General features: G+C 34.5%; 1 protein-coding gene across 1 annotated transcript; it reads right to left on the bottom strand.

The window, feature by feature from the left end:
- Positions 1 to 39,176: 39,176 nt before the first annotated feature.
- Positions 39,177 to 60,243, bottom strand: LOC128239080 (multiple epidermal growth factor-like domains protein 10). The gene is made up of 18 exons (XM_052955532.1): positions 60,092 to 60,243; positions 58,661 to 58,783; positions 56,098 to 56,229; positions 54,396 to 54,524; positions 52,912 to 53,046; positions 51,630 to 51,764; positions 50,977 to 51,105; positions 49,699 to 49,824; positions 49,304 to 49,432; positions 47,930 to 48,064; positions 47,553 to 47,687; positions 46,677 to 46,802; positions 44,544 to 44,669; positions 43,978 to 44,115; positions 43,735 to 43,749; positions 43,432 to 43,538; positions 40,646 to 40,912; positions 39,177 to 40,457 (listed from the first exon to the last, which is right to left on the bottom strand). The coding sequence occupies exons 1-18, from the start codon at positions 60,141 to 60,143 to the stop codon at positions 39,834 to 39,836; spliced, it is 2,763 nt and encodes a 920-aa protein (XP_052811492.1). The 5' UTR covers positions 60,144 to 60,243; the 3' UTR covers positions 39,177 to 39,833.
- Positions 60,244 to 72,089: the final 11,846 nt, after the last annotated feature.

Genomic DNA, 72,089 nt, shown 5'->3' with positions numbered 1-72,089 from the left:
GAGGTAAGTACGTTCTTTGCGACAAACAATACGGTTAAGTACTCATTAACACACGTGAACTGCAGGCGGTGATTTCTGTTGGAGCTAACTAATGATAATTCCTGGTGTGTACGGAATGAATAGGGCGCTTGGCTATAGATCAATGCACTAAATTGAGAAGCGATTTAGAATGACCAGAATGAGAAGTTTTAAATAGGAAACACATGTTATCTCTTGACCGGAAAATAAGACGTCCAATAAATCACACCTATAGTGCTCTGGCTTGATTAACTATCATTTCTAAAGTAGTTTAGGAAAGTGAGAGAAATTACCTTTCCTGACTTAGCGATCACTTGACGTATATTTCCCGCTGTTTTAATAAGTAAATGGAAATGCTAGATGAATGGGTGTGGTTCGGCACACGCATCATTGATCAGAGTCGCAGAACATGATGAACAGTTTTTCGTGTATTTACATTCAAGTTGTGGGATTATATTTAGAGATGACTATGATTTGAAATGTTCATTTCCATCCAAAGGTTCATCCGAAAGTCAGAATATTAAAGTCCATTTACAATTATTTTTTATGTATATATATATATTGAGAGAGAGAGGGGGGGAGAGAGAGAGAGAGAGAGAGAGAGAGAGAGAGAGAGAGAGAGAAAGAGAGAGAGAGAGAGAGAGAGCATTTCTATAACTTACCTTATGTAACAAACAATACATTATATATACTATATTTTGGTACTGGGTATCATTGTTGGACACGTTTTTGTTGTTTTTGTTGCAACTTTATAAAGCTGACAGTTTTAATTCGGAGGAGGTTTAGGTTTTTTGCATTTAATAATTAAATTTTCTATCATTTCACTTACTATCATTCGACCATATTCAGTTATCGCCCTCTATCTAAAAACATATTTAATCAACGTAGCTTTACTTATTGTTGGGGAAGTCCATACAATAAATGCAGTACAAAATGTTTATCATTGTTGCCTAACGGACGGATGGAAAACTGTAATTCCAAACACCTCAATTATAGCTAGACGAATGACGTTTTTGAACTGCAATAAACACACCCCTTCCTTGCCGACTTATCAAAGAACAGAAGCCAGGTAACTGCAAGCAAACATATTTAACAAACATGGATTTTCAATAAGTAAGTATTTGAGATAACGTCTAAAGCATTTCTTAATGAAATGATGAGGACAGTTATTCGTTCACATCAAGTATTTAATTCTTTGCTGTATTGAGGTTAAATATTTGTTGCATGATATAGACAGCAACATTAAGTCAACTTTTCGAAATGAATTTAAGGGAAAAATACAAAGTGATTTAAACTATTGGCTGAAATGTCATTGTTCATAAGCTTTTGAATACATCTTGCGGTTAAGACAATGCAAGAAATTCTCAAGGGTTCTCATCGCTTTTCTTTAAATGTCACATTTGTTCCTATGTAAAGAATTTGTTATTTTGCACTTTGAATAACTCTTTAACTGCCAAAGTAAAAAACAACAGAGTTTGTAGTTTCTTATACTCTAAATAGCCTCAGTCATTGGTTCTATATGAACAGCGATATAGTCGGGAAAGTATTTAAATACCATACATAAAAAAGTTTTGTTCACATTAGAGCACTTTTAAAAGAACCAATTTTGCTGGTGTATTAATATGATAAGTTGCATATTTATCCAATAAGTGTAAGATGTACGTCATCAATTTAGTCATGTACAGTAAAAAGCCTAAGGGAAGGAAATTCAATTCACAGATAATAGATATTTGTTTAAGTGTATGATTGTTTAATATTTCACCAAGTGAATACCACAATTTAGATATTACCACAATAAGAAAATAATCACATTTGGTGTTAACGGTTTAAATGTATTGCAATCTTAAACTGAAACAAACAGTATTGCTATTTGTTATTTGCCGAAAATAAAGAAAATTAATTGCATTTGATCAGAAGAACGCGTCATACTGTATGCGCACGTATCGTCAGTAGGAAACATTGTCGTTGTGTCTAAGCCATATGCGCTTTTACGTTTGATTTGGAACTAGTAGAGGGCAAAACAGCGAAGCGAACAATATCTAATTGTTATTTCAATGTTTGACTTATGTTTTGATAATAAATCTCTGTCAACCACCGGAAAACATATATTTATCAAAATGTCTTAACGTACAACCATATCCGTGTAACTTTTCATATTTTTATATTTAAAAATAAAATCTGTTTTACGAGAGGGATGCCAGTCAACAGGTTACGCCCCTATTTTGCGCACCCCTCTAGTGCATATATTTCGATAGGAATTGAGACATATAATTTGTACCTATCATCATTTGTTTTTCACCTTAAACATCAGAATTGTTATTTGTGCACACACTTAAGAGTTCGAGTCAATTAAGAGCTTTCATTTTATTTGAAAGTAGCTGCATAACTGCTGAAAGTAGGCCTTTGTTTCGAGGAACTCCACAATGAGGTTTTAACTTTCATTTTTAAGTTTCTTTTGTCATGTAATTAATGATAAAACATAACACCAAACATATGCGAATGTTTTGTCGGGGCATATGAAAGAAAATTGAAACAATTTCCAACAAGTCATATACAAATTAAACAATGTTACAAAGCTGCAACCGATCGTGTTTTATTTGTTCAAGAATTACTCGACGAGGAGAAGAAGATCGGTAACTGCACATTTATCACCGAAATAATTTCTCATAAATTCTACAAAATAATTATCTCTACCATCAATCAACAACCTACCTTGTTACATCTTCGATGTCATTTACTGACAGTGTTTAATTATTTTAATAAGGTATCGCCAATCCTATTACATTCTCATTCGACTATGTTCCTACAATTACTAGAATCCCTAAAGGCCGATCTCTTTCCGATGCTTCTAAGTCCATCCTTGATATATTATTTCGCTTCCAGCAGTCGTCCAAAATTGGTTAACCATAAATGCATTCTCACAATGTCTCACGGTTTCGGGCAAAGGATATTCCTCAATTGTTATTAGAGTAATAATACAATTGCAATTACAGAGTCAAGCCCAGTAGCCAAACAATTAGTGGTAATCCTGAATAGAGGCACATCGTTCAAAGCCCTACTAAACATAAGGAATAATTAGTTCATTAATACTTTTGTAAATGTCAATAATGTTGATTACTATCCTACAAATAAGATCCATTGGATGCAGTATCATTCCAAACAGTTCAATTTTGTTGCAACATATTCCTTTTCTTTTGACAAAATTATACACATGTTACAGGAAAATGTACTGGTTGAGTACCTAGATCGGAACAGTACCTAAATATGGAACACCCGTTATAAAAGCATTTTTCCGATCATGATCGGTTTATTTACGATTTTAATAAATGTAGACGCTTGCCTTAGATACAAGTTCCAAAGAACACGATAATCTGATAAGTATTTCAAATGCTGCTATCATTCAAAGTTTTTCATCTTCAAATGTCAATACATGGCACGCGGGGGAATTACTTCATGTTTGCCACAATCGCAGCATACTGGTACACTCTGTGTTTTTTACTCTAATCATCAAATTTTACTGACAAAAATAACAAAAAAAACAAGCTTGAAATAAAATAAATTATTAATTTACTAAAACAGAACATGTAGCAATAATTTTAAAAGAATACATAAAAATAAATAACAAATAAAACTGTCCCATATTTAGGTACTCCGAGGACAAAAATGGCAGTCCTTGACTGTGCGGTTAATAAAGTACTTTTCTTGCAGATTGGTAATATCTTGAAGAAAAATACCATTTATATCGACCAATTGGTCTTGAATCCTAGTATGCTGATGGAAAATTTTGTAGTGGTGGTGCAAGTCAAACTAAAAATACTTCAAAAATAGTGCCGAAAGTGTTCCAATTTAGGTACTCACCCAGTAAAGATATGCCACTCGCATGTGTCGCATATTTGTTTGTTAAAAAACATATATAATTGCAAGGGTTCCGGGTATTAAAGAATTTTGACAAAATTAGGTTCTGTGGTATAACCTCCTTGGCCATGGTATTACAAGTTTGCTTAACTTACTCTAAGTTGAATAATTAACAAAAAATCAAAAAACAACAACTTTCAAGTATGATTCAAATCTGTTATAGAATTTAGTATCTTTGGCACTGTCAAAAAGACATGAAACGAAAATCCAGACTAATGGGCTGAGTGAGTGTTTTCAACATTTACAATGAATCATAAAATTGTATGCATTTAATAGAAAAGTAACGACATATATATAAATACAGTACAATAATGAATAATTAAATATCTTCCAGGCAGATTAAAATCTTTCAATTTCCGCCCTACAAGAGTAGTTTTAGTTTATCCAAGCTCACTTGATTGTGTAATAACTGTTGAGGGGCATACTTCTACAAATATTTAAGGAATAAATTGCGTGATTTATGTTCTTATTAAGGTATGAGCGCAGTTGGGCTTGTTAAAATGCATGGTGTCTGAAGGACTCCACGTGTACTTCAACCAACCAAACTGCGGTCATATTCCCTATAATAATATTAGTCACGCCATTCATTTCTTGTATTTACACCAAAAGTTCATTTTTTTTTTATTTCCAGGAATTTCGACAATTACTTAATTCCATTTAATAAGAAAATCCTACAGTAATTCTTTCTCATATATCCTGTAAAAATAACAACCTGACTATAACCAGAAACAGTTGATCATATGACGTCACAATAACAGAGGAAAAGTAATCACTACAGAACACTTGTTGATGGGAAATTAAAACGCTAACGACAATAATCCATGTAACAAATCATAAATTTAGACTTTTCAACACGTTGAAAGTTTTTCGAGGCCTACTGACACACAATAAAAAGATAAACAATTTTTAATTTATATGACACGCGATGATTCGCGATCCGAATACGTTGCTCTTCTTTGGAAAATATTCATAATCAAATTATTGTCGAAAGGCTGTTCCTTTTTAGGAATGGAAGTTGAGTTGTAAATATAAATAACTGAACTTCAAAATTTCAATAAATAAATTAAAATTTATGACAATTAAAAAACATATAAATGCAAAACATATTGAATATTAAAATTAAAAAAATAAAAGAATTTGGATATATGAAACACAATGTACAAGAACTCAGGACATAAACTGCTCATTCATGTCAGGAATAGAATGCTCTTTGTATTTGATTCACTTAAAAAAAAAGTTATTTTATCCCTTTTATGCTATTTTTAGACCTGAAATGGTACAAGAAAAAGGCTCAAAACAATTGAAATGCAAAGAAACTCAAGTCTTAAATTTAGTTTGAATGCCGAATTGCAGTAGTCTGTGTCGCACAAGCAGTATTCGGCAATTGTACGAGAGTAGAATGGGTGTGCCGTGCTCTCACATTTGTCTACTAGCCTTCCGCCTAGCATGGAAGAACAATCCCGCATCACACCTGAAAACAGAAGGGAACTCATTGTGCCAGAAAATATTGTTTTTGGTGTTACACTTAAAAATATTGATTTATCGTATTATTGGAGAATTGATGATCTGAAACAGCGATATCTAATAGGAACGGGAAAAACCAACAAGCCCATCCCACCTAATTCTAGTTCTACACAGATAAATTCTACACTTAAAGAAGCAGAAACAATTGTTCGTGAAGGCTCGCACACTACTGGTTGGAGAGAGAAAGCTATGCTTTCGTTTTAATCTGGTATAATAGCAGGACATACAATGTTTGATATATATGTTGAATACAATATATTTTAACTAACTACTGCATAATGTGGTCTAAACAACGTTTATCTTTAGCCTTCTGATCCCTGATTCTTTAAGGTACATCTACTGGGCAGCCTATAAGTGAAATGCCATGGGTCTAGATCGATTGAGGGTGGATATATTTCTTGCACAAAACATGGTCAACCAATATTTCAAACGTTTATGTCGCCTTTCTCTTATGGGAATTAAAAGTGAAAATCAATATTTACCTGTTCGTTTGTCTTTGTATTCTGTGAATGTTGTTTTTACACAATAAATACAAGGAAGGCCTGGGAAATAGTAGCGACTAATTGGAGAAATAAACCTTTCCGTCACATTGTTGTATAGGAATGGGTCGCTGCAGTTGAAGTCACCGTTGTTGTATGTGCCTATCAGGTCGCCTTGGTGACAAGAATAACACAGTATGGCGGTACCACCTTCTGTTAATAAACACAAGGAATATTCGAAAATGAGACAATGTTGTAAATTGCATATAAGAATATGCCTTGAAAGTGTTTTTTGATATCGGTGAATGAAATTGCATGGTATGGTTTACACTATTGTTCTTTGCATTAAGTTGAATAAGTTGACAAGTCAACTCACTCAGCAGCGCACCTAGCTAATTACCTGATGCGGGCATAATGCCTGGCGCATTTCATCCTGAGAGGTTAACTCATATAATATATGAAACAAAACTTGTATTTCTCATTATTCTTGTAAAAAAAATGGTTCACGACCGGAGAGAACATTTAAAACTATACTTATAAATATTATTTCTTCGAATTAATATAAAAGATAATAAAGTTGTTAAGAAATATTATTGATTACCGTTTATTACCATATTTCAAGATGTGTAATGGCATATTTGCAAAAGACATCAATATATTAAAATCTGACCAATAATCTGCATACCAAACGAAGAATAATTAATTGAACTCTTTTATTACCAAACTTTGTGAAGTATATACAAATTTCTGCAAAAGTAGGCTTTTTATTGTCATAAATTGTTATACCGATTGTTGACAGATAATTTTAACTACTACATAAATAAATACTCAATGAGTATGATGTTCTTATAAGTAAAGGCAATTTATACGAGAAGTTTGGCAAATTATAATAATTTCTCCAGACATGCGTCAAACGTTTAGCCTCTCTTCCATAGATATATTTCTAAACAACGAGCAACCTTAACCTTATAAAGCACTGAATATTCAGGGCCAAAACAGTTATTGGAAACGTTCGCTTGAAATATAATCAACCAAACAGTACCTTTACTGTTATTTTGAGAATCTGTACAAGGGTATACCATAAATTGTATGTGTGAAAGTTAATTTCTGCTTATAATAAGTATGTTTGATATGTATGTCACGTATATGGAGTAAGGTTAATATAAAATAACCAAACAAATAGTCAGTACCATTATAACAAGTGTAAATGTAAACAAGACATCAAAGCTTAAAACCTTTTCTGCAGCGACTTTTAAGATATTCGAATACTTGTGAAAATCTAAAGAAACAAGCTCAGTAGCCAAAGGTTTAAACATACGATTAGCCACCTCGTTTATAGAAACGTTCTAGAACATTGCCAAAAAGCTATATCAGGGACCACCTAAAATCAACGTAACAAACTTGAGAGTAGGATTCTGGAAAATTAAATGCGGTCTAAAAACTTATAAGTGATTACTTATTCAGACATACAGATTCTGTGAATGAAATCAACATTGAGTGACTAGAAAAATGTACTAAAAACTTTGTATAAAAAAGGTCTTCAACATGGCTAAGATTATGTAAACTAGAGACCACCGTTCTCAGTCTCTGAATACACATTTTTCGCACGTTGTTCCGAAAGTAGATAAATACATTGATTTAAAAAAACGTGTAATAATTTTTATAAATTTCTATTCAATTACAATCTGTATACGTAAATTCAACAGCAACACTTCTATTAAATGCTTACCTATAAATAGAAACGGCATAAGCCAAACTAACAAAGAAGCCCCCATTTGTGTTAGTCCTTCACTTAAGCCCGACAAAAACGAAATTGCACAACAGCCAGTTCAATGTACCACGTGACTTGGTAAGTCATATACCAAAAGTAATCACATTACTGTATCACTTAAAACCTTATTTTATTGGTTTCTCCATTTTGTGCAATTAAAGTCAATGATGCTTTGTAATTTCGGAATTTAATTCTTGTGAAATATTAGCATCATTAATGATGCGTTTTAATTAAATCATCAAGGAACCATTAATTATACTTTGAAACACAATTTTATTTGTGTTATGAAGTGTGCTGAAAAGTCATTGTTCAATTGTGCAATTACTGTTAAGCATCGCAATATTTTATCTCGTCATATTCTTTTACTGGCAAATGACATGCTCAGAGCAGTTCATTTTCGTTAAGGCAGTAGATATTAATCCTTTATTTACAGAAACAACACTGCCAATTGTCTTTAACTATCAACAATATGGTAAAAGTTCTTCTTTGATTATTTGTATGTTGTTTATTTGTCTTTGCATGTGGGTTTGTATGAGCTTTCAGAACACAATGCATTTACAAAATGTCTCTTTCCGATTGAGTGATAATTTTAATGTGCATAATGGAACATTATAATGCATTGCAAAAACCTCGTATTAAGTTATGTTTCCCTAAATTAAGAATTGTACTGCATTTTATTTATTTTTATCATTGTATCGAATACCATTGTATCCATATTTCGAAATACTATTGTATCGCAGTTAATTCATTCATATAGACATTCCTTTCTGATTATCGTTTTTTTCTGTCTGAAAAATTACTTTCTTTGCAAATGACTAAACCTTCATTCAAGTTGAGAAGTAGACCAAAATTAATTATCCTGCCACGCCATGTTAATGTTCTTAAAGCTAAAATATGTATTATGATATCTTAGATATGGTGGTCTCAATCAATGTGGTGAACAAAGGATTTCCACTCTTGCTAGGTCGGATGCCAATGTAGCGGGCACGGTTAAGGCAGGGAAATTGGATTATTATTTTCTGATATTTTCTTTAAAGTCTAGGCATGTCATGGGGCTGCCAATACAACATAACTGAACACCTGCTATGTTTTTAAGTTGGGGATAATCTTAACGTCTTATGAGAAATCAAAGCCTTAAAGGCGTTGAAATGCTGTCGACCTGCTGAGTTTTGTGAGTGTAATCATGTAATGTCGAATGGAACGAATAGTGTGTGGAGATTTCTCAGTACTTTCAGCCCAGAGTCTTGAGTAAGTTCCATACTATGCATATTTATAAACAACTGATATAACTTATTCTGTCTTCAAGTGAAATAGGTCGAGGGCAATATTCAGATACAACAATACATATCGGAAATAAAAAAGTACGTGGGTGATTCGATCCCGTGGAATTTCGAACAAGGATCCTATCATTGTAAAAAGGAACCTTAACATAAACTTAATTAACTTGTCCAATGTTAAAAGTGCAGAGTAAATTTATTTCTGTATTGTTATACCAGAAAATGTCTAAATGCTTTATCAGTGGCAGTGTATTGTTCATGACACTACCGCGCAAAACTAGATTTACATAAACCATTTATATTTGAGAACTGTTTTTATAACTTTTTTATGTAAGCATATAAACATTGCATAAAAAATAGAAATAACGTACACCTCGTACTATCTTTAATGCTCAACATTTGAATATACATTACAGCACTACTGTTGCAGCTATTTATGCATAATGCAGCTCCGTATCGACATTTATCATTTTTAATTCAAAGCAAGCATTAACCTTGTAGTTTTCGACGATTTGAACATTGATAGTGTCTTTCTTATAAAATAAGAAATAACAACTTTGAAGAAAACTATTCTTAATATAAATATTATAAAAGGAACTTCTTGTTGATAATTGACCTTATTTGTGACCTGTCAATTTATGTGCGTTTGCAAAGAAACAAATTAAGAGATCACCAAAATGCAAACATGAATTCGATCAGTCAAAGAAAAACGATTGTGTCTTTGTAGATTTCATTTTTAGCGAGTCTAATTTACGAATCGTTTTGTATGATGTATGTGTTTTTGACAGCTGAGATGATTTTTACTGAATTGATATGAGAAAAAGCTAGCATTCAAACGGAGATATGCTACAAGAATATGATTTTTAATATAAAAGAAATAGTTTTCCTTGCAAATATCGTACCTTAACAACAAACGATACTGACAAGACTATGTAAGTGGGACCATGCCGTGAGCTGCTGAACCCTTAATTCATTGTGTTAAAGAGGTCCGACTTTAGGTGTCCGACACTTAGTCCCGTAGTTCACACTGTTCAATGAGATTGAAGCAATATTTATATTTATTTTATATTAGATTGCTATTAACATACCACGTCTGGTGTTTGGTGTACCGTGATGTTCCCGTCTAAGCAACTCCTGATCAAACCATAGCTACCATCTCGAGCTTGCGTTCCAATTGCAACCCTTGACCGTTCTGTCGATACCAATGCCCAAAGCGTCTCGATGTCTCAAGTAGAGGATCCCTCCGTAAGTTTTTGGAGTGGCTCTAACTCGCTGACAGATACATTAGCTATCTGAACACACACAACACGACTTGCTTCACCGCCGCTTGTTCCCTTAGGGTTCAAACTTAGGGTGCAACAGTCAGACTATAGCAATAGCCAGATGTTTCTATTTGCTCGAGCAGCCAATCAGCAACCAAACAAGCTTTGTCAATAAAAAAAACCTTTGTCCTTATAGTATGGCGCGTGAAATACATTTTCTAGTATACACCATAATGCAAAAAAACAAACAATTAAATTATAGAACATGCAATAATCACCTCATATAAAGCTAAAGCATTCACTTTTAACTACATGTCTATATAGAGAACAAAGAGAATTACTTAGAAAAATGCAATTTAAAAAAAAGAAATTCTAGACAGTATATCCATATATTAAAAAAACTAGTAACTACTGACTTATATATACGCTGAAGAGATGTTCTTGACAGATGCTACTTTCAAAATGTTCACATCCGCAGCAAGTACCGCACCGATAACCTATTAATATACCACACATATTTCACATAAGATAACTACAATTACACCAGGAAACGGATTCGGTCATTGTTTTCCGGTAGTGTCATATGTCTTTTCGAAAATATATTAGTTGTTTTTGGATAGGAGTGGAGAGGTGAGGATTTGAACAGTGAATTTGTCCTGTGTCTGTTGTTGTTGTTTTTTAATGATCTGAGACAACTAAAATCTCGTTTTGGAAACGCAATTGAAAGTAAATAATTGCCCATGTCATGTGCACGAATGTCTTCAACGAACTACCTTAAACAAATGGATGCTCAGTTACACTTTCGAGAATGTCAACGCCAGTAGCTTAAAGGAGTGAGCTAATTAGCCAACACTTCATTAGGAAACATTGAACTGACATTGGGAAAAGTATCACACGTAAGTTACTTCCTGTGGTATAATACACATCTGTTGATGAATGACGCTAGCTTATGCCGCTTAGTAAAAATAACATGTCTATTCCAAGTGTTTGCTTCATTCCATGATCACGATTTTACTCATCACATAGATAGATTTATAGTACAGTATTTGAAGGGAGTGCGATATGACACAATCAGGACAACATGTAAACACGATTGGCCAATTGGATATAATTGTTTTACGAAGACAATACTAAATTTTATTGTAAGTAGCTTTGTCAGGCAATACTTATTCTGTTACCTACCTGGTAACATGGCTGAATGAAAAGTTACAGAAACTCCTTGATCCTTAAACATTTCCTTTAAATTGTTTCTATCAAGTGTAAAAAACATAATAATAACCTTAATAGATTATAAGTATCTTCCATGGCCGAGAGTGTAAGATATGTTCATTCCGACCCGAGCGTAGGGTGTTTTGCGGAAACGAGGTTTACCGAGTTTCCTCAAAACACCCTGCGCGAGAGTCGGGATGAACCTATCTTACACGAGCGGCTATGGTAGATGCTTTTTCTCCCACCTCAGTTAAACAAAATTAAGTAAAAATGTATTTTTTTTACTGGAACTCTTTTGTGCTTAGTGAAAAAAATTGCGTATGGATATGCGATAATTCGTGGTTGTCATGGATATGCGCGCAGTGATTCAGATTATATTAATAGTCAAATCGGTCTTTAAATAGTTCTAAGGAGAGTGATGCATTATTTCTTGAAATGTGCGTGCAAACTGTTTTATGGTGACGTTAGAAGCGAGCGTTCTAAAAATTGCCACAAGACAAGGTTTCCATGATGCTACAGTCGACAGTCTTCAACAAGGGAGGTAATTACAATGTGGCGCCCATTAAAAAGGAGTTCCATACGGGCATTTTATCTTCGCCCGTGGGCAAGATAAGAATTTCTAGCATGGTTAAATTATTGGATCTACTTATCTAAGGTGGGAGAAAAGGAAATCTTGCTATAAATGTTTGTTGTGTTGGTGTGTGAATAGCTTAATAGCTATTTAAGGTTTTGTTAAGAACGGGCCTTGTGTCATTTTATGTAAATCTTTAATATGACAGCTCCTCAGTATAATCAGAGTCTATAGAAATGTGTGTGTGTGTGTGTGTGTGTGTGTGTGTGTGTGTGTGTGTGTGTGTGTGTGTGTGCGTGTGTGCGTGCGTGCGTGCGTGCGTGTGTGTGTCTGTGTGTTGCGCATGTTGTTGTATCAGTCTAAATTGCACACTGTTGTGGTGTTTTACTATTTGTCAAATGGGCGCAGTGTAAGGGCGTTATCAATTACACAGCCTACCTACACTAGCCACATCTTGCCTACTGCAGCCAGGATGGGATTGTTGGACCAACACAAAAATAAGCTCTTAGTCATTCGGATTTTTCAAATAAACAAGTTAAGCTTATGTTTAGCAGCGACGGACGGAGGGTTGTTAATCTGTATGACCCTGGCCATCGGGTTACACTCACTCGTGAACAGCGAATGATTATAAACTGATTTTTGTTTTTCAAAATTAGTCAAAGTAACACAAAATGTTCATTTATGAGTCAGAAATCCAATAAATACTATTATCCAATTACATCATTTTAATATAGATTCCAGCCTTAAATACCTAGTGGACAACTTATCGAAGTTATTTTAATTGATTGCAAAACAATGCGCTGAAATTAAGTGCATGAATAAGAGAAATTCTACTTTGTTGTTAATGATTCGAAGGTAATAGGAAATAGTTTCTTGAGAATGCACCCGGGGTATATAAGTAACATTTCCAGCAATCTGAACTTTTATACTGAAACAAAATATTTTTATGTCACGCTGTTATTTCACTAAAAGTGAAATGTTGTTCACAAGCATATTTTCAAAACTTATGCAAAAAGCTGCAGAAACAATCTCAGTAGCTAAACGTTTAAACATAAACCCGGTTAAATGGCACTGGGTAAACGCCAAAGACATAGAACATAGAATCACAAACAAGAAACATAGAAGAACAGCACCAAACTCCACAAACAGCACAGTGCATACATACAATATATATAAAAAAACTAGGTATGTTTATCAAGAAGTGTTAGGTACCGCCTTGGAACGGTCAGTAAAATGTAAATTTACTGGGGGTTTAAACCAGTTTATGTGCACAAACCTCACTCTTATCCCAACAATCCTAAATAAAGATAAAACGCAAAAGTTAAATCTTATCAAGTATGCATTAACTTGAGGAAACTTATCAATAAAACAAATAATAATAAGCGTATAGGTAAACCCCAAGTACTTCTATGATAAGAGATCCCAACTCTATCTGCAGACGGAGGAATACAATTCAGAGCACCTAATGCAAAAACTTTTCAAAGATACGATGCAGTTATTGTTTGAAACTAATAACATCACACACATTCTGCCTTATAAAATAAAAGGTTTAAAACTGTGTGATCATAGAGTTTCATAATAAAAACCAAAAAAACTTAATAGATAGGTGCTTTACCTTTATAATAAATCCGATTATAAACGTTCCTTAATTGGGTCATAGCTGTGTTCAAATTTAATCACATGATAACACGACTTTCAGAAAATACCCACGTGACCTTCATTTGACCTCACAAATGTTAAGTTTATTTTGCTGTCATTTTTCTATTTTGAATTATTAGAAATCTAATAGAAAACGAATTTGGTATATATGAATTATTTTTATTTATCAAAATTTATTTTAAACCTAATTGTAATTGGTTTTAACAAAATAAACAATGTGAAGTCGATGCTTAAATTAGAATCAATCGTCGTCATCACGGTTATGTGATTGCCGAGTCTTTTAATTGGATGATCGTAGTCAGTTGATTCTGGTTGACTTTGGTATGGGGGTTACGCCATATCTTTATTGCGTAGTAAACATCAAACGATAAATATCTACATCAATGTTAAGGAAGCCAGAACTTAAATTGCGTATGACTTGTAGCAAATACAATCTTCACCGCTGAAATTGGTTGTTAGCAGCAATGCACATATTGCTTAATCCGTGCCAAGGTGATGTTGGCCCTCGGGGTCATTGCGTACGAGTTTAATTGTTCGCGAAAATACCGCTTATTGCCAAGCCGTTTGCAATGAATATTGGCGGTGTTACCCTGGGGACTATTGCATATAATCTAATTGTTAATAAAAATACTGCTTAAACCGTTTCTAAGGAATGTTTGCATTGCTGCATTCGGAATCACTGCAAATGACTTGTTTGAAAATACTGCGTTATTTTTCAGTATAGAAGGTTTATAAACAATTTTAATAACCCAATAAAGATGTATAATGAAACTCAACATTATTTTATCTAGCGTTTCTAAGCGTGATATATTGCGTTTGGGCGGCTAATCCGGATACAATTTTTAATACATTAACTGAATAGTGGAATTTAAATGAACGCAATGTTTTGGAATATTTCTGAAACTTTCAGGCCATTGTCAACTAACCGCTATTCATAGGTCAACAGAGAACTTGTTTTCGAAGAAGTCAAACATTTTCACAGGCTATGTCGAGTTCGGATATAAGTCTCGCAAACTTGAGTCTAATGACACATGGAACAAAATCCAGCAGACACTGAACGAGACACACATTACCACAGGCCAACACACCCCAACATTATTATAAGCATTACAAAGCTGTTAAAATGTATCTTAAGTATTAAATTACAGAAGCTTTCACAGTCATTGGAGACGAGCCATCTAAATTCACAGACGATCAAGCTATGACTGCACTGCTTGGCACCGGCTTCTGTGAATTTATCAGACAGTGTCAGACTTAAACCACTTATTGCCTGAATTCCGCTACGGCAGATAGCAGTTTAAATCGCCATATAACACATTAAAATTGCTATCCACAGACATTTGCAATGTAAAACACTCATTCGGAATCATTTGTTTTAAATAAAGATACGTCGGAGGCAATAATAGCTTGCCGATTTGGGGGAATGGGATTTTTCTCGTAAACATTACAAAAGTGCGTTTTGATGTATAGCAACTGGATAAACGTAGCCCATGACAGTCTGGCAATGCGAGTCTCATGCAATGAACTTATTTTGATAACTCGTTTAAATATAACGATGCGAATGTTGTGAGATGTTATCAGTACTTGATATAAAATACAAACTTATGAGAAGCATAAATTTAAACATAAATACACAATGTTATGCAGTATTTGATAAAAAGAAACGTTTGCCTTATTATGCTCGCGGTTACACAGGGATTTAGGTTAGATAGTAAAACAATGTTAGGGCAAACCATTCTTCGCCATAAGTTATTTTCTTGTTAAATGCATATAACGTATGAAATCGATGGAAACCCTGAGACAAATCAACTTGCGAATAACAAATGATTGGCAATCCGAGCGTGGCTAGTAGTAGAAAATATAAGCATGGGGTTACACCATTTTATTATGCACGAAAAGCAAACGCTTTCCTTAACTGAGAGTATAGTGCAGTCCCTTATGTTAAGCCAGAATAATATTGCTTAGAATATAATTTACATTTTAGACATTCAAATCGCAGATAGGCAATCATTTAGTACTAGCTTTAATCATTAAGAATTTCAACTTTTGCGGGTGTTTAAAGGTCCACCTACTGCCACTCATCCGATACACACTTCCTGTGTCAGATTTTGCGTTGACAAATTGTGAGTCAATGAGATTGTATTCTATGTCAGTAAGATGATCCGTTCCGTCATTTCTTAATCATTAAAACTTTACCTCATGTCATCTAACTATTACTTATTACCTCCGTTTTGTGAGTATAATTAATAGTGTGTGTGCTTTTTCTTCCGGGCTAGTTGTTGTTGCTTAGTTTCAAAAAGGTACATATGAGTTTATGTTATGAAAAGGCATCGCGTAAAGCATTAATCACAAATGGCAAATAATTCCCTCCAACCATATCGCTTTGTCATGTGTTAATTAAGAAATGTTAATGCTTTACCACATGTGGTTTTATATGCACTTTAGTCTGTTTTAACCAACAAATGACATTTCCTCATGGAATAAACTCTCAATTTCAATTAAAAGACACACAATCACCACTGTGCCCAGCCTCAAGTACTCCATCAATATAATATTCGTATTATATTATATTGACGATCAATGAAGATATTCTACTATACATCGCTGCTTATTATATGCCTATCAATTTCCTTTTCCATATTCAATAGTGATAATACAGCACGCCGTATTGAAAAATCCGTATCACCATACTGTCGTTTTCTGATTCCGTATCATGCGAGTACCTTGTGTAGTCTCAGAACTACTTTCGCGTTGCTAACTATAGCGTGACAAAAAAAACTGGTAAAACCTGTCAACTTTAATATAAAATTCATCACCCTCCAGAAGCATGTAAATATTCAGGAACATGGTTCTTCAAAGAAATAGGAGGATAAGTACGAAGCAGAGAACACTTCCAATCTATCTGGACAACTAGATGTTTGCCATTTCGAAGTTCATAAATTAGAATTACAATGTATTATAAACATGAGCAGCTCGCCAATACAAAGAAGAGGGCGAATTCGCGTCATCGATAGAAATTGCGATTGACTCACGAACTTCCCTCAATTCTGCATATAATGACCGTCAAAAAATCCCACGAATACTCACTTCGTTAAAAATGGCCGCGTTACGTCTACAGGAAATGACGATTAGTGTATTTAGTGTAAAATAAGTACCGTTTTTTGTTGTTGTTTTGTGCTGTGACATTTAATAATTGTTTTCGTATTAGCATTTTGTTTATTTTGCAGAGATATAAAATATGTTCTTCTTAATTTGATAAATAAAGTGAATTCTGTAACTTCTGACTTCGTTTTGCTGTAGTATCCTCCCTTGACTATAATACACAAAAGTACGTAACGCATTCATAAGCGCAAGCCATCCCATATTTTGACATTTGACAGATGGTGGTAAACTTAAATCAAATTGAAACCAAAAAGTAAAAAGGAATACTTAGATAAACAGGTATATAATAAATGAAATATTACGATAAAACGCTTTTCTGGTGACCTGCATCACGACACGTTCGGTGTGTAAACATGTATCCGTCTCGACCTGCGGTCTCGACGGATACGTGTTTACACACAAAGCTCGACGTGATACAGGTCTCCAGAAAAGCGTCCTATCATTATATCCCTATATATTCTTAGAATATGATCTCAGGAAACGATTAAAATCATTCATTGTTCTCAAAACCACTTCTTGACAAATTCCTGAATGCTTCACTTACTAGGGTTAAGCAGTCGTAAAATTTGTGATATGAGTGGTACTAATTATAACATATATTTAATGCTCAGCGACAGCTAAAGCCATTGAAATTGCTAAAAACACGTTTTTCCTGAAGCGTTTACTTCATTCTATCCAGACAGACTGACATAAAATACATGCAGATGTTACAAAGTGGTGTGATTAGTTTAATTTTTGAGGAGGAAATTATTATGTCTACGGATGCTTACTCATTTCTTTTTTAGAGAAGTTAATAACCATATGCATTATGCATGCCCGTGTGTCATCCACACATAACTCCACACATGCACGAACGCACGCTTTCATGTGCTCGCAAAACTGAACGAATACTCTGTTTTAGTTGAATGAAACTATTTAAAGTCTTAAAAAACATTATTATTTCAAAGAGTTCATTTTTTACCATTTGGTTTGCATGTTCTTTATATAAAAACCAAGATTGCGCATTTTTTTCTACTTTTGGATTTGGTTGTACTTTTTCATTCAAACTTGGTCCTAACTCTTCATCATTTTAGTAGTTTTCATTGTAGTATTGCCTATAGTCGTATTTCGCAGATTCATATTTCCGTACAGAAATTATTACTACCAGAGAATGAGTATCTAATCCAGGGCTCATTATGTAGTTGCTTCCTTTCTGCCATTTTTGATATTGCTCAATAATCTATTCGAAGTCTCATGTTTAAACATTCTAAAACACTATAACCGATTTATTACTTACATCAATCAAATTGACTCAGCCGTAACCATATTTTGTTAAATATGTATGCACCTCTGGGGCTTCTTTAAATTCATTTGAATTAGACAGTTTCAATTTTAAACTGTATTCCTGTAATAATCGTTTCAAATAAAGACACGTCGACAGCAATGATTGTTTGTCGGTTAATAATGAAAAGAGGTCTATCGGCAAAGCTTGTTTTGACTTGGTGTCCAGCAACTTATATAATGAAGGCCGTAGATATTGACATTTCGATTCTGCTGAGTGAACTTATTTTCGATCACTCGAAGAAGCCTAACGATGCAAACGTGGTATAATTTTATCACATTAAACTTAAATAGTGAATAAAATAAAATACCAATCTATGCAATGTTTGCTTTAATATGATCACAGTCACGCTGGGTTCTGTGTCAAACAGGAAAACAATTTTAATGGAAGCCGTTCGTTTCTCGTACCATTCGCTTTCAGGTCACGCGTGAAATTGATGGACGCTGTGATGCATGATAATCTAGCGAATAACAAATGATTGGCATTCTGAACGGTGGTAGTAATAGAAAAGCTAAGCAGCAGGAGTATACCATTTAACTATGTAAGACAGGGAAACTATTTTCTTTCTTGGACGAGTATTGCTTCAGTCCCTCTTTTCTAGTCATAATAAACTGCACTCTCACAGATTTACTGTTTGGACAACTTTTTTTTAGGATGAGCCCATTTTGCGTACATATTTGATAAAAGATCAGATCGCAGTTTTCATATTTACGTTCGAATTTTAATGATTTATGGCTAAAAGCGTAACTAACGCTTAAAGAACAATGCATAAAATTTGTATCATAAGTTTGAAAACCTGCGATCTGATTTTTTGTCAGCAGTCATGGTTTCACTGGTTTCCAGCATTTTTGCGAACATTGGCTCGTTCCAAGACAAGAAATTAAAAAAAGTTGTCAAAACGTTAAATCTGTGAGATTGCAGCTTAAATAATAAGTTTGATCTTAAAAAAGTTGAGTTGGTTTTGTTTCAGGGCTTGTGCCTGTTGCTTAGTTTGAAAAAAAAGAATCGTTAGAACATCTGAGCAATAATTGCTCCCATGCGAACTTCATCTTGTCAATTTACTGAAAACTTCACAGTTAGTTTGCGTAATCGTTTGCTAATTGTTATAGAACTAATTAGAACATTTTTGCTATGCATCTTGACAGCACTAAGCTAATTAAAGCTGTTTTATTACACATTTTCTTAGAAAAACTTCTTTTATACACTCATGAAGTACTTAGTAAACACTTCTTACAGGTGTAGCAAAGTGGTCTCATTAGGTTTTATACTTAAAGCACAATTAATACGTCTATTGATGCTTACTTAATAGTATTTGAAAGTAAAGATTTAAGCAGCATTCTCTTGCGTTAAAGCAGTTATTTTGTTTTCACGTTAATCACCAATCGTTTTTTTTATAATTCGTGTCTTTTAGCATAACGCTCCCAAGGAATACACTCGTTTCCATAATAACATTGGGATTATTATCAGATAAGCGCAAGACACCTGTGTGTTCCATTACAATATTACATCATTTGAGAGTGGTATATATAATAAAAGTAAAAAAATAATAACATACGAGGGTTGTGTTTTATGTCATGCTAGCACATCAATGAAACGCGGAATGTTCTTATTATAAACCAAAGTTATTGCATCTCATTTAGATAGCTATGGAATTGTTTAACCTTCTGGCCCCAATTTTTCGAAACTTCTTAAGTCCCTTATAACAGGATTAAGCTAAACTCACTATTTTTGTTGTTCTATAATATGCGTTATATTTACTTCTTTAAGAGTTTTTATAAATTATATAAGAAAAATCTGTATGCTTATTAGAAGAAACCATTTTTTATTTATCAAAATCCATTATTAGTATGTATTTTGGCTAATTGAAATAAGCGACTTAAGCCTGTTAAGCTTAAGAAGTTTCGAGTAATTGGGGCCAGATGTTCATACTTATTTCTAAACTCATGTTTAGGTACGTGCAATACGAACTGAAAATGAACACTTTCATTTGCAATTCTTCAGCCGTAGAAGTTAATACATAGAAAATGACACATGTATATCCGATATCTAAGTTGTCGAACCTTGAGCTAACTCAAGTTTTACATTTTTGGTACCAAAGAAAAGTTTATGAATGAATCGTTGATTCAATGTCAGAAATTAACTATTAAAGGGAAGCAATCGTGTTTAGATGTATATGCTTGAATTCCTGGTATGTTATTTGTTTTTTTTATGTTTGTCACTTATTTTGGGCCGGTGGCCTCTGATTACTAAATAAATCAGACAAGTTACCATGGAAATACATTTAGTACTGAATACATGTAATTAAGAGCGTTTGAATACATATAATTAAGAGCACAGAGATTCGCGGACATTAGGTGTTGCACCTTCAGCGAACAAACACAGGCTTAAAATATAAACTATGTTCATGATGTATTAAGATAAAATGGAGTACGTCAGAATCTTTGCCACAGAATTGATTGAAAATAAAATAGATGACTAATCAAAATTATGTGTTTTTTTTCGATATCTAGACTTTTTTAATGTTTCTTAAATATTATAAGCCAAATCGTTTTGCAAAAAAATATTGTCTTCGCATTGTTGAAAGATGTTTTAAAGATGCTCTCTTACTCCCAAATATGATTTAACACAATTAATACAATTGTTTTAGTTTACCAAAAATGATAAACAAATGTCGAAAAAAATTGTTCTTATCAAGGATACCGAGTTTAGTTTGAAAAAAGGTGCATTTCTACTTTAAGAGAAAATAGAAGATCACAGTAAATCTTTTAGCATTCACCAATCATTTAATATTGTTGCGTGTTCAGCTATTAAACACACGGGTACAATCATGTTATCAGTAATTAATATTTTCCATAAAGGCATTATTTAATAAATAGTTAAAGGTTTAGCGCTCAAAATTTATGTTTGTTATACATGTGTATGTATTGATTTTGAATAAGAGTGTCACTTTAAATCGTAATAAAAAAGATCAAACCTGTATTCTCAATTTGAATGATGCCACGCACATTATGTTTATACACAAAACAAAGACGTGATGCAGCTCTTTAAAAAAAAAACCTATTATTATATTTCTTCTATGTTTATTTCCATGTTTAAACGTACCGCTTTATGTGTTAACCAACGAAACTGCAAGTAGATTGTACACGACATTTCCAATAATTTCCATGTCGGAAATGACGTCATAAATCTATCGTATTAACAATTTAGTGCATGTTCTTGAATAAACAGATACATCAGCAAATGAATGCATTCGAAATCATTTCTTTGGGAAATATATAACGTTCCCGAAAATATATGTTACTAAATAGTAAATATCTTTTGTAAAAAAATGAATAAACATCTGTCTGCAAACGGTAGCACTCAAATAATGCTACTTGGTTTGGAAAACGACAGGCTCTCTGATTGGCCTGTTTAAAGCTATAAACAATATATTATTATATTATTATAGAATTTTTTTAGGGGTAAAGTTTGTATTGTCAAAATATATGTTTACTGCTTTTTTTAAAAACTCACTGTGTTGTCTATTTATTTCAATTAATGTATAAAGGAAATGAATAAACACCATACGTTCCGTACTACAGGTCTCATTGTTTGAATGTTGGTTCTCGGCTTTTATCCATCACGGCTGTAGGGTGTCCTGTATTCACATCGAAAACACATGAGTACGTAAACAAAAAATCCCTGAATAACTTGAATATCATATACAAGCCTGTAATAATGAAAAACAACGATCTATCATGTAAACTGATGCGATAAATGTTTCTATTTTTCGCTATCTTGTAATTATCATTCGCGTGTATTATACCGGAATCAGTTTTTGACAATGTTGTCCAAAGATAATTGTATTATTATACATCCTTCATTTAGACATGTTATCTTTATATCATACGGCGTGAAGCTTTATATGCATTCTATTGTCGTTCGAGGAAGGAAGCAACGGTATATGATAAACCAGAGTTGGATAAGTTAAAAAGATTAAATTTGGATACTTGCTTATAAGTTTAAGTTAAATATGGCAAAATTCACGATAACTCATATATATTCGATGCAAAAGCTGTGTTCTCTATGAAATGTATGAATATCTTTGAGATAATTTGGTAATCAACTGAAAATGGAGCGAGCGCAGCGAGGCCGCAGTGCAAGAAAACTCGCACCATGTAAAACAAGAACGTCAACTGGCACTAGCTTGTTCTTTATTCAATCATTGAAAACCTGAAAAGGGGTCACCCATGGCCAAAACAAAACCCGAATATTTGTTAATAAACAAGGTGTTCTATTAGTTTGCCACCATGTATAAACCTTGTTTTGGTCGCATTTCTTTATAATTATCATTTTGTTATCGTCCTTGACGTGTTTGCCATTCCAATGATGTCGTTACAAATTCAATGTACATATAATGGTATATTTTGAGAAAAACCACATTTGAACAATTATATAGAAGCAATGACATATTTACCGTAATGCAAAGGAAACTATAGGGACGAGCCTGAAACAGAGACAGTTTAATTGGATTTTAAAAACGTATGCAGTTTAATTGGCCTTTAAACACATATGCAGTTTAATTGGCCTTTAAACACATATGAATTGCTATCTACAGTCAGCTGATTATTGAAAAATTGATTTCTCATGGCAACTTCGCAAAGTGAGTTTTGATGGGAAGTATAGCAACTGAAAATATGTAGCCCGTGAAAGTTTGACTTTAAGAGTCTCGTGCAATAAACCTTTTTCGATGGCTCGTGGAAGTACAACGATACACTTGTGGTATGACGGCTTAGGTACATGTTCTTAAATACAAATTTACGAGTAATATAAGTTTGGAAATAATTAAAATACATTGTGCGGCGGTGTTTACAAACATGTTTGCCTTATTATAATGCATTCACGGAGAATTCTAGGTGAGATAGTAAAGCAATTTTTAGGCAAACCATTTTTCACCGTTAAGACTTATAATGAAATAGTTTTAAGGCATACCATTTTTCGCAATAAGTTCTTTTTTCGTTCAATAATAATTCCATTGCAGTTCACGGCGTGAAATTGATGGACAATCTTATATAAGATAATCTCGCAAATAACGAATGATTGGCATTCTGATGGTTTTAGTAATGGAAAATCTAAGCAGGGATTTTTACCATTTGTCTGTGCAAGGAAGTGAACGCGATTATTTTGAAAGTCCCGTGTTTGTAGCCATTATAATAATAACCATAAGCTTCGTTCGGTGAATGATACAAGAGTGTGTGATTTTTGCTTCCCGCAGTGTCGCTGAGCTAAGTTTGGGAAACGCATCTATAAGTTTATATTACTAAAACGCATCGCGTACATCTAAAATCACAATTAACAAAAATCAAGGCAGATAGGGTTAAGCTGTCGTTTGATAATTGCTTAAATTTGTTATACGAGTAATACTGATTATAATATATTTGCATAAACCATTAGGTTGCCCGTTCAATGTATGCAAATATTTTGCAAAATCTGGTGTGAATTTTTTTTGTCAAGAAAACCTCTATAAACAAGGTTATTCTCGTGCCGTTTCAGACCGGATAGGTGTTTTATCATATATTTAAATGCATATTTCGGGCTACGATTTTCAGCAAAAAATATCACCTTTAGATTAGTTCTTAGAACAAATCTTATTAATACAGCCAATATAAGTTCAGCAATTAACTGTATAAATAAAGAGCACACAATCACTCATCTTTACAGATTGAAATATATTTAAGAAAATGTTTCAATCATCTGATTTGGTTCAAATCTGATTGTACACAAAAAGTTGTTACAAGTTTATATCATTGTTTGGAAACATATTTTGCGAAGTAGACACGATATATTCGATTCAAAATAACACTTAACTACGTGTTGTGTGTTTGAACTCAAGTCTGTGTAAGAAGATTTTGGAAAATATGTAGCGAATTGTACACAACAGTCTCAATATATTAGAGTGTTTGACAATTTTCTTTTTTCCTGCGATTGTATCATTTAGTCCATTTAAAGCTAAGTATATGAAGCATTTACATTTGCTAAATGAAATATTAGGCTTCGGGAAATTGGGTTCAGATGAGCAATATTGGAGGAACATTTAACATAAATGTACAGTTAAAATATTATACAGTCGTTTAGCACCTGTGATGTAAAAATACCTGCTGTGACTATTGGACTGAGTTGGTGGGGGGAACAATGTATAGTTATTTTCAAATAGCTGCCGAAGACAGGTAAATGCGTAGTAGTTCCAAGACTACAATCGATAACAATACGAATAGGCAAGTTCACGTTTTTAAATCTTAAATAATATCTAGTATAGATGTAATATATTATGTGCATGCGTTAATTTCCTGTTTATCTATTTCTATTATTATAAGTGTTGATTGACACTTTATGCTGCATGCATCTAATCTTACAAAAATAAACGAAATAAATATATCTATCTCGTTAATATGAACTTTCTATTTAACGATACAGTTTAAATGAGAAATTTACGTTCCATGCAAATGAACACACGTTTGCTAAAGTTCACTAGCAGACCAAATATTGATATTTCCAGCCAATAAAAGCTGAAATCAGTGCAAGATTTCTTAACGTTTAAATAGGCATTATGAGAACATAAAAAACGCTCACAATCCATGTTGTGAATCCCACCATTGCGGTGTTGGATGCCAGTGTAACAGGCGATATTAAGCCAGGGACATCGGTTAATTTTGCTGCCCGGAAGGTCAGCAGATTGTAGCTACACCAGGTCATAACATATCGGAATTATTGAAAGGTCGGGGTTTTCTAAAGAAAATGAGAACATTAATATCGTACGATAGACAAGCGAATAACTAATTAGGTTTTGTTCGTTTGTTCAGTTTTTTATATTATTTATTTAATATAAACTAAATTTTATCCCACGGAAGAAGAGCCGGGTTGTGTAGATAATTGTCTCGTATCAAATCCTCGTCGAAATTGCGTGGTATTTTTTTTTACATCAATAGTTTATATAAGGCAATATGTTAATTTATAATCGCGCTCTGCTACGAACGAAGTTAATACATATGAGTAAGTAGGATAAAAGGCTAGCACTGCAAATACGTGCACAAGTTCATTTTATGCGACAAAATTATCACACAATCTGTAAAATCAAAGTAAACAAGAACGCTGACATTTGAACAGTCCGTACGAGTTCCTGTTGTTGTTTTTTATGATTAAAGACTTTTGATTATCATTTTTAGTACTCAAAACTGAAAATAGACCATTGAACGTAGCATATGCATACCTGACATGATCAAAACCATCTTCGTCTGGTCATATCGTTTTCGAAAATGTCAAAGACAGGTCAACTGACCTTATCACAAGTTTGTACATAACGTCTTCATATCGTAGTCATGATTATTCGCCCAATAATGTGAGCTGACCATTAGTATTATGTACACGGACAACGGATTTGCGTGTGCTTGAGAGGTGAATCTCTCAGATAGGTTAATAGCATTAACACGTTCTTGGAAGATTGTCAGATGTGACAAAAGCATGCTTGTTAAAATGCAAATGTTAAAATAAATGTTATAGTTCAAATGTATATTTTAGTGTACACTAACATGGAAGATATAGTGTATGATTTTTTTTATCGACCTATTTCTATTCGATACCAAAAACTAAGTAAGTATTGAAAATACGGTATCTCATTTCATTAATTTTCTGTCGATTAGCACCAAGTGTGTTTTTGTTCCTTCCGTTCTAATGTTGTTTTATACGGTCGCTTCGGTTATTTATTAATATCAAATAAACGATATATCTACATAATTAACATTAGCTTTATAATGCAATCTTACTGACCTTAGATATCATAGCTAAGTTTCGATCAAATATTTATTAATAATAATGTAACCAACACTGCTGTGTGATGCTAGTTAACACTTACCTAACCGTTCTTGTAGATATATCTCCCAGAGAAAGATGTTTGATTTAATTTCATGTTGGGCGAGATCTGTCAGCGACAGTCAACCATGATAGTATTATTACTATTTGCTATATGTAAACGTCAATAACAATGATAGCATGAATGTTTGGAACAATGAAAACAACTAAGCCTTTCATGAGTGTTAGTTATAGAACCAATATGTATGTTTGCGTTACTCGAGGTCATTTTTTTCAGCTGTCCAAATTATGAGGTCAGACAAGGCTTGACTGCATTTAACGTGCGATATGACATTTTACTGGTGTATACTGCATAATACAACACTCCCCGTAGGTGATTTAGATTCAAACGACACTGGGAAAGAGGACAAAAAAGTGTCACATTGTTGACAACAACAAATATATTTCTACTGTATTTGATTCAAATCAATCGGTGTTCAAAAACATCATTCCAAAACGGCAACACAACCATTATTGGTTTAATAAAGTGTGAACAGTAAATTGTAACGTACGTATCGTCGTTTGTCTATGCATCTGTTGATCCATGTTCTTCTTGACGACACAATGTTGAACATTTTGAAGGTAATTATGTTAATATAGTTGTTTACGTGAATTGTTTGTCCCGATAATGCCTACTCATTCAATTTTGCTATTATTCATACATCTTTCTATATTTGAGATCTCCGATTTTCAATTCCTAATGTTTCACTGGTCGTGCAAAGAAGATAATTAAAGTATTTATCAAAATCCATGCGTGTCCTCTATCCTTTTTGGGTTGTGTTTTATGCATTTTAAGCAACTGTCAGGACATCTGCACAAGTTTGAGATCGTTTTCCGATTCGATGAAAAATAGAATGCCCTAAAATCACCATAAAGACAAGTGTAAACATATAACGGACTCTAAACGGACTCATTGGGACGCCAATGTAGCAAGCCGGATCAAGGTAGTTTATGATAGTGCCCGTTGCGCTCCGCTGCCAGACGACAACTAAAATGTAACTTTCTATTTTTCCAAACAGTGACGTATGCAAACAAAGGCAATTTTGAGGATAGTGTGCATTGCATTGATATTGTCCACGGCGTCTATTAATTTTCAAAAAAGGATAAAAAGTTTTTTGATATGTTTCAATAAATATTTATTTTCAGTTTAATTTCGTGTACATGCAAAGAAAATGCTTGTGACAACGATAAACGTGTCAACGTCCATAACAATGCTGGCAGTAATGTTTTGAAAAACAAAAACAAGTTAGCCTTTCTTGAAATTAGTTTTAAAACAATATGTTTTGCATGTTGCACGAGTTCCATATTTTAGGGATAGGCTGTCATGAAAGTTTTACGATAACATTTTAACAGTTCTACAGAAAGTATTTTGGCCAAGTAATTATACACTCCAATGAAAACACTCAGATTTTACTCTTAAAATTAAGTTAAAATTGGGTTGGTTATTTCATACGGCTCCTGTGCTAGAGCTTAGTAGGTATTTTAGAAAAAAAATCAAAAAAAAAATTCTTCAAAAGGACTTAATTCTACAGCATAAAGAAAAGTCAACTTATCTCTTTTGTATTGTCGTTGCATGAAGTTACATGCATATATGGAACAACTGGAAAAAGTATGTAAATTTAGACCTAAATTTAATTCCACCGTTCTCAAACGGTAGCACAAGCGATTATTGATAAATGATTGATATTGATACAAAGTGTGAACAGAACATTTATTTCCAAGAGGATCATAGACCCATGTGGCGGAATATCATGCATAGTGTTTACAATACATTGGAACGTACGTTTCGTTGTTTGTACATACATCAGTCGATTCATGTGACATTACTTGCGATATGCGCAACTGATCAATTCCCAGGATTAAACGTATTTTAGAATATGATACTAAGTCAGTTGAGGATCAGATGCGCTTATTGCAACATAGATCGTATACTTTGCGTGTTTTGTTTTGCCAACATCGATTTAATTGAATTTATCTAAATAAACAGGTTGCTGTAAATGTAATTAAGTCACTAATTCAGCATGGAAATAGGCAATATACTAGTAGAAACCTTACATCCAGACCGTAATTGGATTTACAATAGAATGATAACAAGACGTCGGGGACTAATATCCAACGTCAAACTAAGGTCAGAAAACACATCGTCACGGTCTGTTGTATGTCACTGCAGGAAAGAAGTGACGTCTACTGTAATGTTTATTTTAATTACCCATGGATTGATTTACGCAAACTACTGCGATGCATGGAGGTGTTTATTGCATTGATATATTCCAGGAATTATCCATTTTTCAAAACAGGTACATTATGTTATGCAATATACGATTCAAAAATGTAATTCAATTAGATCGAATAAAAAAGTCAAACATATTTAAACACGTTTTATAAAGAGTGATTTCAAGTTACTAATAAATGTGATGGAACATGTATGATCATGTTATGCCTTATTGTCCATAACGTATCTAATATTGGAGCAGAATTCTTGAAAACTGGTCAATTAAGGTAATGAGAGAAGCACCGCAAGTATATGCAAAGAACAAATCACAAAAACTGCAGTCAAAGCAAAAACGATGATTAAATACGAAGATATTGTTTTGACATAGCTGAAGATATAACGGTTCGAACGTCATTTCCTTCTGTATTTTTAATCATCAAAGGAAATTGAATATCTCGTGAAAACTGAAACAAGCGAACTGCATTTGTCATATGCACAAATGGTATAAGGTCATTGAATGGACTATTGTTTCGAGCATGTCAAAGACTGACATCCAAAAAGATAGAAACATTATTATGAAAACGATTTGGCACTTATGCTGACAGGCTATATTACAAGAGATCTTCACCTGACATTTGATACCAGTGAGTGACTGTTATTGCTTTGACCTCTCAAATACCACCTATAGAGCTGGTTGTTACACTTACGATTTACAAATTATACAGTCCTATTACGAACGAGTTACATTATGCCGCATACGTATACCAAATACTGATCTTTCTCGAAATATATAAATAGTTACTTGTTTTATAACATGATCCAGATTGAAAACAAAGCATGCCTGAATTGCTTGAATATCATATATAAGTATGTCATAGTGAAAAACAACGATATATCATATTCACTGATGTGAGAAATGTTCCTATTGTTCGCTATCTTGTAATTATCATTCGTGTTTATTATGCCGGAATCAGTTTTTGACAAAGCTGTCCAAAGATAATTGTATTATTATACATCCTTCATGTAGACATGTTATCTTTATATCATACGGCGTGAAGCTCTTTATGTATTCAATTGTCGTTCGAGGAAGGAAGCAACGGTATATGAAATGCATGAGTTGGAAACGTTAAATAGATTTGATTGAAATACTTGCTAATGATTATAAGTTAAATATGGCATAATTCATGACAACTCATATATATTAGATGTAAAAGCTGTATCCTCTATGAAATATAAGAATATTTTTTAGATTATTCGGCAATCAACTGAAAATATAGCAAGAGCAGCGAGGCTGCGGAGCAACAAAAACAAGTATGTCAGCTGGCACTAGCTTTTTCTTTAACCAATCATTGAAAACCTGAAAAGGGGTTACCTATGGCCAACACATAATACTAATGTGAAAACTTACAAAAATAAGCTCAGTTGCCAAGAGTTTAAAAATGATATAACCCGAATATTTGAACTTTGAATTTAAACCTTGTTTTTGTCGTACTACTTTAATTATCGTTTCGTAACGGTCTTTGGCCTGTTTTGCCAATTCAGTAATGTCGTTACAATTTCAATGTGCATATAATAGAACATTTTGAGAAAACCACATTTTAACAGTTAATTTATTAACAGTTATGCAGTGGAAAAATATATAGAAATTGCTATCTTTAGGCGGCCGGTTATTGAAAATTTGATTTCTCTCGGCAACCTCGAAAGGAAAAGAAAAGCAGCCCGTGAAAGTTTGACTTTAAGGGTCTTGTGCTATAAACCTTTTCGATGGCTCGTGGAAGTAAAACGATACACATGTGGTATGGCGGATGAGGTACATTTTCTTAAATACCAATTTACGAGTAACATAAGTTTGAAAATAATTAAATAATTTAATTACATTGTGAGGCAGTATTTGCAAACATGTTTGCCTTATTATAATGCATTCACGGAGTATTCTAGGTGAGATAGTAAAGCAATTTTAAAGGCAAACCATTTTTCACCTTATTAAGGTCTTTATAGTAATGTAATTTTAAGGCTAATCATTTTTCACCGTTAAGACTTATTAGTAAAGTATTTTAAGGCATACCATTTTCACCGTAAATATTTTTCTCATTCAATAATAATTCCATTGCAGATCACGGCGTGAAATTGATGGACAATCTGATATAAGATAATCTCGCAAGTAACGAATGATTGGCATTCTGATTGTTCTAGTAATAGAACATATAGGCAGGAATTTTTACCATTTGTTTGTGCAAGGACGTGAACGCGATTATTTTGGTAGTCCCTTTTCTGTAGCCATTATAATAATAATCGTAATCTTCGTTCGGTGAATGATACCAGAGCGTGTGATTTGGCTACCTACATTGTCGCTGAGCTTAGTTTGAGAAACGGATCTATAAGGTTATATTACTTAAACGCATCGCTTAAATCTAAAATTGCAATTATCAAAAAAAGCGAATTGTACACAAAGGTATCAATATATTAAAGTAATTGACAATTTTCTTTTTTTCCTGCGATTGCATCATTTAGTTCCTTTAACACTAAGTATATGAACCATTTACTTTTGCTAAATGAAATATAATGCTTCGGGAAATTGGGTTCATATATGAGCTATATTGGTCGAATATTTTACATCAATTTTCAATTTAAATATAATACAGTCGTTTTGCACCTGTGATGTTACCTGTTAAAATAACTGCTGCGAGAATTTGACTGAGTTGGTGGGGTGAACTATGTATAGTAATTTTCAAATAGCTGCCGAAGACAGGTAAATGCATATAAGCTTTATGACTTCAATCGATAAAAATAACAATAGGCAAGCTCACATTTTTTAAATCTTGAACAATATCTAGTATAGACGTAAAGTGTTATGTACATGCGTTAATTTCCTTTTCATCTATTTCCAGTATTGTAACAAATGTTGATTGACACTTTATGTTGCATGCATCTTATCTTACAAAAAAAAAACGAAATAAAAAATATATCTGTTTTGGTATAAGCCTTCTATTTAACGCTACAGTTTAAATGAGAAATTTACGTTCCATGCAAATGAACACACGTTTGCTAACGTTGACTAGTAGACCAAATATTAATATTTCCTGCCAATAAAAGCTGAAATCAGTACAAGATTTCTTAACGTTTAAATAGGCATTATGAGAACATAACACAACGCTTATAATTCATGTTGTGAACAAATGATTCCCACCATTGCGGTGTTGGATGTCAATGTAACAGGCGATATTAAGCCAGGGATATTAGTTAATTCTGCTGCCCGATAGTTTCTCGAATGTCAGCAGATTGTAGCTATCATAACACATCACAATTATTTCAAGTTTGTGGTTTTAAGAAGCAAAACAGATTTTCGTACGATTGACATATGTATCTAAGCGAATAAGCTTTAATAAACGAAAAGTTTTTGTTCGTTTGTTTAGTTTTTATATCATTTATTTGATATAAAGTAAATTTTAACTCACTAAAGAAAAGCAGCGTTGTGCATATAATTTCCTAGTATCAAACCTCGTCGAAATTGCGTGTTTAAATATTTACATCAATAGTCTATATAAGGCAATATGTAATTTCATAATCGCGCACATCTACAAACGATGTACATATGATAAGGTAAAATTAAAAGCAAGCACTGAAAATACCTGCTCACGTTAATTTTATGCGACAGATGAACACACAGTTTGTAAAATCAAAGTAAACATGAGCGCTAATAGTTGAACAGTCCGTACGAGTAACTGTTGTTGTTTTTTATTATTAAAAACTTTTAACTATCCTTTAGATACTGAAAACATATGCATACCTGACATGATCAAAACCATCTTGGTCTGGTCATATCGTTTTTGAGAATGCCAAAGACAAGTCAACACCATTTCTAAGACTTTATTTGGAAACATGGAAATGACATATTAGATGAATTGGAGCGTCTTTTACTGAATTAGATCCAACATATTCAGCCTGTATCGCTCGGTAATTCACTTTCCACTGTTAGAACCGCCCTTGTTGACAAAACGCGCTGCTATTGCCAATAATGCTTAACACTGGACTTATTCGTACATAACGTCTTCATTTATTTGCTTCGTATCGTGGTCATGAGTATTCGCTTAATAACGTGAGCTGGCCATTAGTATTCTGTGCATGGCCAATGGATTTGCGTGTGTGTAGGAGGTGAATCTCCCACACAGGCTAATAGCATTAACACGTTCTAGGAAGATTGTAGAATGTGACAAAAGCATGCTATGACAAATGTCAAAATAAATGTGATAGTTCAAATGAATATTATATTTTGTATGTGCACAGACGTGGCAAACGGTGTGTGAATGTTTTTTTCGACCTATTGTTTTTCGATACCAAAATTAGTTAAGTGTTGAAAATAGGGTTTCTTATTTCATTATCTATCTATCGATTAGCACCAAGTGCGTTTTCGTCCCGTTCGTTCCAATGGTGTTATCAAATAACAAGTTACAAATAATTGGTAACAAACATTTGTAAAATAAATGATATGTCTAAATAATTTCCACTAGCCCTACAATGCAGTCTAAGTGACCTCAAATATCATAGCCAGATTTTGATCAAATATTTGATAATAATTATGTAACCAACACTGCTGTATGATATTAGCAAAGACTTACCTACACTTCTGGTAACTTTAATCTTCCAGAGAAAGATGTTTGATATAATTTCATGTTGGGCGAGATCTGTGAGTAACAGTCAACCATTATAGTAGTATTATTTGATATATGTAAACGTCAATAACAAAGCTGGCATGAATGTTTGGAACAACGAAAACAACTATGCCTTCCATGAGTGTTAGTTATGGAACAAATATGTCTCTTTGCGTTGCTCGAGGTCAATTTTTTCAGCTGTCCAAATCATGACGTCAAACATTAAGGATTGACTGCACTTAACGTGCGATATGACATTTTATCGGTGTATACTGCATAATATAACACTCACCGTAGGTGATTTACTTTCAAACGACATTGGCAAATATCACAAAAAAGTGTCACATTGTTGACGAGATCTTAGGAACGGTTTCCGATTTGATGAAAAATAGAATGCCCTTAAACACCTTTAAGACAAGTGTAAGCATTTAACGGGCTCTAAACGGGCCCATTGGAACGCCAATGAACCAAGCAGGATCAATGGAGTTTATAATAGTGCTCGTTGCTCGCCGCTGCCAGACGACAAACAGTGACGTATGCAAACAAATACAACTTTGAGGAAAGTGTGCATTGCATTGATTTTGTCCACGGCGTCTGTTAATTTTCAAAAAAGGATTAAAAAAATATGGTGATGTGTTTCAATAAATATTTATTCAGTTTCGTGTACATGCAAAGAATATGTCAACATTTTTAGGGATAGGCTCTCATGAAAGTTTTACGATCAAGTTTCAACAGTTCTGAAGTAGATATTTTGCCAATAAGTTATATAGTCCAATCGAAACACTCACATTCTACTCTCAAAATTAAGTTAAAATTGAGTTGAAAACGGCCCCTGTGCTGGAACTTAGAAAGTATTTAAGAAAAAATAATCATCAAAGTTTTCAAAAGGAATTTATTCTGAATCATATAGAAAAGTCAACTAAACTCATTCGTACTGTCGTTGCATGAAGTTTCATCCATATAATATGGAAAAACTGGTAAAATGTATGTAAATTTAGACCTCAATTCCAAAACAGTACCGCAAGCCAGTATTGATAAATGATTGATATTGATATGAAGTGCGAATATAACAGAACATTTATTTACCAGAAGACCAAAGACTCATGTGGTCGAACAGCCTACATAGTGTTTATATATTAACGTACGTTTCGTTGTTTGTATATACATATGTTGATTCATGTGACATTACTTGCCATGTTGTAAGTGATCAATTCCCAGGATGAAACGTATTTTAGTATATGAGACTAAGTCAGTTGAGGACCAGTTGCGCTTATTTCAGCATAGATCGTCTACTGTGCGTGTTTTGTTATGCCAACTTCGATTTAATTGAATTTCTCTTGCAAAACAGGTTGCTGTAAATGTAATTAAATCACTAATTAAGCATGGTAATAGGCAATATCTTACTAGAAACCTTACATCCAGACCGTAATTGGATTTACATTGGAATGATGATAAGACGTTGGGGATTAATATCCAATGTCAAACTAAGGTCAGAAAACGCATCGTCATGGTCTGTCGTCTGTCACTCCAGGAAGACAGTGACGTCTATCGTAATGTTTATTTTAATTATCCATGAATTGATGTACGCAAACTAACGCGATGCATGGCGGTGTTTATTGCTTTGATATTTTCCAGGGATATCAAAACCTGCAGTCAAAGCAAATACGAATACGAAGATATTGTTTTGACATAGCTGAAGGTTCGAACGTCATTTCCTGCTGTTTTGTTATCATTAAAGGAAATTGAATATCTTGTGGAAACTGAAACAAGCGAACTGCATTTGACATATGCACAAATGGTATAAGATTTTTGAATGACCTGTTGTTTCGAGCATGTCAAAGACGGACATCTTAAAAGATAGAAGCATTTTTATGAACGCGATTTGGCATTTATGCTGACAGGCTAATTTACAAGAGATCTTCAACTGACATTTGATATGACTGTGAGTGACTACCACATATATATACCATATACTGATCTAATCAACTTGTTTGAAAATATAAAAATTGATACCTGTTTCAGTACGTATTGTAGATTGAACATTAATTGGTATAAACTTAATGTTGATATTTTTCACACGGGCGCAGGATTTGAATTTGTTTGAAAGAGCCCAATGCAGATCGCCTGAAAACACAAACTCGGTAAGAGGGAAATGATATCAGAATACGATTAATGTAAAATATTTCTAGTGTGCTTCTCAACAGGGGCTCTTCCGCTGGGTCTGTCTCTGTTATCTGCGTTGTATTATTGAATAAAGTTTCTCGTTTTAACTGCCTTCAGTCGATAAAAAATACTTTTTGTAACAGTTTAACGTTGTGTGTCTCTCGTTATTTGCTGTGAGGGCATGCACGTTGTGTCTTTAATGAGGGTTATCGTAATTGTTTTGGCATGTTGCTAAATAAATTACTGTAAATGCAATTAATTCAGTGGTATAGCATGGTGATAGTAATTGGATTTACATTTAAATTAAGTCGATAGGTCGGAGACCAATAGCCTACGTCCGACTAAGGTCAGAAAAGACAGCATCTGGTAAGCTTAGTTGACTATATACATGCTGCTAAATAAATTAGTGTAAATGCTATTAATTCCGTATAACAGCATGATTTAAATTCAAATGAGCTCGAGACGTCGAGGACCGATATCCAAGTTGAACGTCAAACTTCGGTCAGGCGAGACAGGTTTCGATGAGCTCAGCAGACCATATTTCAACGTCAAACCTGTTAGTAAACAATTTTGAACTCTTTTTTATATAAACCTTAGATAGTTTTTCAGAGATATTTTAAGGTTCAATGAAAATCATGATGAAATGGAGGCAACATAATATTTACTGTACGCAAACAAAGCATTTATTAGAAATACAATCCGACCTTTTACACAACAAATTTATCAAGTAAAGTGTGAAATATGTTTACATGTCGGACGTTTCAAAGCAGGGGATCTTATTTGATTAATGAGTATGTCTTTACTCCGATGTTTGTCTCTCCTGTGTATGCTAGAATACTTACTATTTCGCATAACTTTATTATGTTCTATGTAAAAATGAAAAACCTACATATGTACATACATATTTTATAAAAAGAAGACTCAAATTAAGATCTGTTTTCATATGAAATGTCTTATGTGAAGACCTTTTTTAAGTAAAAAGGATGTGTTTGTCTGCATGTAAAAAAGTTCAAACAATTCAAAGTTGTACTGAAAAGGAAATATGAACGGGTTATGGATCAATGATAATATCCTAGTTCACTTTCGTAAATCCAAGATGATAGTTCATATGAATGTTATATTTCGCCTGCGTGTAATGCATTATTTTCTTTTTGCATTTTTTGCATTACATAATAGTGTCGTAAACATTTTTAATTTGCCTGTATTGTTATATTTGACCATGAACCTTACATATACCCCTATGCATAGAAAATGATTAAATTTATTTTGTAAGACTTTGGTTTCGGCTTTCGTATAAATAATTTAATACGAGACATGTTTGTTAACATGTTGCAGCCAAAATAAAGTTAGGCCGGTTTTCTGATAGCCAATACATGACATCAAAATATGTCAATTTGGTACCAGTACTTCCCTTACATTTTGCTCGCGATAAGAGGCTAGTTTGGGTATAAATGTTGTAAGGTTGTGCACGCACCAAAAAGTTTATATTGCCAGTAAAGCCAACATTATTTGATGAAGTTATTGTGATGCCTGTTTGTGTTGTTTCAGTGTGTTTTGTTTAGCGTTGAGTGTCTTTTTGACCCTAGAGGTATGTGGCTAAACAATGGTTTTGTTGTAATGTTTGACTTCAGACATTTGATCGTTGGCGTAAAACGTACCAAATATATAAGTCTGAACTTTAATACCAACTTTTGATACATGCATATGAATAAGTTATCGCTATATTTGTTATTAGGTTTGTTGTAATTTTATAAAATATTCGTATGTTTCAACAAAATAATATAATATTGGTATCAACTAAACCTCGAAGATTTTTATCTGCTGGTAAGATGTGTCATTTAATCTGTTCACTTCTTTTCTAATTAGACATGATATATGACATGTTTAGAGCAATGTAAGATTGCATTACGCCTAAATAGGCTTTATGATACATTAGACATGGTGGTAGCAAAACATGTTGAAAAAAGGGAATTCAAATCTTGCAGTGCGGGACGCCTTTGAAGAAGGCAATATTACCTCTTACTTAATTCATTCTGTATTGTCCGAAGTCTAGAAATGTTACGGGGTGCCTATAAACCAAATCAAAAATTGTTATATTAAGTTTAAGGTTCGATACTTTCAATAGAGAAGTTAGCAATTGAGAAGGAAAAAAACATTGTCGGCGAGTGAGAGAACTGAAATACGCAATTACAGTTTATTAATCTGGGGTGATATTCAATATCATTCTTAACTTAAAAAAATGTAAAGAATCGGAAAACGGACTAAGCCTATACATGATTTGAGTGATGCGTGGTAAAAACATTGACTTAAGATGCATAAAATACCACCCTTGAATTAATAAGATGTTCCGCGGATTAATAAATTAAAACAACAATAAAAGAATGAAGGTAATGCATTGGCTTAGGATCAGCGAAATTTCGAATCACATTAACATTAAAAGTACAATGGAGTGTAGAGGACAATCCCAGAAACTCATTAGACTCTGTTTGCAGGTACGATCAAGTCTAACACACTAGACGAGACCTACAAAACCTTACACAATTACAAAGACAGAATAGCATACCTCAACATGTCTGTCCGAATAAATGTTTGATCTACCGCCTTTGAACGATAAGCGAACCACTAGTTCATTTGGGTTTTTAAAAATAGTTTATAGGTCATAAGTGTGGTCGCAAGTGTGGTATGCTTACAATAAATGTGTATATGAATCCAGTTTAATGGCACAGGGTAAATGCCAAAGACGCAGCACAGAATGGACAAGCAAACATTTACAAACCAGATGGATATACACTAGGCTAACAATGTCGGAAGAAACACTAAATAATATATAGTCTCGGCCATGTACACCCAGCTTTTATCAATTTCTTATCCTCTTTGATTCACACGTTTCACTATAGTTTTAAAGGCGCATGTTCTCTTTCTGTTTAGCCGCTGCTATGATCGAAGAAACCTAAAGAATGAAAATATGTTTTGTAACATATCCGAAAAGGAGTGCGCGTGACACATGCATACAAACAACATCAACAAATTAGTCAACCTACATGTCAAGTCTTAGTGGAGGGGGTAATTCAAATATTAAGAGAATGTCTGACACATTTTACGGCGCTGAAACATGCAACTGACATTTACTGCCTAAAAATTAATACCTTACTTTCAGTAAATTTACATTTTAATTGACTTGTTTTGGTAGAGTTTCTTAAAATAGTCACATAAGTATTTTACTCTAATTACTAGCCACTGTTAAATAAGATGTTTTGATAACTCACGCATGTAGTAATGAAAATTTGTAGCTTTTCCAACAAATAACAAGCATATCTATGTCAATTTGTGATAAAAAATATCAAAGGTTTACATTATTTAACTAATCGGTATCTGTCAAAGGTCGTCGCCGATCCTTGACTTTCAGACTGCGGTGACCGCAGTCTCAATTATTAAAACCTTTTTCAGCTTTAAATTCAAATATTTCCCTAAAATGCACTGTAAAAATCAGATTCCATGTTTTCTTTTTAGGATAAAGGAGGGGAAAACAGCGAAGACAGGCATCGTATCCACGTTTACTGTTTGGTAATAGATATCCGGGTTTGATGATACTCTTTTGTTTGCAAACAAGGAGCACATTATGAAAGGGTGAAAGAAAATCCGTCTGATCTTTTCAGCTTGTTTGTAAATAACGTTCAACGTTATTTGCATATTCACATTGTGTTCAATACTGTTAATAGCAATCAGTCTGACCTTATCAGCCTGTGTGTGCAAACCATTCGCCCTTATTTGCTGCATATTGTGTTCACGACTGTACAACCATTAATTACTGCGTATCCTTATTCATCACACGTAAGTAGGATGTACGTTATTTTGAGAAGCGGTTCCCCCTTTGAGATTGCCTAAAAGCATATCTGACCAACTCAGGGTATGCCAGATGTCAAATAGCATAACCATTTGTTCAAGTGGATATATAAATATTCCTCGAATATGCAACCACGTACACCAAAACGAACTAAAGTATTGGTAATATGTTAATACTGAAGGCACAAAACATGATTGAAATATGAACAGTACCAAAGAAATGAACTAGGTTGATGTATTACAAGGGATGCGGAACAATCTGTTTATCATTTTATTAGTAAAAATGTAAAACAAAGTTTAACGAGATATGATAATGGGGTTAGCAATTTATGAGTATCACAGTAATGCAAAAGGATTAAATGTGAAAAGAAAACATATATAAATGGTGAAATCAATTCTATATTGAAAACATTAAGTGCATATAACATTGAGTAGTTAAAACCAGGTACTTTATTGAATACAGTTTTCTATTACATGTAAAATTTATCCTTATTACTATATATTGAATGCTCATCAATATCCTTTTCCATATGCAATTGCAAAGAAAAAAAAGCACGCATGCTTCTTTTGAAAGATTTTCAATAGGTTTAATGTTAAAAACAACAACTATAAAGCTTCAGATGCATACATTATTTCTCAAATAAACAGTTGAGAACAAATACAGCTACCTCATTGTGTCTATATTCAACGAAAGCGCTTACTTAAAATTAGCATTGCAAGTTACTGTATGACGTCATACATGTACATGTATGTTATTTCCTGGATATGAGCTAAACTCAGTTTCATCGATTTTAATATACACTCTGCATAAAACATACGCCAGAAATGCAAATGATAAATTGTATTGTACGGTCGGATGCTATTCTAGCGACGTGTATAACGTCTCGGGTGGTGTTGGTGTTGGTGTTGATCGATTAGTTTTGGTTTCCCATGTGCATTTGACCGTATGGAGCATAAACATTTGGTGTCAATCCTCTGAGATGCTCATAATCTGGGACATAGTGTGGTGTAATGTCTCTTGACTGCTGACGCCCAGGGGCATAGAAATATTGATTAAGACCCCCACCACTTACATAGTAAGGAGGCGCTCCATCCCTGTCAGTGTCCATTATCCCCACTCTTGCCTTCCCAAGCATTCTCCTCCTCTTTTGCCAGTGCTTTTCTTTAAACCTCTCCAACTCTTGTTCCTCAGTTATTTCATCCGAGTCGTCGGGCGTTCCTGCATCAGATACTTCGAAATCATCTGATTCGTATTTTTTGTTTTTCTTTTCGTTTGTTTGCTTAGATTTCAGAGTTAGAGCTGTGAGTAGTCGCATCTTTGCTCGCTGGAGTTTTCGCAACCTTCTTTGGTATTTTTCTTCCATTTCTTCAACAGTTTCTCCTCCTTCTTTATGTACATTCTTTCTTCCATGCCCTTTTGCTTTCCTGCTTGAATTTGGTGCAATGTTATACTTTTCCGGAGTTTTTTCCCAGGGTTTATAAGGCTGGTACTCGTTAAAATCTCCTCTCTGTTTTTGTTTGTAAAGACCTGCTTCCATCTAAAAGATCAACCGTTAGGTTAAGTGCGTTTTATATATTTATGAAAGTAAACTAAATACTCGGTGGCTTTAAATAACAGAGTCGTTAATGCAAGATCCTATTTTACACATATCATTTCTGAGAATTCAGCGTATCATTGATATACATAATTATACTGATATGTTATATACTTCAGCAGGTGTTTTACCTCTTCATTTTCAAGCAATCTCCTTCCACGGTACACATCGCGGGGACGCTGCGCAACAATCGGAGCATGGTTCACATGTGGAACAGTTGCACCTCCGTTTAGGGGCCGAATGGCGGGAAGTGGGGCTGGGGCATCCCTCCTTATGGCTGTTATATCCAACGGCTCCCTTGGTGTGGCATTAAGGGCCGACAGTTTAGGTTTCCTGGACGGAACAGCATCAGTCTTGTCTAGCATATATTCATCAGGAAGTGGTGCTTTTGCTTCTTCCTAAAAATACAAAATAACATGTACTGCAAAAATAAAAATAAATACAAATACAAATGATCTTGTAACTTACATATCATCCATAGGGCTGTTTAACATACGTAGGCAGCGATTTCTAAAGACTTATGTGTATAGGTCGCGCTTTCTTCTTTTTAATCGACGTGTTTTTCGTGTATTTATACAGCTGTTTGTCATACTTGCAAATCTATATCACCATGTACACAGAAGTGTTGTTAATACAAACTTCGCCTTCACAGTCGTTTTAATCGTGTGTCACGCGCGCACAATCTATGATGCAAGGGAGGAAACTGTTTTCTCGAATATTTTAAGTAATGTGAGTTATTCACTTATCATGAAATGTTTAATAATTTTATCAGGGGATATAGAATTGAATCCTGGACCTGATATTTATCAGTCAACATTATCTGTCTTTCATCAAAATATCCGCAGCATTAGAAACAAATTCGATTACATAAAAAATAATTTCCTTGACTTTGACATACTTCGTTTTACGGAAACCAAGCTTTCTGCGACCGTAGCTGATGACCAGTTGCTCGGTACTGGGTCCATTATTTTTCTTAATCTACGTCAACGACATTGCTGACACTCTTCATAGTGTTACTAGACTTTTTGCCGATGATAGTTCTCTGGCTGTTACTTCGAATGATAATGCTTATATACAAACAACAATTAATCATGATCTCAATATAATATCTGATTGGGCTAAACAATGGCTAGTTCAGTTTAACCCAGCCAAGACGGAAGTAATGTTTCTGTCACTCATGAAAAATAATAGCATTCGTCCTTCACGCTTCTTTCAAGACACACAACTAAGTTACGTTCAAACCCACAAACACCTTGGCGTTACACTGAGTGACGATGGAACTTGGCATAGTCATATCTCTAACATTACAACTTCAGCAGCAAAGGTCCTTGGTTCAATGAGAATGTTAAAGTTTAAATTGAAACGTAAAACACTTAACCAAATATACTGTTCATACTTGAGACCAATAACGGAATAAGCATCAATTGTTTGGGATAACTGTTCATTAAATGAAAAAGAACTTTTAAAAAGAATTCAGTACGACGCAGCACGAATAGTCACTGGGCTTACAAGATCTGTTTCAATAAATAGACTCCTAGAAGAAATTGGCTGGGTTACACTATCAGAGAGACGAAAGATGCAAAAATATATTTTACTGTTTAACACAAAGGCGAATTGCCCGATTATTTAAATATTCACTTTCCTGATCTTGTAAGCAATACAAGTAACTACAATTTACGTAACCAAATGAAATACGCAGCTGTAGCACGTCGACTAGAAATTTATTCGAACTCTGTAATACCATCGTCAGTTAAACTATGGAATGAATTAGACTTAGAAACTCGTAATTTAGAAACACTGTCCTCGTTTAAGTATAAATTGAGAAATAAGTTCAAAGCGGCCGAAGTACCATCATATTTTCTCTCAGGAGATCGATTTCATCAGGTCTAACATGAAATCGAATCAGAAATAAGTGCAGTAATTTGAATGCGGATTTATTTTATAATCATTTGCGTGAAACTCCATCATGTTCTTGCGGCAATACACTAGAAGACGCCGATCATTACTTTTATAATGTCCAAAATATGTTAATGAAAGACGATAACTATTTTAAATATACGCACACATTCCACCAATTAAGTGCGGATAAATTACTTTTTGGTATCAACAATTTAAAGGAGAATGGCAACAGCATACTTTTCCAACAAGTCCAGTCGTTTATTAAAGCAACGAAGCGTTTCGAACAAATCTCTTGAAGTAATGCTGCCTTATACTAGAATATAGCCAGGTCAAAAGGCGGTACAAGGTAAAAGGCATAAACATCATTCAATTCGTTCAAATGTTTTTTTTTTTTTGTTTTTTGTTTTGTTTTTATTCTTCTGCTCTTACTTCTGACGAATTGATTTTTTCCCCTTTTTCATTACTTTTCTCACTTTTCCCCTGTATATTGTATTTTGTTGCAAGGTAATTTATAATTGCATATTTAGATTTCGTAACCATCTTGATAACTTATTCGAATTTAGGGGAGGGCCGTTTTCTAATGTTGTAAAAACTTGTGGCCCAACCCTTTTGCTTTTGACAAAGTAAAATATGTCATGCTTTTCATGTTACTTAGATTTATTATTTATCTGTATTCTTTTGCATGCATTGTCAAAAAGTGTACAATTATGAAGCAATAAAATATGATTAAATCAAAAATAAATACTTTTCATGGATATGATAAAACATTTGGTCTATGTTTTTGCACGTGAAAAAAAATGTTATATCATTCTCATTTTAGACATCCCAGACCATTTACATTTCAACAGAGCTTTGCTTGATGATAAATAATCTTACTTGAAGTTTAAAATGCCCTTATTAATTTCAAATTCAGCTTCAGAAAATAAATTGACTCAGTAAATACGGATACGTATTTATAAGAAAAATGTATAAGAATTTGTAAGTTTTACTTTTAATATACAATATTTATATAGATTACTTTGTATATAGCTTGTTGTGACTTGGAATATAGGCAGTAGATAAGTAGACCCAGGCCAATAACGGCAGCAATAGCTACTGCTCCGAGAACGATTCCAACGATCACGTCTGGAAGGAAGTTCGTAACTCATCAAATAACACACTTTGGAGATACTGCCATAAGTTTATTACAAATAAAATCTTAATTTAGACTGATTTTGTTAAACATGGTGATAGAAACCAGAGGCATAAAATAAATGTCTGAACATATATTTTGCAATGTTAGATGATCTATTAAATGAGACTATCAAATTTCAAAACTTACATGTTGGAATTCCATCTGTAAAAGTAAGAAAGATTTTTAAAGCATTCAAGCAAACATCATGTTGACATAATACTTACTGTTTTTCTTCAATTTAAATCGTAAATAATTCATATTGTTTTTAAACATATATTACATTTCCTTGATTCATTCACAACTGTCTCATTTCATTAAGTTGATATAAAATCTAGTTTTAATAAACATTTAAGCAAAACTCAAAACAATCAAGCAAAACCAAAACCAAACCTTTCTCACAGACACCTCCGCTTTCTTTGTATCCGTCTGCGCAGATGCAAATTTCTTCAGAACCACAGACGGCATTGGCATCTATACATGCACTATTTACACAAGGATTTCCAAGGGAACCCCCAGACTGTGGTATATCTATTTTAATAGAAAACATACACATGGAAGTACAAATGTCCTACGCTTTGCTATTCAATCTGTAAATACATCATCAGCATAGTGAAGCAAATTTTTATTTGGACAATCCTGTTTTAATAGTAATACAATGAAAACTAGTTGGAGTTGGAAAACTACGGGGACAATCCCAGCAACACAAACTGTAACGATGATTGTTGAGAAACACATAAGACATGATATTACATTTTTATTCAAATTATTATAATAAAAGATGTTAGCTCATTTATTTTTACTGGAAAAAAATATTTCACAAGGGCACAAACGCTAGCAGCGAATTGTATGACATTGGTTTAACTCTTTGGTTTGGTCAAAGTTAGCCAAAATGATTATTGATTTGTCAATAACTAATATCAACCAATAAAAACATTAGGGATAATAGATTATAATACCTTTTTTACACTCTCCTAAGGCCAATGAGTAGCCACTCAAACAGACACATAAACCCGCAATTCCACACTCACTGTTGTTGGTCAAACAGTTTGATGCAACTGTGCAGGAAGACCCTATTGCTCCAACTGAAGCAAATATATTTTTTGTGATTTGTTTATGTCGATCTAAATAAATATAAACTACAAAGTACATGTGAAGGCCTAGCAACAAATACATGCCGTGGTCTTTGTTGTTAATGCTTAAAAAATACGGCAATTAACCAAGATTCTAGCATAACATTGATATGATTTCAAGAAAGTGACCAAGATTCAGTCATAATCAAGGTTGATCATAAATTCCATCAAACAAATAACGATCACAAAAGTGACCCAAAACCAGCATCGGTCAAGAGTAATGGCAACAACACCATGAAGCCCCAAGAGAGATGATAAAACTCAGAGATTGTCAATATGTATGACGTCAACTTACACACAATGTTTATATCGTCTAAAACGTTACATGTATCCTAAATGGCCCGTGATGTCGAAAAGGATCTCTCTTATTGGTAGAAAGATATCAACCTTTGGGGAGAATCGTAATTAATGAAAGCTGACACCATATTTGAGATGTATTACTTTTGTTGTTGTTGTTGTTGTTTTACTGTCAACACTTGTTTCCCAATAAGTGCTGGTTAGATTTGCTGGAATTTTGGTAAAAAAATATCAACATCAAAAGCTCATATTCAGGAAAAAAACAATATACAGTAAGTCATGGTTATTTAGGTCACAGTCAAAATGGTTGTCCAAGAGGTGGAGGGGATGCATGTAATACCCTTGGTCATTCCCTGCACAGTGGCATAACAGTTTTGACTGTACCTTAAATAACTATAAAAACAAATATTACTTGCTTAAAATATTATCTAAACAAAAAATGATATAGTTGTTTAATTACCGGATCAAAATCATATTTGAAAGAAGTGTTAAAAGTCGTTGATGATATGCTGTCTTGAAATTAAATTTGGAAATTCCAATGATGTCTGAGCTGTTGACCGAGGAATTGTTCAATTCAAGACAAATTAATAGCTTTCATGTTAAACAGCAAACAATAAAAGGTTTGTATTTATAGAAAGAATTCTGTAATAATTAAATACATTAAATTATGTGTTTAGATTTAATGGATAATAAGATGTTTGACAATTTATGTAAAAGTCACTGAATTTATTAAACACTAAATGTCTCAATCTACGTTGGCACACATTTTTACTCGTGCAAGCAACAATCAAACTTACATATACCGTTGTTGAAGTCAGAACAGACAAAAGGGGCCGAAAAATGAACAGTTTAATACAGCATGTCAAGTTGATTATGAATCCTTTGAAAATACGCCAATACGCACACATTTCTGTTCGAGCTTCTGACCCATTGAAAAGTGCATTGTACTAGAAGGTGAGAAGCAGTCAACGTTGCTTGTAGTACAAACTTAAGTACCGGGACATGCTCAGTTATTAAAGCCTCTGACTCGTGCTAGCAGGCATTTTAGATTTTTAGTGGCTGACCCATTCTTGCATACATTTTCAATTGTCCATATAATGGAAATGAAAGAACACTCGATGGAAGGATCAGAAGTTTCCTCCAGGATGCAACTGACACGCCGACATGTACTGACGGCTGATGAACACCTGTGCCTGAATCAGTTGCATACATCAAAGGGTGGACAATCACAGCATGAAATAATGCGTGTCAACTAGGTGTTAACACTTTCAATTACCTTCAATACAATTTACACTTTCCTCGAGGAAGCCACTTGCACACTTGCATGTACCGGATGCTAAGGAACACAAGTGTGGGAGCCAGAACAAATAACCAAAACAGAGCAGGCCATCTAGAGAAGTATTTTAACTTCAGAGAATATTCTTTGTACATTTCATTGTATTGAACATCACACATACCCATCAATAAGTGCGTTTTTAACTTTGAGAGTTATTCTTTGTATAAAAATATGTAAGAAATGCTCTACAGTTTATAAAGCTATAAATGTAAATATGTAACAACCGACAATAAAAATGTATGTTATATTATTAATAATTATAATTTATACTCATCTCTAAGCATGCCATAACATTAAACACGCATTGAACGTTTCGTTTGCAATACCTTGTATACAGTTGCCAGAGTTCGGGGAGTATCCACTTCTGCAGACACATAGCCCAGATGAACCACACTCAGTGTTGGTTGTTGTACATTCCAATGACAGTGAGCACGCCCCGTCAAGAACGCCCACTGAATGAGTGATACCATTGATCTGAGTGACTAATTGTGTGTTTACCGCGGTTAAACCACACGCTGTGCATTATTATTTCATGAAGAGTGTCCCACCCGAAACAATAACGGAATAGCCTCATAAGTTTAGTCAAACAAAATCACATTGTATTTGCAATTATTTGCTTAATACTTTCATAGAATTTTCTTCTCAACAGATGCAATTACAAACTTGTAAATAGTTTCTTTGACAATTTCGTTTATAGTGTTTAACCAGGAGTTTTACCATATTTGCGATTCTTCTAAAATATCTGGGTTGTTAACATTTAAATTCTCTCGAAACTTCATTAGGTATGGTCTTGAATAGAAAGTACGTGGTAAATATTTTATTCTAGAAAATTTGAAAAATGGACAAATAAAAAGGAAATGTTACCAACGTCATTTAAAGGACAATGAGTACATTATCGATTGACATGAGGTACAGAACTTTGACCCAAACAACCAACTTAAAAAAGGAATTGGTGATTACTTGCATGGAAGTCTTTCTACGTTTACAAGAGCGCAACATAGCAGTTGCAGGCGAAAACTTGCCTAATGTAAGTGACATTGTTAAATTCAATATAAATTCATCGTGCTTTTTGGACAACTTCTGCTATATAACCTTCTTTTATATTATTCGAGTAGCCCTAAATAAGAAAATTTATATAAATCAATTTCTAAACGTATAAATTATTTAGATAAGCATTATATTGGTTTATACTTTTGTCTTACCAGCACGGCATTTCCCATCATAGGGTGTATAATCATTGTCACAAGTGCATCGTTGAAGGGTGGAATGACACGTGGTGTGTGTCACGGTGCACGTAGGGCCTGTGGCGTCAAAACACGTGCCATTCAGTGTTCCATCTATACAAAATAAAATAATTGCATGTAAACAACTGCTTATATATGTAAATGTGTTATTTTAAAAGCAGAAAAGGTGAGTTGGTAGGTTGAACAAATAATCAACTTCGAACTGCATAAAACATACATTGACCATTAGACGGTATGCTATGTACCTGTGTCCGGTCATCTATTTCAATATGTCGTCATACATATTACTTCCAGTGACTACTTTTAAAAATGGCCGTGATTTTATTACAAAGTACCTTGCCAACAAATATCAGAGGAGGAGAAGGCTGTATGGCCGTCTTTGCATACACACTGCTCCGCCGCCATGTCACATTTGGCCCCAGGATCACTGCACGGAGAAGTTGTGTTACAGGATCCCAAGTATAGTTGTGCTGGAATGGGAAGCTTTCAATGATATTAAATGTCAAACATGGCTGAAGAAATTGAGCATTACAGAGTTTCATTAATTACAAAATTAAGTACAATTCAATATTTCCTAACAAGTTAAAAAGCGGAAAAACTTGGCATGTATCAGTTGAATTGGGATAATTATGACTGTTTTTAAGGAATTATCGCATTTGTCCGTGTGTTCATACTGTTCATACTGTATATCGGCATTCTGGCATGCTTGTGAAAACCACAGTCGCGCATGCGATCAATCCTTATATTTAAATTTTAGATAACTATTCATCGCAATTAAAATTAATAAAAAAGTGCGAATCTGTGTATTTATTTGGTTTAAAAACGTTGTCGACAACAAACGTTTGCATAAACAAGCCAACTGTTACGTCGTATTCTATAGGTTAAATGAGGTCGCTGTAATCCAATCAGAGCATGATATTTAAATAAACACTGACGTCACAAACTCTTCCGTGTTTTACAATATGAATCGCATTTTATTTCCTACAGGGAGTCTATGGTGAATATGTCAACTTCTCAGGTTAGTGCGCTATTCGAGTGTCCCCTTTGACAGTTTACAATGAAGACATTAACGACAGAGTTGTTTCAATACCAATCACCGAAGACATTAACTCTTTCAAGAGGGTCTCTCTACAAATATGCATACAATATAATAGCATAGTCTCACTCACAGGGTAACCATTATTAACTCATTACCACTTAACACCGAAGCGGTGATAATGGGAAGTTATGATCATATGTAAGTCACTAACAACTTCCGGAAGTAGCTCTATACTTCCTTTGTTAACGCTGTAAGGACTAGGAAGTGGTGTCTCTCTCATACGACTTCAAACATTTTAAAATCTACTCTAGATATTAACTGTTTAGTGATGGTGGACATTTGGCTACGTATACACTGTTTCTGTGATCATTCAGGTATAATTTAATTTTGGAAATCGATTGCAGTTTTTGAAAGAGGCTGTATACTAGGGCGTCCTGTTTTATATGCATCGTCTTATTGTGACTGGCCATTTCTAGCCAATACCTACCTGAAGACTCTGATAAGATGAGGAATAATACAACTTCAACAATCCAGCCTCTGGCAAACTGGAATGTTGTGGATGGTGTTAGAGTCAAAACAAACTATATAGGCCATGAAAGCCGTTCTTACCCAACACCTATTGAAGGTCACGTGTCATCCAGCTTATAGAATGCTTAGCAGATAATCTTACTTTCAACACATTTTCCATTTTCCTCAAGGAAGCCAGTGGCACACTGGCATGTACCAGAAACTAAGGAACACTCGGTGTTGGAGTCAGCACATGCCACGAAACCAGAACAGGCCCCATGGAGTGTGCCATCTAGAAATGTTCAAGTGTTCGAACTGATTAAGCGTATTTGATAAACTTTGGTGCAAGAAAACTGGATGTAGTGAATACTCAAATCATATTGCAAAGAAGTGTTTTTAACTTAAAAATAGTTTTTATTAAAAATCGATATTTATATAAACGATATGGAACAATTGTTATAAAAGTATCATAATAATCACAAACACAGACACAATAAAAATGTACGCCATATCTATATGCATGGGTAAAACAAATATTGAACGTTTTGTTTACAATACCTTGTTTACAGTTGTCCGAGCTCTGGGAGTACCCACTTCTGCAGACACATAGCCTAGATGAACCACACTCAGTGTTGGTTGTTGTACATGCTGACGTCAGAGAGCACGCTCCGCCAAGGACGCCCACTAAATAAATGGTATTCGTAAAAAGAGTGACTTACTTTAGATTAACCGAACACTCGTGGCATGATACGTAAGCCGCCCGAAACAATCACACAATAACATTTTTAATTATTGCCTTTTTTATCATGAAATAAATTTGATCCCGATAATTTGCTTAATACTTTCATTTTATTACCTACTCATCATCAAAGCCATATAGTTCACCCCACGGATAACAAGTTTTAACCAATTTATCTTAGGTTGTCGAGGCATTGGAGGTCATCGTTTGACGACCTTTCCTATATTGTTGGTCAATATTTCTTCTAAAAATCATTGTAACGAAGTTTGTGTCAGTCAATTATACCTCGGTAATAATGCGTGTTATTAAAATGTGGCTGCTGACAATTGTAAGTTTTAAAAGGAACTTCAATGTTATCACAACGCATACTTTACTATACTTTAGTATACTGTTTGGCAATTAAAAGCAATTTTGAACGTCTTCATCGTTCAGAATATACATATTAATACGTGATCGTCAGATTAATTTACTTCTATCAAATTTTAACACGACTTTAAGGTCTGTGAGCCTTGATGCTACATTTCATTTGACACGTATGTTCTTTCCTAATTAATAATAGAGAAAGACGTTGATTTTTTATACCCTTTTTATGTAATTATGTCAGTGTGTGTATACCACGTAATAAATAGCGTTATAAATGCTACGTCGGAAGGCAATATTTTGACTTGAAAAAAAATCCTTTAAACAAAGATAACCATTTTCAATGAAACAAAGCGCAGTCTACGTCGCTCCCCGGAGCCCTGCCTTCGGCCTTTTACCGGAGTTTTTCTTTAAACTCTTCGACAACCTTTTCACTATACGGCCGTCTGACGGAGCACTGTCAAAACATGATTATGTAAACAGATTCGTCGAAGTGTTTGATGAAACTAATGACGTTATCAAATGTCGGTAATAAAACAAATGCGGGGATCTATAAGCGGCATAGACTGCCGTATGTTTCATTTAAAATGGTGTTGTAAAAGAAAAGTCATCTTTGATTTAACTGTTCATTTTAAGCAAAATGTTGCCTATCGACGTAGCATATATGACGTAATTTATCACGTGGAATACACACACTGTATGTTGAAAAGATTAGATTACTGTTAGCACGTAATTACCCTGCAAGCAAAAGCCATTACGTTCATCAAACCCTGCCTCGCATTCGCATTGACTGGAAACATTGTCACAAGTAGTATTGGCGTCGATACAAGAAACTGTAGTAGAACATCTTCCATGTAATTCTCCATCTGAAGACAAATTAAGAAATGTTGATATGTGCTTTAATTGATTATAGGTGAATATAAAAAGCTGAGCAATATTTAATTTAGAATTCAAAGGTCTGAAAAGATAAGTGTTGACTACGTAAACAGTTGTGGCAACAAATAATATTTAATACCGTTTTTTGGAACGTCTTCTGCTATTTGCTTCTATAGCTCGTTTATCATCAAAGTTGCCTTAGAATACAACCTTCATTCTCAGCCAATAAAAATGCAGATAGGCAATTATTTAGTACTAGGTTTAATCATTAAGAATTTCAACTATCGCTGTTGTTAAACGGTCCGCCTTCTGCCACTCATTTGATAAACACTCCCTACGTCAGATTTTGAGTTGACAATGTGTCAACCAATGAAATAGTATTCTAAGACAGTAAGATGAGCTGAAGTAACATTTGAATGATTAAGAAGGGCTCGATCTCTACACTCACCCCGTCCATTCTTAATCATTAAAATATTAACCATTGCATTGTTTGTTATTTCTCCATTTGTCTTACCAGCGTAACATTCTCCATCGTAAGAATTATAGTCCGTGTCACACGTGCATCGTTGGAGCGTGGAATGACACGTGGTGTGTGTCACGTTGCACATGGGACCTGTGACGTCGGAGCACGTGCCATTCAGTGTTCCATCTTACATTTTAGAAAATAAAATTAGTCCATGAAAACAATTGCTTGTTTCAGACAATTCATGTACATTTGTCAGGTTTAAGAATAATGATGTGAGTAAGGAGGATGAAAAGGATGAAAACATGCCCTGATTATGATTTTGCTGTAATTAAATAATGGAAACTAAAGCGATAAATTTTAAATGTATTTATGCCAACAGACTATTGATGGGAGACACATCGTCACAGGACATTATACTAAAATACATAGACATGGTTGTCCGGCTAGCGCAGTGGTTAGCGCATTCGCTTCTATGTGACCCGGGTTCGATTCCCGGCCTGGGCGCATGTGAATTCGGGTTTGATTCAACAAGTCGGACAAGGGGGTTTCTTCCGGGTACTCCGGTTTTCCCCACAACACAAGACCACACTCTGTCGTAACATAGTGCCAACGATTAATATAATGTTGTAATTACTTGTTTCCTAATAGTTGTAAAATAAATAAGTTTTAACTAAATAAATGTTTTTATGACTCTTCTCTCGAGGGCGACAAAATCCTGGAGTATCATGGATATGTGAATTATTTACCCTACACATACGTAGGACATGTAACGCAATTATATCAATGCATATTACTATGTATCCTATTTAAGTTTCTCAATACAAGGGAGTTAAGGTAAATTCATACGACATATCAGACGATTCAAGTAATATTGTTACCATAAGAGAACTTTTCGCCATTAACTTGGACAGACAAAACGACTTTTTCTTTCATTAATTGAGACATTTACAGGAAATACCTTAAATATTACCAATACTTAAGCAGGAAATCGATTCGCACAAGCAAATTTTAGAGATCTTAAGAAATATACCAAGGTACAAAATATCAACCTTTCGGGAATTTCCGTTTTTTAAGGCAACATATTTCGGAATTAAAAACTTCGATTCTAGGTATACAGTTTTTAACATTATATTAACTATATCTAGTCATTAGAATTAAAAGTTATTCCTGATGAACATATATTGTCAGCAAATAATTCACTTAAATGGCATGGATCCTTAGACGCTATGCTTTGTACCTCTGTCTGGTTGTGTACTTTAAAGTCGTCTTACATATCACTTCCGGTGTTTATTTTTCAAAACAAGCCTAGCACGATCCGGTTGTAGAGTACCTTGCCAACAAATATCAGAGGAGGAGAAGGCTGTATAACCATCCTTGCATACACACTGCTCCGCAGCCATGTCACATTGGGCCCCGGGATCACTGCACTGGGAAGTTGTGTTACACGATCCCATGTATAGTTGTGCTGGAATGGTTAGTTCTAAATCATAATATACATTATGAGATGAACGATGTAAGGTCATTTCTACATGCACAATTTCCACCGCCATGTAACATTGGGCCCCGGGAACATTGCACGGGGAAGTTGTCTCACACGATACCTAATATAATTGATTTGAAGTGGAGGCCCGATTAGTTATATATCATAATATACATTACGAGTAGAGTTCCGCCGACATATTACATTGGGCCCAATGACCGTTGAACAATGATCCTGGATTAAGGGATTTAATGTACATTAGTGCTTTCATTAAAAAACATAGATACTACCATATTACAGTTCATCACATGAAACAGGTGTTACCAGTGGCGTTTCAGGGTACTACGTTTAGAGGGAGCGTAAATGAGGGGCGTACCTTCTGGCATGCGCCTTGAACGATTTTAAAGGGGAGGGGGCGCCCTCCTCTGCATCTGTTTGTTGCTACAGGGCCACATTATATAGAAGGATGTAACCATTTTTTTAAATTTAGCAAAAAATGTAGACTTTTGCCATTAATCCCTTTCCTAGCGAGTTGTTAATCAGAAAATCTGATATATAACAGTTTGAATTAATTTTGACAACTGTCCATACAGGGAAATAAACGTCATTATAATATGAGTCGTGTCGCTCGATTTTGGGCCTTCGAACATGCATATGCTTGTATTGTTATATAGGGTATTTCATTTACTTGACACTTCAGGTAATACTAAAAATGACATAATGATATCTCTAAAATTGCGTAAGATACGTGTTTACAAGAAAAACTATGCATTGTGCATTCTGAATACTTCATTTGACGTCACAAATATGACGTCATTACCGAAGAACATTATTGAAATGACACGCGTTTTTCACGTATTTCAACTAGCTTTTAAATTTACTTGTTCACTTTACACAGAATTTTATTGGAACATAACTAAAAATGTTGGAAAAATATTTTTTCGTATTTTAAAACAATCGGTCCGTTTAAACAGACGCTTTGAATGCAGTCAAAACAAGTCGGAACAATATCTGTTTCTGCTATGGAAACGCGAGTAATGGTCATAAGTCGTTGAGAAAATGATACGCCAATGACAATCCTTTAATAGAAGGAAGTTTGGAAGGAAAAAAAACTTTGAAAATTGATTACTTTTGGCCTTTGATATTCATTATTTTCTCCATTCGTAACAATTAAATCCGAGAGCCCAAAATCGCACGATGCATCCCTATTATGTCAAATGATCATTTTAGTAAATGCTAACAGTTTTTCAATTGTAATTTGTCTCAAGCACGCACGCGTCATCATAGTCTGACTTATAGCTTATAGAATATCATGTGTTACAATTTATACTTACCTTGCACGCATGCGCCGGTGTCTTCCTTATATCCGGTGGTACATTCGCAACTTCCGGAAGCCGCTACACACTCAGTATTGGCGTCTGTACATGACACTGAAGAGGAGCAGCCTCCATGCAGCGATCCGTCTGGAACATGCGTAAGAGCAACTGGTATATGTGGATTTAAGCGTGAGGTTGAAATTAAAACAAAAAAAAGGTGAACTTCTTCTTCGCTGACCTTTCTGAGGCGGTAACTCCAACATGGGTAAGGGCTTTTTTGTTGGTAATAAACTAATTTTGGTATCACATATATACATCGGTTTCACATACCGTGTATTTGTTGTCACAGTTTTAATTAAAATTAAAAGCAGTTTTATTGTTTGTTTTACGAAATCCGAAACTGGTTTGACGTAACTCGTAACACAACAATAGACTGAACGTGTACCAAGCCATGCGTTTATTACTGCACAATAACCATGCAAAAGGGTAAATTATACAATTCAACAAACCCTCTCGTAGCTACCACATTCCAGTATGTATGTGTATACCACATGATCAATTGCGTCATAAATGATACGTCGGAAGGCAATATTTTGCTTCGAATGAATACTTTATTCTTCACCAATTTAAGTGAAACATAGTGCAGTCTACGCCGCTTACGGGGCCCCGCCTTCGGTCTTTGACCAGAGTTTTATTGACAGTTTAGTTTCTTAAAACACTTCGACAAATATTTTCACAATACGGCCGTCTGACGGACCACTGTCAAAACATTATTATGGAAACAGGTTTGTCGAAGTTTTTTTTGTGAAATAAATCACCTTTTCAAACTTCGGTAATACAACAAAGGCGGGGCTCTTTAAGCGGCATAGACTGCCCATTCTTTTATTTAAAATGGTGTAGTAAAATAAAAGTTATTTTTGATTTAAGTCTTATAAAATACGATTTAGAATACAATCAACAGTTTCAGCCAATAACATTACAGATAGACAGTCATTAAATAGTAGACTTAATCATTTATTTAAGATTTTCAACTTTCGCGCGTGTTAAAAAGTCCGCCTACTGCCAATCATTCGATACACACTCCCTGTGTCAGATTTTGCGTTGACAATGTATCAGCCAATAAGGTTGGGTTCTAAGTCAGTTAGATGACATGAAGTGAATTCTTAATGATAAAGAAGGACTCGTTACGCTCACTCCGCCCATTCTTAATAATTAAGATATCACTTCACGTCATCTAACTATTACATTATTAATTAATGAGTGTTTGAATGCGGTAGGAATTATTCCTTCAAAATAAACATATGAAATGTTACTAACATAAAGTAAGAATAAAATGTTATTGCTTTAGACCTTGACTTTCATTTTAATAAAATAATTATTTAGTTTATAAATCTAATAAAGTATTTTCTGTTCTGATTAAAAATGTTTGCAAGTATATGAAAGGAGCATTTGTTACACGCTACTCACTTATAAATAATACAACATAGTTTTAATAACTACTTTTTAATTTCCCTCACTGCATATGTTAACATAACAATCAATTCAAATTCAAATGAACTATTTTTTCCTCCAATATATTCCATTATATTATATATTTAAGTTAAGATACGTGACATGTTCATATATAACTATATGTATTACGACGATATAAACTTAAATACGTCGAATAAACTTTTCTGTTCTGTTCTGTTCTATAATCGGCCCAAAGTTCTTTTCCTACCTGTGTAACATGAACCCTGATATGCGGTGTACCCGGAGCTACATATACATTTCTTGGTGGTCTTGGTGTCACACTCCGTGTTGGCCTCCACACAACTGATCTTGGTTGAACACGTGCCGTGAAGATCTCCATCTGAACAGAATTGTTAAAAATGGTTTATTACTTGACATTATCTTGTCATTTAAACGACAATCCATTTTTGTTGTTATTATTAGTGTTTGAAAATCTGGCTGTATTTGCTATCGATAATCGAATCGAATCGGACCAAGCATATCGATTTACTATCGGACAATAATCGAAAGTTCATAATCTCAGTAAGGAATACATTCTTTATACATAGTATCATCATGAATATTTGAATGGTTAAACCTGGAATCAGTACGTGTGATGATAGAGTCATGCTTTTTGCAACAGTAAGCAAATTTCCATAACCTTTTACTGTCTTTAATAACTTAACGAAAAAACATAAAAAAACACAACACTTGCACATCAAATGCAAAATGGTGCACATCAAGTAAATTATCTTAGCATTTTATCCATGGAAAGCATATTAAATATATGTGAACCATCTTAACATTCAAAAACCTGTTATATTTAACATTTCATAAGAATATCTTAAATTCATAAAACTTTGCGTCCAGGCCTCCCTACTGGTTCATTGTTTGAGGTATAAAACATCCTCGATTCATTGAATATAAACATTGTTTTCAATATGTTAGAACGATGATATTTGAAACGACCTTGTGGAACGAATGAAGAGCTATTGCTTGTTTACGATGTCGCTTCTTACTGATTCATTCTGTACATTTCTAGAACCCATGTTCATCCCAAATATTGTATATCTATGGCACACTAAAATTACAATTAAAACAATTAAAATGCGTCGATTGTTTATCCTAATCGTTGTAAGTGTACTATAACATGTATAAAAAGAGTAATTTTGATAAGAACATCAAAACTCCCTGCTAACAGAAGAAATGTCATTACATGTTGGCGGTTATATAATAAGGGTGGCACTGTTAATCTTTAATTGAACTAATGTTTACTTATCTTGTGACGAACTAAATTTTAGACAATCATTTTTATTTCTTAATTCATAAACGTTATATCAAAAATACGCCCTTACAAATAAGCGTGCTTCATGGTCACACCAGGTTATAACAAACCCTGCAGGCGATGGTACACTTGCGGTCGGTAATAATTTCTAAAACATCTTGGGCTGAACTCAGAGTGAATATCAGTATGTTACCTTCCTACCAGAGCATCTATTATTGTGACCCACACTAATCTAATAAATATAACGATCTATAAATAGTTATATTCTGCTAAAAATAAAATGCCGGAATACAGAAATACAGCGCGGAAATAGCCGAACAAGCAAGAACTCATACTCGGATAACCTATTTTGATGGTTTCGACGTCATTCTGCTACTAAACATAGAGCGCATTGAGACAAAAAAATTGGGTTAAAACGACATAAATAGAAGTAGTTCTTTGGAGTTTGCGGTCTTAAGACTACCTGCGCGCATGCGCAGATATTCTAAAAACTGAATACATCGAGCCAGGATTCCCGGTATTTGCAGGTAAGAACGGACCCACTACACCATAGAGACAGGTTATTGAACAAGGTTTAAGAAATTTAAAACAATTTGTAATTTAAGGAGTTTTTGTAAGTTTTAAAGCAAAAGTGTTTACGTTCAACACATATGTGTAATGCACCAGTCAATTGTAACCACGGCCCCCCGCAACCCAGGGACCCTACGTTACGCCCAATCCCCGCTATAATTTTACGAAGACAAAACCACCGCATTCGCCCGGCACTGCGGGGCCACCTGGCAGGTAAAAACACGGCCCATTTCCCCGGCTATCCCCGGTATACCCACGGACCTGGGGATGGGGCGTGGTTACAATTGACTGGTGCATAAGAGAGTGGCCTCCCTCGTTAAAATGAACTCAACGAAAATTTACCTGAAATAAAAAAAGATTTACTCGTTTGTTTTACCACAAAACAAATATACGTAGTTACCGGAAGTAAAAATAGCGACATCGTTTGTGGACAACCACTATCGATTGTCGCCGACATAGCATAATGATTCAGATGATGATGATGATGGAATTGTTGTTGTTTGTGGTGGTGGCGGTGGTGGTGGTGGTGGTGGTGCTGCTGCTGCAGCTAAGAATGATGATGACGATGATGATGATTATGATGATGCTGCTGATGATGATGATATGATGATGCTGATGATGATGATGATGCTGATGATGATTATGCTGCTGCTGCTGCTGCTGATGATGATAATGCTGCAGCTGCTGCTGCTGCTGCTGCTGCTGCTGCTGCTGCTGCTGCTGCTGCTGCTGCTGCTGCTGCTGCTGCTGCTGCTGATGATGATGATGATGATGATGATGATGATGATGATGATGATGATGATGATGCCTAGTGAAAATGGCTCATGTTACTTCACTTGCGTGTTTGTTTTCCATACAAACAGGTCTTTAAGCTGGACAATTATTTTAATTATATCTCGACTAACCATTAATACATGTAAAAGCTCCACAAACTCACCGGCATGGCATGCGCCCTCGAAGGCAGTGTACCCCTTTGAACATTCACATAGTCCCAGCAAGTTACAGGACGCAGCAGGATCACTGCACGGCACACTCGTGCTACACGGTCCTAACGATTGGCCTGTCAATTAAACAGGAAGTGTTAAAATTTATGCATTCATTTTATACAAGAAACTAGCGCTAAACTAAACTGACAATCAAAAAAATGAGCTGATGTCACATCGTAGTTTAATTGTTTATTTAGACCAAGCATTTGCGAAGAAATAGTAGTATATATCCATCACACGCGCTGTGAAAAGTGTTGTGCACTATGTAATAGTTAGATGACACGAAGTTAATTCTTAATTATTAAGAATGGGCGGCGTGATCGTAGCGAACGAATCCTTCTTAATTAATAAAAATCACGTCATGTCATCTAACTGACTTAGAATACAACCTCATTGGCTGATACATTTTTAACGCAAAATTTGACGCAGGGAGTGTGTATAGGATGATTGGCAGTGGCAGTAGGCGGACTTTTGAACACGCGCGAAAGTTGAAATTCTTAATGATTAAATCTAGAAAGTACAGGTTAGAGGGGTTTTTTTTAAGTAATTTCTTCGTGAATAAGTGAATTAAGGAAGGGGAGCGCAGCGAAGCGACCGTGGTTTTCTTATTCACGAAGCAATTATTTAATAAATTCTAACTGACTTAGTGATAGCCCCTCCCAAATTGCATCAGCTTTAAAATTCATCCGTGCGCCTGTCAACAAGACCTGTCAATCATTACAAGATATTGCGACGTCATTTAATTCAGCGTTGATACTGAACTCGCGCATTTGTATAATTATGCAAACAGACGTGACTAAATGCGCATGCGCAGTTATAGCAATATACTTATTCATGTAGAGTTCTCTTCAGCAATAAGTAACGATTCTTCGCAAATAAAAAACTGAACATTTTAAAAATCTAGCGCTCCTGATTGGCTGAAAATGTAGGGCAAACACTAAAAAGTTAAAGACGTCGCATAAGAAATCATCAAGCGCATCATGTAGCTATTATCCAATCAAAATGCGTTAAAAATTTTGCATAAGTATTGCCTATACAATTTTGAACTCCATGGAAATACTCTAGCTCAGGTGCAATTAACGCCATCAAAACGTCAGCGTTATTAGAAAACGTATAACAATAAAACGGCGCTAACAATGTGATATAACTGACTGACGTCGGATGAGAAAGGAACGCGTTTTTGCCAAGCATTTAAATGTGGTCGTGACTTTTATTAAACTGTGTTTGAATCTCAATTCCGCATAACCTTAATGTTTGCGACAGAAAAGATTTGCGGTGAAACCGTCGAAACCCTTGAAACCAAAACTGAAACAGTATCGCCCTAGTACCACACTATTAAAACTTGTTCTTATATAGTTTTACTTTAAAATCACAACTCTTACCTTGAATAACGTGTAAAAGCGTGGCCGAAATGAAGCAAAGTACAAGTCCCATGCTAAATAAATAGATTTATGCATAAAAGATTAATAATAAATATATTAAACATTCGGCATTGTAAACATGTAAATCCAAACTCTTCACAATGCGTTAACAACGAGTTGCTAGCCGTCTTGGTATCTGTGATTTCAACGGTGCATTTTTAAATAATAATGATCTCAAAGAGGTCATTCAGACTTAACAAAGGGCTTGCTTTCAATTCAAAACTACATAATTACAGCTCTTAAAGAAATCGATCTGCCTACGAAAGGCTACAAACGACCCGATATCTGATATCTGAATATCAAACTTCAGTATTATCATTCTGCTAGATTGGCTCTTTATTCACTAAATCGTGTAAAGGAACGAACTTATTATTGTCATCAATGGTTGGCATTTAATACCCTGTGAGATTTTAATTACTCCTAAATGAAGCGACCGAAGAATGAACTGTTTTGGATCATTTATTGCGTAAGTTACTGCCTGCAATCATTTTCGATTGCTTAGACAATGACATCTTAATGTTTAAGAATAATAATGCTGATCTTTTATTAAGAAAAACAATTTTAATTTGTGCAGTTCTGCGACTTTAATAACAGTTTAGCTTTTCCGTAACCAGTTTCAAATAATTGCAAAATGATTGTTTTAAACAAAATTTGAAACCAACTTTAATGAAATAAATTCAGTACTTTGCCAGATGCTAAAATGAATCATAATTTGTATCATTTTGAAGGAAAAAACATGTTTTCAAATACCTTAAATGATATACAGCTCACCACTTTTCTAAAGAAATTCAAATGGCACGCGTCTTACATTCGGAACATCTCAGCGTTTTCTCTTTAGACCGATCAGATCTGATTTGCCACGCTCGGATAATAACCTCTTTGACTTCAGGGACACGTGCATGTCTAAAACATCTTCAATGTTTTTAAAAGACGGGTTAATGTACTGTGTTATTACATATTATCGTATTCAAACCGCACAGAAATCGACCGTCCATCTCGTTAATTAAGGAGTAATTTGCTTTCATGTTTAACGGAAGTCTGACCCGCAAACCAGTTGGTCCGTTCCCACGTACGCTTAGACGTTGATTCGGCCGCGAGGGGTGTTGAAAAACTATTGTCACGTGCTGGCGAAAAAGTTAGTATAATTAAGATATTGTGAAAGCGGGTGCTTCGGCTGTAAAATGCTTTTGGTTTAAACATATTTGATCTTCAAGAAACAAACATATGCAATTGTATACAAAATAATCAATATAAGGATAGGGTTGGAATGCTTTAAAACTTCTTTAATAACGTTTGATCGCATTAAAGAATAGCATAACATCTATGTAATAATACAACTATACGGACGTTCACTTTTACAAATCTACTACTACTACTACTACTACTCCTACTCCTACTCCTACTCCTACTCCTACTACTTCTACTACTACTACTACTACTACTACTACTACTACTACTACTACTACTACTACTACTACTACTACTACTACTACTACTACTACTACTACTACTACCACCACCACCACCACCACCACCACCACCACCACCACCACCACTACTACCACCACCACCACCACCACCACTACTACTACTACTACTACTACTACTACTACTACTACTACTACTACTACTACTACTACTACTACTACTACTACTACTACTACTACTACTACTACTACTACTACTACTACTACTACTACTACTACTATTACTTCTACCACTAATAATAATAATAATAATAATAATAATAATAATAATAATAATAATAATAATAAAAATAACATTAATAATTATTATAATAATAATAATAATAATAATAATAATAATAATAATAATAATAATAATAACAATAAAAATGATAATATTAATAAAAATATTAATAATAATAAGAAGAATAATAATAATAAGAATAATAATAATTATTATTATTATTATTATTATTATTATTATTATTATTATTATTATTATTATTATTATTATTATTATTATTAGCATTATTATTATTATTATTATTATTATTATTATTATTATTATTATTATTATTATTATTATTTGTTTTGTACCTTTAGTAAATCTTCTTCTGAATATTAAAGCATTTTGGTTAACCAAATTATGAATTTAAACTGCTTTGCAGTAAAACAAGTATCATAACTACTGACATGTTTAAAGCTTTTTTCCAACACCAGTAGAAAACTGAAAACTTTGATTGATAAAATCCTTTTTATTGTAATTGGAGATAGCGAAATCATGAAAATATAATCGTGCAATAATTAACGCCATATTAAAATTGTTCAATACTAGACCCGTCATGCGCACGCGTTCTGTATCCTTCCCGCTTTCATTTTTCAAGTGCGCGTGGCGCGAGTGTGCTCTGTAAACAAACAACTACACGTGCAAACGAAATACAGATGGGGACCGGGCCTGAATTTCCCAAGATAGGCGTCGGAATCCTTATTTAACCCGAGTGGTATTGGTTTGCCCTGTAAATCACCATGAGGTTTTGCTCGGAACCAGCTAAATGACTAGTTTTTACTTTATTTTTAAATCTGAGAATAAATTGAACGCGCTACGGATATTATTGAAAGTTATATATATATATATGGTTCTTAGTTTTATTTAACCGATGAGATAGTTGAAAAGTTGTAGTGAAAACATCCCACGAAATGGTTTACTGTTTTACCACTTATCTATATAAGTTAAATTTTATTTTATTTATATATAGTATTTATAAAGTATTTAAATAAAAAAAATGGATGTTGCGGACATTATTCTAGTCGCCGGATCTGCCATTCCCGCGGGTGCCTCCTGCGCGCCCCTTAATAGTCATTTCCGGTTTGCACGGACGGATGAATTCGCTTCACTGGACAGAAAACGATATATTGAGGTACAGTATCAGATATTTATTCATTTTGCCTAAAGATGGATGTCACTTATTTTGATTGTTAAATATGCAAATAACAGAATAATTACGACTCCCGAAATTTAAGCAGCGCAAAAACAGTTACAAGTGTGACTATAAAAATTGTATAAACAATTAATTAAAATTGCCATCTGAAAAAGTTTGAAATGATAAATTTCATGATCCAATGATATGTTTAAAAGGTAAACTATTTAGACTTCTATTAGACAATTTATAAATGAATAAACTATATTAAATTGTTTTCAGATAATTATAATACTAGTAGGAGCATCTTATCAACGACCGTGTAGTTCGAGCACCTTTTCGAACTGGCCAATCCAATCAATGATAGAAAAATCATTTATTTTGAAAAAAAAAATGTTTAATTTGTCACGTAGAACACAGTGAGTCTGCTTTTGCAATAAACCCTATTAATGCCAATCGGAACTCTTCGACCGTTCCACGCAAAAAAAAGCATATGCACATCAATAGAAGTAGTTCATTACATCAATAGAAATAACATTAATTAAGAGTAGTGTTTTAACGTGTAATTTGTATAACTAAGTTTAAATTGTCTCAGAGTGATGTGTATTATTGTATTCCTTAAGTTTAATGGCTAAATTGAAATTACTACGCGATCTACTTGCAGCGTAGATTAATCTAAATATTTCTGACATTGTAAACTGTCCATATACATCCGAGGTTGTTTTCGATGGAAAATGGCCGGGGTATTCCGATTGTATCAATTCAATAAATCTTTACGCCACCTTTAACAGAAGGTTTTCACGATCTATGGGCCATCTAAGCAATGAGCGTACGACAATATATCTAAGGTCCAGATGTCTAGTTAATTATTTTGTCCGAATAAATAAACGCACCAAAACACGGGGTGGTATTCAATAATCAACTTAAGTCAACGTTATGGTAATACATCATTGGCATCATTCACTCTAAAATCAATAATATTATTAATAAATTCAAAGTAATCCGATTAGCTACATCGTTCTTAGATCCGATATTGAATACCAGCTTTGACAAGTAAAATATAGTATATCTACTTAGAAAGATTATTCGTAAAAGCGATCGTACGATTCGTTCGTTGGTACGATGGCGCAAACAGCCAAATACTCGAACGCAAAATTCCATTTATAAAAGGGAAAAAAATGAGCGAAATAGTCGTAAAACTATCACAATTTAATGAAATACTGCTTTAAAACTGAAACCTAATTGGATATATCTAAACGCGTGTGAAATGAAAACACGCGGCTCCGTATCAAAAAATTAAAAAGCAAAGTATGACATAACAGATATATAGCATACATTTTATATTGTTTCCAGATAGTGTACGTAAATGGCCAAATGCACTCAAATGACGTGTCGGACAGCCAATGGCCGTTGTTGCTACGTCCAGCACGTGACATGTTCGAGACCAACGTGCAGTTGTGCTTATCACGTGACCACAACTTGCACGTGCGTGCGTGCAGGGATATTCAGCAAGGGGAGGAAATCGTCTGCTGGTATGAGGCAGGGCTGGCGCTCAAACTGGAAGTCCCCTATCTGACCGCCGCCAATATTATAGGTATATCCCGTCATAAGAATATTCCCGTATAGTAAACAGGTCATGATAATAGCACCATATTACCTTCAAAGATGCCGAATATTATGTCACCAATTACGCAATAAAAACAATCATCATCAATTTAATTCATGATCATTCATAGACTATCTTACTTTAAATGATAAATTAGCCGGATTTACCTGGTTTGAAAAATATAAAAAAATGAATTAATAATTCTTGTACTATATCAATCTGGCGATGACTCTCTGTTTCTTTGTTCATGAGTTGTCTGGTCTTTAAAACTGACTTTGTCTTTCGCTTCACATGCTTGGACTTTTTGTCTGTTTATTCATCCATGAGCGGTCGCTTGCCCGCCTGTCCATTCGTCCGTTCATCAGTCTAACTGTCTGTCTGTCCGTCCGTCCGTCCGTCCGCCCGTCCGTCTGTTTGTCTGTCTGTCCGTCTGTCTGTCCACCAGTCTAGTTGTCTGTCTGTCCATATGGCTTTATGAATGTCTGTAAATCTGCCTGTATTAATGTCTGCCCATCTGTCTAGATGTATAAATATCCATTTGTTTAGATGTCTGTCTGTCAATATGTATGCATGAATATACATCTGTCTACCTTTCTCTCCGTCCATCGGGCTGTATTAATGTCTGCCCATCTGTCTAGATGTATAAATATCCATTTGTTTAGATGTCTGTCTGTCAATATGTATGCATGAATATACATCTGTCTACCTTTCTCTCCGTCCATCGGGCTGTATTAATGTCTGCCCATCTGTCTATATGTATAAATATCCATTTGTTTAGATGTCTGTCTGTCAATATGTATGCATGAATATACATCTGTCTACCTTTCTCTCCGTCCATCGGGCTGTATTAATGTCTGACCATCTGTCTAGCTGTATGTATGAATGTTTGTCTATCTTTCTAACTGTCTATCTATTCACCTGTCTGTGTGAATGTTTATCCAGATAATCTTGCCGTCTGTATGGATGTCAGTTTATCTGTTTGTATGAATATCTGTTCATCTGTCTTACTGTCGATCTGTCTGTATAAATGTCTGACAATCTGTCTGTATTATTAATTGTCCTAATGTCTTTATGTTCGTGTGTTTATCTCTCTAGCTGTGTGTCCAAGTGAAGTATGTTTAAATATTGTGTCAAAAATGATCATGCGAATGGTTCGTCGTGTATGATAAAATAATTGTATTTTAACGACTGCTTATGCTTTTCAGGATGTGAAGAGTACTGTTGCACAGTTTGCGAGAAGTCCTTCCGATTCCCAAATTTCCTTAAGCTTCATCTGATGGACGGTTGTAAAAAATCCTCTTCCGGCTCCATTGTTCCAGGACCGCCTCAAGGCATCACTTATAGCGGAAATGGTTTTGAGACGCCGGGTCAGCCATCCAAACCACTCGAAAATGAACTGTGCACACAAGTTAATCTAGGCTCGAGTTCTTGTCATGATGTTAGACGGAATTTGTCCAAGGAATGGGCGGCACCTAAATTTACAACAAAGGATAGATGTTTTCATATTGATCATTCAAAACCTGCTGCCAATTTGCATTCAGCAGATACTATTTGTGAAGGAGACTTTGAAGTTTACAAGAGGCATAAAAGCGAAATCAATTCCGAAGATATGAACATTGAGCCCTTAGAAATTTTGAAAAGAACATTTTTGAATATTTCAACTAAAGATGGCCACCTTTGTGTATACTGCGGAAAGGTTTACTCCAGGAAGTATGGACTCAAAATACACCTGCGCACGCACACAGGATATAAGCCGCTAAAATGTCGCCACTGTCTGCGACCCTTTGGTGATCCAAGTAACTTGAACAAACACATCCGCTTGCACATGCGTACAACAGGTTCTTACCGATGCAACATTTGCGGGGCAATGCATGTGCGCAGGCGCGACTTATCACGTCATTTCCGGTCAAGACATCCCGGGTATAATGAAAAGGATGCAGTTTGAAAAGTCCAAATCAACATGTTACAAAACATCACATGAGTAACAGGCGAAAAAACATTGCCACAAATGATAGCTTTTTTAAATAATAAATTGTAAAAAAAATGTGTTTTTTTATATTTATACAATGTTTTGTATAAACAATTGAAATTCATTTAATTTATAACTACGATTTTATCGTGCGATATTGAAGGCGATGGCTACTCTGGCAGGCATTTCAATGAAGCAATAGAGCGTATGAACACAATGTTAAAGAAATTTAATCCCTTCATCAGCGCGTTGTCTTTGTTTAATAATTACACCTTCTCTTTATTGCCGCTGCTACCTTCAGGGAATGGTTTTTACAACAAAATGTATTTTAGAGTGGCATTAAACGTTTGCGAACTGCTTGATATTCCACTTTATCATAAGTGTGGTTAACAGTCTCGTATTGTTAAAGGCAAATTTGAACAGGCGTGTCGCCAGATTGTTATATGTAAACACTAGCTACAGTGTGTGTATACCACGTGATAAATTACGTCATATATGCTACGTCGGAAGGCAAAATTTTGCTTTAAATGAAGACTTAAATCAAACATAACTTTTCATTTACGAAACCATTTCAAATGAAACGAAAGGCAGTCTATACCGCTTAAAGAACCCTGCATTTGTTTTGTATCCGAAATTTTATGAGGTCATTAGTTTCCTCAAACACTTCGACACACATGTTTCCAATGTTTCCAATAATGTTTTGACAGTGGTTCGTCAGACGGCCGTATTGAGAAAGGTTTTTCGAAGTGTTTTAAGAAACTAAACTCGCAATTAAATTCTGGTAAAAGACTGAAGGTAGGGCTCCGAAAGCGGCATAGACTGCGCTATGTTTCATTTAAAATGGTGAAGAAATAGTGAAGTTATCTTTGTTTAAAGTATTTTACCAAATCAAAATATTGCCTTCCGACGTAGCATTTATGATGCAATGACGTGGTATACACACAGTGTAGCTATAAATGGTGTATTTACCTATAAGGCACTTTGTCAAAATCATTTCATTTGTCAGCACCGTTTTCAAGTCGCTCAAAATCACGTTAGATAGTTGCTTTACAGTATTTGCCGGTTACAACACTAAAATCATTCGGAACTCTTCGGCCATTTTATAGAAAACAACCTCGGATGTATATACATGTACATCAGTTGAAGTAGTTCGTCATTTTTTAATTATATCATTAATTAAATGTAGTGTTTTAGAGTTGTATTTATTGATCTAAGTTTAAACTGATTGTCAATGAAGTGTATTATTGCAAACATAATAAAGATTCCCAAGAGTTAAGTCATAAAGTTTAACTGCTAAATAAAATTACTACGCGATCTGCTTGCAGCGGACTTAATAGAACCACTTTTCCAGTACGTAAACTGTCCAAATACATCTGAGGATTGTTTTCGATAAAAATGGCCGAGAAGCTCCGAATGCACTAAAATGCCCATCATGATCAAACGTTAAGGGCATGATCCGTGGTCAAGTGGTAACGCACTTGACTATCAATCCTCGGATCGAAGGTTCTATTCCTCTTCGCATCACAAAAATACTAATCGTCTTACGAGAGGGACGTCAAGTGTGGGCCCCGTCTGACTGTGCTTTACACTGTTGTACGTTAAAGAGCCATATCTAGGAAGCTCTATCCGTGGTTTCATTCTGTACACCCATTATGCTAAACAAGCTTAAATGGTTAGCAATCTTACCAGAGCACTCGCCGAATGGGCCTTGTCCAAATAAGCTCTCTCAAACACACACGCACGGACGCACGCACGAACGCACCCACACATGCACGCACACACACACACACACACACACACACACGCACACGCGCGCGCACACTCGCACGCACACGCACGCACGCACGCACGCACACATTACGGACAATCATTGTTAGTCTTGAGTTGCACTAAGTGCAGATTTGGTCAGCTGAATGTACAAAAAACAGAACCATTATGACGATTGATATTCTTTCCTAACGTCTTGACCTCATTCCAATATAAATCGGATTAGGACTGTATACAAGGCTTCTGCTGATATCCTGCTCTAATCCAACCTGTATCAGTAATTTCATTTCATTAACAGTAGCCTATTTTGCAAACTATTTCATCGATAATGACATAGAAACCACAAGGACGGAATCCTACGAGAGCCATCGTGATCCCGCCCTTTGCCTTCTGAAAATGTCCAAGAAAAAACACAGGCGAGACTTATTTGCTGAAATATCACATTTTGTCATTGTTGTTTGATACTGCATAAGTATAAACCTCTAGGTAGTCAATAAATAAAGAAACACAAACTTTGTCAAAATCATTTTGAGTCATTCTTAACTTTTTAACATATGATATTATTCACAAATATATTAAGTATAAGAAGGTTTACAAAGCCAAGACATACCAAAGCTTTGTTCTTGCTTACATGTTAGTATCTGTGAAATTACTAAAAATATTTTTTTAATTGAACTATTTATTTAAATAATAAAAGGAGATGTTTAAACAAATGACTTTATTCAAGCAATATTATTGAACATTTTGTTAAATATATTACCGTTATATATAAATTATTGATGTCCAAAGATGTCCATAAAATATATCCAGACAGCAAAGAATATCCATTTGTCAGACCGACCATAACCAGAAATACTGGAATATAAGGACATCTGGTTAACAAAATAATATAATTTGTTGACAAGACTCTGAGATGTTGTTGCCAAACATGATTGGACCACCGACGAATCATTTACGGATCGAACGTCGAACATATGAGGACAAGCGTGGAGATACGTGCAAACAAAAGAATGATATAATAAGAGCAAGGCCTCGAATAAAACAAATAAATTCAAAGGAAGATAGTCATCCAAAACATGATAATGCGTATTATAGCTTTCATCCGTATGTAAATTTATTATTGATTTCAATAAACATTTGCATTTTCCAAATATACAAAATTACATAATTAAAGCATTAACTGTTGCAATAGTAGGTCAAATAATCAAGACAAAATGGAGAAAGAAGCTTTATTCTATGTCTCGCTTCTCGTTCAAGCTGCTCATACTGGTGTAATCGCTTATAAGGAGTTTGTTAAAGAATGCGCATGAACTTTGTATATTGATCGTAATGATTAACCAGTTCTTTTGGTATAACGGCATAATATATCCTTGAAGTTGACAGTATGGTGCAGTACTGTACAGTTTGGTACAGTACAGTACAGTTTGGTACTGTACAGTACAGTTTGGAACAGTACAGTACAGTACAGTACAGTACAGTACAGTACAGTACAGTACAGGTTTGGGCCTCTCGTTTTTGGGCAAATCATATCGTTCGTCCATTTTCTAAAAGATTTTTAATTGTAGTTCAGTTTGCGAAGTGGTAAGCAAAGGCATGCGTGGTTTGAGTCTGGGCGCGTGTGAGAATGGTTGACGGTAACTTGATTTGGCTGTGGGATTACTCCGGGTATTCCGGATTCCCGATCAACAAGACCAGCCTCTTGTGTTAAATTGTTCCTATGAGAATTATAAATATAATGGTGTGATAACATGTTTCGCAATCGTTGTAAAAAAGAATTTTATACTAATAAATACGTCATCAACATTCATTTCGTACAATTCTCAACGGATGTCATTATATATAGAGACTTCAGTTTTGAAAAGACGTATTTTGTACTTTTTTTAAAGGGAAAAACTAGCAATATTTAACACGATTTGTTTTTTACGAATATCATTGCGTTGCAGTGCGTCTGTTATCAAAATGGTTTCTATCTGAAACCAATTTAGACCGCTCTTTCTCAGATTTAGCAATACATAATCTAAGGCAAAATTATTCAAATGTTAAATAGTCCAGACAAAATGTAAACCATTTGCATTAATAAGACAGGGTCATATTCAAAAGGAGTCAATGATAACTGGGATGTATGGAAATAACAATGAAAGCATTTGTATTCAAAAGACAGGCGCTGATATAGCAGTGCTGTTAAAAGGAAAACAATCGTTGAATATTTTGTTTAATATTTGATCATATAAAACAAATTGTACGCCTTTCATTTAAACCATGCGTTTTTTTTTCTCAATTACATATTCACACGCCATACACATAAGACTCCGAAAAAGAGTATTTCTGCAATCGGGAGCAAACTTACCCCACGGGGAAATGCTCAGCATAGTAAAAACCCAGATTAAGTTAGAACCGCTGTACTGTCAAACCTGTATGATGTCTTGGAATGCTAAAATGTACAAACCAGCAAGACATGTGCTTTTGATGCATATCTTGATGATTAGATAGGGGCGCTTCTGAATCTTTCGGGGGAAATAAAGACGACTGGAAAACACATAATTGATTTTCTGGACCACATTACAGAAACAGAGACAGTATTAAAACGACAAAACTCTAAAAGTCAATTCCTTCTTCTCTAATGACACGAAGCCATTCATTTGCCCCAAAAGACCATTAATTATACATCATCTGAAGAATTGTAAATTTACTTACCATACGAGAAAGATCCGTTGGTACTTGTTATACAAGATTTAGATTATTTCAATAAGGATGCATGTGAGAATAGCATTTTAAAAACTGAAATATAAATTGCTTTATGAATTAATTATAATCAAATGCAAGGAAACCATTATCGAAGTGCGCCATTAGTTTGGAAACTTATTTGAAATACACCAACCGTGTTTAGAATACGGATTAAGATGATCTCAATTTGGATTCATGACAGGATGGCATTTAAAGACCAGGCCCCAATTTCTCGAAACTTCTTAAGCTTAACAGGCTTAAGTTGCTTATTTCAAACAGCCAAAATACATACTTATAGTGAATTTTGATAAATGAAAAATAGTTTATTGTGATAAACGTAACGATAATTCCTATCTAAAGGATTGAAACTTTTAAAGGAGTATATAAAACGCAAAATATTGAAAAATAAAAATAGTGGGTTTAGCTTAATCATGTTATTAGGGACTTAAGTAGTTTTGTGAAATGGGGGCCAGAAACCTATTTGCTTAATAAATTACATTACATTACACTACACTACATTACAGTGCGATACAGTCAAGTGCAGTACAGTGCAGTGTGGTACAGTGGAGTGTAGTGCAGTGCATTACAGTGCAGTACAGTGAAGTGTGGTACAGTGGAGTGTAGTGCAGAGCATTGCAGTGAAGTGCATTACAGTGCAGTACAGTGAAGTGTGGTACAGTGGAGTGTAGTGCAGTGCAGTACAGTCAAGTGTGGTACAGTGCATTGTGGTACAGTGGAGTGTAGTGCAGTGCATTACAGTGAAGTGCAGTACAGTGCAGTATGGTACAGTGCAGAACAGTGCAGTGTGACACAGTGGAGTACAGTGCAGTACAGTGCAATACAGTGAAGTGCAGTACAGTGCAGTGTGGCACAGTGGAGTGTAGTTAAGTACAGTGCAGTGTGGTACAGTGGAGTGAAGTGCACTACAGTGCAGTGTGGTACAGTGGAGTACAGTGCAGTACAGTGCAATACAGTGCAGTGTAGTACAGTGGAGTGTAGTGCAGTACAG

The sequence above is a fragment of the Mya arenaria genome, chromosome 6 (genome assembly GCF_026914265.1).
Source record: "Mya arenaria isolate MELC-2E11 chromosome 6, ASM2691426v1".
Lineage (NCBI taxonomy): Eukaryota > Metazoa > Mollusca > Bivalvia > Myida > Myidae > Mya > Mya arenaria.
This window is presented reverse-complemented; position numbering and strand designations above follow the sequence as displayed.

What these genes read in the sequence shown, in the direction of transcription:
- LOC128239080 (XM_052955532.1), bottom strand. Translation starts at nt 60,143, where the DNA reads ATGGGACTTGTACTTTGCTTCATTTCGGCCACGCTTTTACACGTTATT. An exon ending in AAATGGAAAATGTGTTGAAA is followed by an intron (nt 48,065 to 49,303) that starts GTAAGATTATCT and finishes TTCCCATTCCAG; the next exon opens with CACAACTATACTTGGGATCC. An exon ending in CACAACAAGCTATATACAAA is followed by an intron (nt 40,913 to 43,431) that starts GTAATCTATATA and finishes TTGTATTTTTAG; the next exon opens with GAAGAAGCAAAAGCACCACT.